This window comes from Argentina anserina, chromosome 6, assembly GCF_933775445.1.
Source record: "Argentina anserina chromosome 6, drPotAnse1.1, whole genome shotgun sequence".
NCBI lineage: Eukaryota > Viridiplantae > Streptophyta > Magnoliopsida > Rosales > Rosaceae > Argentina > Argentina anserina.
In genome coordinates, this window is record NC_065877.1 from 7,015,063 (window position 1) to 7,087,151 (window position 72,089).

Sequence of the window (72,089 nt, forward strand, 5' to 3'; positions counted from 1 at the left end):
AGAACCTGGTTTTCGCAAGTGGTCATTATGATATACAAATCATTAGGGCTCGTCAACGGGCCGGGCCCGGGTCGGGCCTTAATAAATTTAAATAAGTGGCGGGCCGGGCCGGGCCGGGTATTTTTAAAAATACGAAGATCCAAGCCCGCCCACTTAAGGCGGGCCTTGCGGGCTTTTACGGGCCGGGCCTTACGGGCTTGTATTAGAAAAATAATATAATACTCTAATTTAAGGGTTTGAAACAATAAAAGAATTGTTAGAAAACATTCTAAAACAAAAGTCACAAATAAATTCTGGTTTCGAAATATTATCGATCGACACCAATAGATGTGATTGATATATATATTTAGGGACCGTGTAAAAATTTCATCCAATTCGGACCTCGTTTAACCGTCGAAATTTTCGGTCAACAAAAAAAAATGGCGTTTTCACATAATAAAATCTCATTGACCGGGGCTTTGTCAAATAGATTTCTTCAGTTCGACCACGCACGATAGGTAATAAAAATTAGGTGATTTTAAATATGTAAACAAATTTCCACATTCACATCTTGGTAATTGGTCCTCCCTTAGGGCATATTAGTGTTGTTTTTGGTTTACCGGAAATTCCGACGGTTAAACGAGGTCCGAATTGCATGAAATTTTAAAATGATCATTAAATATATATATTGATCACATCGGATGGTGTCGATCGATTCCGAGAAGTTTCCTTCATATAGTCGCTTCATAATGTGATAGTTTTATTATAAACCTAATATAAGGTTATAATACATTAGTGGACACTTCGGCGATCGACAACTCAAATTCAAAATATGGTCGATCGACACCAATAGATGTGATTGGTATATATATTTAGGGACCGTGTAAAAATTTCATCCAATTCGGACCTCGTTTAACCGTCGGAATTTTCGGTCAACAAAAAAAGTGGCGTTTTCACATAATAAAATCTCATTGACCGGGGCTTTGTCAAATAGATTTCTTCAGTTCGACCACGCACGATAGGTAACAAAAATTAGGTGATTTCAAATATGTAAACAAATTTCCACATTCACATCTTGGTAATTGGTCCTCCCTTAGGGCATGTTAGTGTTGTTTTTGGTTTACCGGAAATTCCGACGGTTAAACGAGGTCCGAATTGCATGAAATTTTAAAATGATCATTAAATATATATATTGATCACATCGGATGATGTCGATCGATTCCAATAAGTTTCCTTCATATAGTCGCTTCATAATGTGATAGTTTTATTATAAACCTAATATAAGGTTATAATACATTAGTGGACACTTCGGCGATCGACAACTCAAATTCAAAATATGGTCGATCGACACCAGTAGATGTGATCGGTATATATATTTAGGGAACCCGTAAAAATTTCGTCCGTTTTGGACATGGTTTGACCGTTCGTACCAACGGTCAACTAAAAAAGAGGCGTTTGACATATTTAAACCTCATTGACCGGGGCTTTGCCAAATAGATTTCTTCAGTTCGACCGCGCACGATATGTAATAAAAATTAGGTGATTTCAAATATGTAAACAAATTTATACATTCGCATCTTGGTAATTGGTCCCCCCTTAGGGCATGTTAGTGTTGTTTTTTGTTTACCGGAAATTTTGACGGTTAAACGAGGTCCGAATTGCATGAAATTTTAAAATGATCATTAAATATATATATTGATCACATCGGATGGTGTTGATCGATTCCGAGAAGTTTCCTTCATATAGTCGCTTCATAATGTGATAGTTTTATTATAAACCTAATATAAGGTTATAATACATTAGTGGACACTTCGGCGATCGACAACTCAAATTCAAAATATGGTCGATCGACACCAGTAGATGTGATCGGTATATATATTTAGGGAACCCGTAAAAATTTCGTCCGTTTTGGACATGGTTTGACCGTTCGTACCAACGGTCAACTAAAAAAGAGGCGTTTTGACATATTTAAACCTCATTGACCGGGGCTTTGCCAAATAGATTTCTTCAGTTCGACCGCGCACGATAGGTAATAAAAATTAGGTGATTTCAAATATGTAAACAAATTTATATATTCACATCTTGGTAATTGGTCTCCCCTTAGGGCATATTAGTGTTGTTTTTTGTTTACCGGAAATTTTGACGGTTAAACGAGGTCCGTATTGCATGAAATTTTAAAATGATCATTAAATATATATATTGATCACATCGGATGGTGTCGATCGATTCCGAGAAGTTTCCTTCATATAGTCGCTTCATAATGTGATAGTTTTATTATAAACCTAATATAAGGTTATAATACATTAGTGGACACTTCGGCGATCGACAACTCAAATTCAAAATATGGTCGATCGACACCAGTAGATGTGATCGGTATATATATTTAGGGACCCCGTAAAAATTTCATCCGTTTTGGACATGGTTTGACCGTTCGTATCAACGGTCAACTAAAAAAGAGGCGTTTTGACATATTTAAACCTCATTGACTGAGGCTTTGCCAAATAGATTTATTCAGTTCGACCGCGCACGATAGGTAACAAAAATTAGGTGATTTCATATATGCAAACGGCTTTCAGCATTCACATATTTGTAATAAGTCCTCCCTTAGGGCATAATAGTGGTGTTTTCGATTTACCAAAAATTCCGACGGTCAAACGAAGTCCGAATTGGATGAAATTTTTACAGGGTCACTAAATATATATACCAATCACATCGGCTGGTGTTGATCGATCCCGACAAGTTTCTTTCATAGAGTTGCTTCATAATGCGTTAGTTTTAATATAAACCTAATATAAAGGGTATGATACATTAGTTGACGCTTCGACGATCAATAACTCTAGTTCGAAATAAGGTCGATCGACACCAGTAGATGTGATCGGTATATATATTTAGGGAACCCGTAAAAATTTCGTCCGTTTTGGATATTGTTTGACCGTCCGTACCTACGGTTAACAAAGAAAAAGGCGTTTTGACATATTAAAATCTTCTTTGACCGGGGCTTTGCCAAATTGGTTTCCTTGGTGCGACCACACATAATCGGTGATAAAAATTAGGTGATTTCAGATATGCAAACGACTTTTTGTGTTCGCATTTTGGTAATGGGTCTTCTCTTATGACATATTAGTGTTGTTTTCGGTTTACCGGAAATTCCGACGGTCAAACGAGTTCCGAATTGGATGAAATTTTTACAGGGTCACTAAATATATATACTGATCATATCTACTGGTGTCGATCGATCCCAAGAAGTTTCTTTAATATAGTTGCTTCATAATGCAATAGTTTTATTTTAAACCTAATAAAATATGTATGTATAATATTTTATTATTTGGCGGTCTTTTACGGGCCGGGCCTTGCGGGCTTTTGGCGGGCCGGGCCCACGGGCCGGGCCGGGTTTCACACCTCTAATTTAAGCCCGGCCCTCTACCCACGGAAGCGGGCTTTGGCGGGCTTTCTCGCGGGCCGGGCCGGGTAAAAGCCCGTCGGGCTTGCGGGCCTCCGCGGGCTTTTCGGGTCCGCGGGCTAAATGATGAGGCCTACAAATCATTAACCCATGTATAGTAGCTCATAACATATCGTGGGCTATTATTCAGTTAATTGCAAATGTTTGATGAAACTGGATTTTCGGCCGGGTTTAACTAGGGATCGGATGTGATCTATCTGTTATTCACCAGGGGAATTGCAATAATGGAATTGGTATGCACTGTGAGCTAATTGATTTTCCTGCCATTTTAGCCATCCAAAAAGATAAGGCTAGGGTTTTATCGATGTTTGGAGTAACCTAGGTTAGCTCTATATTAATGGACATATGCAAGCTTGACTTGCAGGATCTTATACGGACGTACGTATATTTGTCTAAGTATCTAGCTAGCTACGTACCTTGAACGGATTAGCGCGCGTTCAATAAACTTCACCAAAGGAAATTCAAACTAATTAGTTAAACAACATAAATTAGTATGTAGAAACTTCATTTCTGATTTCTATCAGGAAAGAAAATTAATGAGGATATCAATCGAGTAATAATCAGTTAATCACAGGTTTTGCCCGATAAACATCATATATCATATAAGTTGATCGATCACTTGATCAGTAAAATTTACTATTGTTCTCGACCACCTACAGATAACCATTGAATAATGACATTGGTTCATGGACTTTTTTTTTTTGGTCGGACATTGATTCATGGACAATCTGAGTTTTTTCTTTGGCAATTAGGTTAAGATTCAATTCAATAAAGACGGAAAAACGAATCGAAGATGAAAAAAAGGAGGGAAAAGAAAAGGAAACAGAGAGGTTTGGTACGGTGTCTCTCCCCGACAAAGCACCCCTTGTCCCAGAAATCAGAATACCGCTGTGCAATAATTCCTGCAAAAATATACTGTGGTTTCACTCTCATCATTCATCAATACTCCATAGCGCGGGCCTAACCAGCGTCTGTGGCGCGTACGCTCAACGGAGAAAGCGACGAGTGGTGATGATCGAGAGGTACATGTTGAATCTAGAAAAGCAAAGAAAATATTCGATTAGGGTTTGCGCTAATAAGCTGAGGAAAAGGTGTTCTTTCTCTGTTGAACTCTCCTTTTGGTCTGGTGCCTTCATTTGCACTCCACCTCCGTACTACTACTGCACTACGCTTTGTTCATTGCAGATTGTAGCCATGCCTTGGGGCTTGTGCATCGATCTTGCAACACTACTTATTTTCATTCGCAAACCCTAATATATTAGCGTCAGTATCAATAATCCCTTGGCTAAATATGGTTAATTGAAGACGCGCAGCGTGCTGCAGCATATATATAAATAGTATTGCAGTATTTGCAGCTGCTCGGTAAGCTTGCATTAAGGATTAGATTCTATCTACACCAACATATAAACCCTAATGTGATGCGAAATTGCAAACAAATTTAAGAAACAAACCCTCATGATCGACCTCATCGCTAATCTTTTATATTTCTAGTTTTTTTTAAAGGAATATTTCTAGTTTCATATATTTTGTTAGGAATTTTCTTATGTGCCTCCTCCATGTATGTGATACCCTCATTTACTAATATCACAATAAATTTATTGTTATTCTGATAAATAGAGTGATATATTAGATCATTCTAGTTTTATTAGTTGTAATTATTTCAATATAAACATTTTATAAGATTATGAACAAGTAGTTATATATGTGGTAAATTTATTTAGTCATTTGTAAATATAAAAAACATATGTTATAATTTTGTTTTTAATGTTATAAATTTAATTTAATAAAATTATAATTTTTATTCAAGAGCCAAGAGCACTTTCATTCCTATAATATATAATATAAAAAAGTGGTGGATGTAAGACTCAAGTCACTCAACAGCGGATCATGTCCTTCAAGTCGCATGTTGCTTTCTACAGTAATTGAATGTATGTTTTATCTAAAGGTATTATAAACGACCCGTATTGTTATAATTAGGTAATTGAAACCTAATCTCTAGCTTACTGTTCAAACCCCCTGGTCTTAAATGATTAACCACAAGATGCATAATTGCACGAGTGAGGCCCACGCACGTGTTTGTACTATGGCAAAGTCTATAATTACATATTTACATTGCTGTCGGAGCTATAACCAGTGTCGGATCTAGTATCCTCTAAGCTAATTATAAGCAGTTTTCTCTTCATTCTTTTGAAGATTTGAACCCTAATAGAAGACTCATGAGAAGAAATTTCTTCCAAGGGAAGTGTAGAACTATAGTATAAGGTATTTTAGATTTCAACTAAATGCTAGTAGAAAGTGTATTGTTAGATAAAAATATGGAAAAAATACTTTAACTAATAAAAGGAATGAGAAATAGGCTTAAATTATAAAAGTTTGACTCTAACGGGACTCGAACACCTAACTAGTAAGATACAAGGTTGACAAAATGTCATCCGAGCCAAACTTGCAATGATGTATAACATGTATGAGAAATTCTATGGTGCAGCACTACATACTATATATACCTCTAATCCACCATTCATACACTCTACGGGCTCCACTTGCATTTTAAGACATCTTCTATCTACCGTCTGATTCGGTATGTATGGTATGCAGCGCTGCACTATAGACAATCCTAACATGTATCTCTTTTTCACTTTATCAACCAAACCTGCAATGATGTATAACATATATCTCATTTTCACTTTATCAAAATTTTGTCTGAACTTAAGCCTAGTTTTCCAAGTGGATCCGCCACTGCCTATAACTGCTAATTCTCACCTCTATCTCTCGATCTGTTTTTGAATTGTCAGTCGACGTTCATATCAGTTCTAACATGCAGTGATGCAGACTTCGTTTTCCCTTATTTTTTTGTACATTGTCAATTTCGGTTTTCATTTCTTCGATGTTGAGTGGTAGCATCTGGGTTCATGTTTCTTGAAACCGACGAAATGTTAACTCAATGCAGAAGTTTAAGTACTAATTAACAATGGCCCAGATAGTTACTATGTTTGATGTGACATTCATATTAAGAAGTGACTAGTTAGCCAGATAGAAGTCGTTCTTATAGATCCTCATCACCAATTTGGTTGCTGTAACTTAATCAACCGTGTTGGCAGTGATCTATTGGCTAAAATATGTCATCAGAGGCTAAGCAAACTTGAAAGTGAATATAATAAAAAAATCACATAAGTCACATTAGTATTTGTTCATACATTTCGGCTCCTGAAAGAAACGTGGCCAAAACAAGAACATGATTTCCCCGCATAATCTACACTTACCCATTTTTTTAAAGGTCATGACAAGCGATGAGCCGATGACAATAGAACTTGTAAGCAACACTTGCCCCTTCCTTTTCTATCACCTACGTACGTACTATGATCGAGTCCATGGCCTACAAAAGAATTGTACTTAATAACCAAGTATATCTGAATCATAACCAAGTTATAGCTTAGATACATTTAAGTCACCTCATCCTTGCTTATTTATGTATACTATAACCTTCCGCCAAGTCTTCTTAAGCTATCCCTTAGTTTTGTTTAATGTAGAAATATATGCTCTTGTAACTCTGAAAATTCTACCTATATATACCTCACTTTACCTTTGCGTGCAATCGTACGTACGTATTGGGAGAGCGGTAACTATATGTCTATAACCATGCACAAAAGTGGTAATATCGTGTATGTGGTAAAGAGTCTCCAGTACGTCACTACTAGCAAAAATAACTTTCACACTGATTTTACTCACACTGATTGTCATAAATCTGTGTGAGATACTAACTCACACAGTTAACCGTGTGAAATGAGTATATGTGGGTTCACACACAATCTCTAAACTAATAATAACTACCAAAATCAATGTATAAAAAATAATACACACAAAAATCAGTGTGTTATAAGAATATACATAGATAACAATGTATATAAACTATATTATTTAATTATAATCTCACATGATTGTCGGTGAAAAACCTTATTTACACAGATTTCAGTGGGAGATTTTGTTGCCTCATTGTTAACAGTAGGTATTAAGCACAATACATATCCTTTGTATATTTAATATTCACATAAGCCTTATGCCCATGTATTAAGTGAAGAGAAAGGGTTCGAGAGATAAAAAAAAAGGAACAAAATTGCGCCGCATCGACGGACTCTCCCTTGAGTCCCTTCTCCAGATCGGAATGTGCCGCCCTCTCCTTCCCCTTCTTTCGTTGCTTTCAGTCTAGTGCTGATGAAATCTTTGAGATTCAAAGCCTCACATAGTCAAAGAGACTTGAGAATGGTCGATCTTATTGGAGGTGCAACGATGGACTGCAGTTGCCGCTGCCGCCGGGGATGGTTTTCGACATGGGAAAGCGTCCGCGTCAAGATTACGGTACGCTTCGATTTCCTTCTTGAATATTAGTACAATTTATTGCTTTGAGGAATTGAAATTGAGAGTGCTAATTCGTGTGTTTGTGTTTGAAATCTTGATTTGGTTACTAATACGACCTTTGTATGATATGTGCTGTGTCGATCTTGGCACGGTGGATGTGTGCGTTAAATCAACTTATTAAGGCGCTATGTTAGATTTTGATGCTTTAGTTGGTGCTTGAGTTGTTATTAGAGTGTACATGATTATATGAGATGATAAGTTAGCATTCGTGGTAGCTTGGTATCTGAATGCATAAGCTGAATATAGCTTTCCATTGATTGATTATTGTCTCAGATTTAACAATATATGTGAGCTACAGCTATAATCATGCTTCTATAATCTTGCTGTTGTATTACAACTATTATATGCAACTATATTACAATACCACCACTACAAAAATTCAGTGAATGCAGTGTATGGCAAATATACAGGAAATAAGTTAGCAATTATTTTGCTATTTCATTTATAAACTTGCAAATGGATCATCACTATACTACTTTTCCCACACAAGAATCTGAGTATGAACATACAGAGGAAGCCTATCAGACAACATCCAAAAAGGTAATTAACTAATCATAGTGCAATGAGTATAATTTTCTTTTTGTCAAGATGATATGTAAGTTTTAATAATTGGCTCTTCTGAGTCATAATGTCTTGTGGATTCCTCTAACTCTCTATTATGGAGTTGTAGAAACGTTTTTTTTCTCTTCTTACAATATCTTATATCTAATTGCAAATTCCTGTGAAAGCTTGATCTATGCATATCATTGTTCAATTTGCTGGATACATGTTATCAATTTATCTTTTGCACTTATCTGTGATACATGTTATCAACATGCTTGGAGTCATACTTTGTTTTTGTTTTGATAGTAGTCATGCATCTTTTTGGTGTATAGAAAGAGCACATATCTATTATCTCTGGCTTGCAGTTAAAATGCCTACGTGATGAAGATTATTACAATAAGTACAAGACATGTCATAGTGATCATTCCCATGCTTGATGAATATTATGTTTAACAAGGTTACAATCTTAGTTCCTTTTATTCATCTTTTGTTTAACATGTCATACTTCTGAAAAATAAAAGAATTCAATTGAACTGATTTATTAAGCATGTACGTCTATGAGCCTGCTAAATTAAGTGCACAATGATTTTGTTGCAGGCAATAGATGTAGTGATTGGGTCTGCATGGAGTTGATGTCTACAAATGAAGTCGGTAAATATATAAGTTGGGTCTGGTTCTATGTGAGTATGCTTACATATATTGTGGCTCTCTATGTGCAGGAAAATTCTTACATGTATGAGAAAGATGAGATGCCGAATCTTTAGGAAGTTCCGGAGGTTGAAATTCTCTTATTAATGTTTGTTTAAATTCAAATATTGTTAAGTCTGCAGCCCAGAATTTTCAGTGAACCTCCTTGCTTTCAGTTCGGTTTTCAGGTTTCATCTGTTCCATTTAACATCTGTTCTTTTTTATTATCGTTCAGTTCTTATTCCAGAATTGCTAATTAGCTTATAGAAGAAGATGGTTTTAATCATACTTAACTTGATTCATACTAACATAAATATATATATATACAGTCCCTATCCAGAGTGAAGGTTCACTCTGAAGTTTCAGAGTGAAGTTCCAATTTTGGCACACTTTTCGGTCAAATTTTTTCACCATAAGTGATTCAATATTTAGGTATGCTATTCAAGATCATCTCTACAAAATTTCATCTAATTCGGACATCGTTAAGGTATTGAAATTAGATTAAATCAATGAATGAATTAAAACTGTTCAACTTGAACCATTCGTGTAAATCTCAATTTTGAAAGCTCAAATCATTGTCAAATTGGATGAAACTTTATAGAGATGATCTTGAATAGCATATCTAAATATTGAATCACTTATGATGAAAAAATTTGACCGAAAAGTGTGCCAAAATTGGAACTTCACTCTGAAACTTCAGAGTGAACCTTCACTCTGGATAGGGACTGTATATATATATATATATATATATATATATATATCACATACTAGACTTGATTCCAGAGTTACTACGGTCCTGCTTTGAAATGCTCTGCTATCTCTATTTTCTTTTTATTTGTTGGTCTTTGTATACTAAGATGATTGGTTGCTATATTTGCATAATGGCATATGCAAGACTAGACCAGTGGTTAAGTCCTCTGGTATGTTTACTAATATTGTTGAAAGCTGAAAGCCATCAAGTGGAACTCACTTTGGTCCAGAGTGCAGTTGCCAAAGGGGCTGGTGAGAAAAAAGACTTGAATAGGATTTCTATAGTTTCATTACTCAGTTTCTGCTGAATTTGAGCTTCATCATGTGTCATAATATTGGTCTGATTAGAGTTCTCATTTTGCAGGTACTTGAGAATGAGGCTACTCCAGCTGGAAGTGTGATACAGTTCTGAAGAATGTATTTTAGTATTTCTAGTCTGACTTATATTAGATTTCTTGAGATAGAATTTTGTGAACTTGTTGTTTGTCATTGTGAAATTTTCCATGTGTAATTGTTACTCTAAGTTATAATAAAAATTAATCATTTCCTTAAAGCCTCAAATTGATTTTATTCTTGGATCAGAAATTGATATAAATATTGATGGAGATATATGAGTAATATATATTAGGCCAATATTGATTTTAAAAAAAAATCTATTATAAGACTCAAGACATCACACTGATATCAGTGTGTATTGTAGTATAACACACAGATATCAGTGTGGATAAAGAAATTTATTGACACTGATAACCTATTGGACAAATTGAGTATGGTCGTGGATATTCATGGGACCCACGTTAATAACTCGCACGGACTTTAAAATCTGTGTCTAATAGCTATTAGCCCCCCCTCCAAAGTACACCGATAAACATTCTGTATGCGCACCGTGTCTAATAGCTTTCTGACACTGACATCCGTGTGAAATACCTTCAATTCTCACAGATTAAAATCAGTGTGAGAATTCTTTTTTCTAGTAGTGCGTGTTGTCAAAGTTGTGAAATTGTGAAAGTTATCATCGTACGTAATATCTAGGTTGTACGCTTTAGGCCTATGTCCATCTGAATATATAACTCGACCAATACATTTTTTTTTTCCAATTACTCTCATGCAGTACGTAAGTGTTCATTTACATGAATTGCATCTTCTTAATTTGGTAGTTACATAAATACATACAGCTCAGACTTTCAATTCAAAACTTCTCCAAGATTAATTTGATCAAAAGTACTTGTTATATCGGAACAGACACCAAATTATTTAATATATACTTCTCATGCAGTACGTACGTTCATTTACATGAATTGCATCTTCTTAATTTGGTAGTTACATAATTACATACAGCTCAGACTTTCAATTCAAAACTTCTGCAAGATTAATTTGATCAAAAGTACTTGTTAAATCGGAACAGAACACCAAAAAGTTATTTAATAGGTACTTCTATTATTCCGATATAAAAATGTTACAAAGCTGACTTCTGTTGTAGCTAGTGATAAGAGGGCCCTATGGAGAATGTGGTTAGAAATCGTTTGGGAAGAAAGGTATGCATGGCTCATAATCTGGTATTAGCCAACTATACTTTGAGCATATATTAATTAAGTAAAATTATTAAAATACACCTTAAATTTAGCTGAAATTATCAATTTACACCTCGAACTTCCATTTAAGCCAATTTATTTCTTAAACTTGGTAAAAATTGTCAATTTGCACCTCATCCGTTAAATTTAATTATTTATATCTAATTTTACATCACATATCATGTACATGAGAGGTAATATTGTCATTTTCTATTTATATTTTTTTTAAAATAAAAAAAATATTCTTTAAAATGAGGATTTTTTTAATCAAATTATTTATTTACATCTTTTTTCTACATACTAACCCTACTTCGAATTATATATTCAACATATCCACTCATTCAAATAGTGTGTTGTGTATATATATATATATATTTGTTTTATATGTACACATTTTTTAAATTTTCTAGGTATTTATTTATATTTTTCTAATATCTTTTAACATACAATATCACGTAAAATAATAAATATATAAATTAACATGTTAAAAAAAAACAAAAAACATAGTAGCAAGTTCTCCTCTTAAGTAATTTTATTAATTTATTTCATTATTAAATATGAATAAATATATAATAACAATGTTGCCCCTCAAATGCATGATATGTGACTTAAAATTGGATGAAAACATTAAATTTAACGGATGGAGTGCAAATCGGCAATTTTTACTAAGTTTAGGAGATAAATTGACTCAAATGCAAGTTCGGGGTCCAAACAAACAATTATGACCAAGTTTAGGATGCAAATTGACATTTTTGCCTAATTAAGAATATATCGTCGGTCCAATTGTCGATACGCTAGCAGCCACGACATGCATTAGAGTTTTTTTGAAGAAATTATTAAAAAGGATCATTTTGAATGTTGAAATGATAAAAAAATATCGACTGGTGTCTTTGATGATACATTACTCGCTTTTTAACTTCAGAATCAAAATGAATAAAAATACCCATGTTTATCACCTGATAAAAAGTTGTTTTGTTATAGTATGTACATGATAAAAATGTATATATTTTGTTTAAGAAATAATAAAATGAGGTTGTTCTCATTATTTACTTAGACCATTATACCCTTTCCTTATATTTTTACATGATTTCACTCCAAATAACTTTCAAGTATTCTAATCTCTCTCTCTCTCTGAAAAGGATGAACCCCAAAACCAAATCACCAGCCGAGTGATCACCAAACTCCCAGACGATCGAGATCTCATCCAATCTCTCTCATCCTCTTCGGAGTTGCCGACTCTAATGGCTTTGCTCGCTATGGAGGAGGAGGGAGGAGGATAAGGTTAGGCTATTGTTTGAGCTTTCAAGAACAACAACAACTCAACAATCTAGATCTCATCTTTAGAGCTCGGCATATCTCGTTGACGGCACCTCGGCCTTGACGTATCTCGTTAATTTTTTGTGCTTGGTGGGTGGTCTATGGTAGATATGTAGTTCAAAAGGGTTAAGCGATAGATGCACATAAGGTGTTTGATAGAATGTGTGAGAGAAAATCAATTTTGTATGGATAGTCGATGGATCCTTTTGGGTTGATGAGGAGACATATATAGTTCCTGAGACAGTTAATAAACAATTATTAACATGGTTACATAGTCAGTTACCCATACTGTTATTTAACGTCAATATAGTTATCAAGACAGTTACTTGATGTTAGTACAGTTATCCAAACATATTGAAGTAACTATCACTCAATCTGACCTTGTAGTTTTCATTTTGGATGTTGTGATTGTTTTGATTACTATTGTGACTGACATGATATCAACTGTCAATTATGACTATTATTGTAACTATGTACTATCATTATAATTACACTTGTAACTTTGCATGTAACTATCATTCTTAGTACAATATGCATTACCGTTGCATGATAGTTATAAAATTGACAAGTGAAAATATGTTTTACACTAACGAGCAAGTTTCTTGTTGATGTTATATGCCTAGTTATTCATGATTCTTTCGGTTACATGACCGGTACATGATTAGTTTCAATCCATTTGCCAGACTGTCTGTTATATAGCTAGTTACACTACAAGTTACATAATGGATACATTGCCAGTTACTTGATTAATTACAAACTAGTAACAAGCTGCTATGTATATAGTCGAAACGCTATATTCGCAGCAATCTAAATAACACAACTGCTACGGCAAGTAACTAATTAAAGTTACATTCCCAGTAATTTCAATTTATAGTTACATTAACAATCACACTACCAATTACATTGGCAATCAGAGTTACATGGCTAGTTAAAAACAATTATGTAAATAGTTACATGACCAGTTACCTGACCATCTGCTTAGTCGGATACATGTTTTCATGCAGAGACACTACAAATATTTAGTTACATAATTCGTTACCACAGTAGTTACATGTCAAGTTACATAAGTTACATAATTACCTAAGTAGTGACATGATCAATAACAAAGTAGTTACATCATTAACCAATTAATTTTAGTTTCAGGACTAGTTACATGAGTAGTTAACAAATAATTGAGTAGTTACATCGCCAGTTACACGACATTGTGACGTACTTAGGCTGATGAGGTGCAATTTAGAGTGTTACATATACCCTACAAATAATTAGGTGCATGACCAATAATTGTGTAGTTACAAAATCAGTTACATACGTAGTGGCCAGTTACTTGAATAGTTACATAAGAAGTTACTTGAGTAAGTTGGTTACATTAGTAGTTATTTGACAGTTTAGTGATTACATGAATATTTAACTTCATTTAACTCGCAAACTAGCCAGTACTTGAAGTAACATTACAAGAACTTAACAACATGTACATGTAATTATTGAGTAACTGTTAAAATCTCAAAATCTTTGTACTTTTAAATAAAGTGTGTTCCAAGGAAAACACTGTGAAAATGGTTGCCTTGGGAATATTGGCCGACATTTCCTCTACTCTTTTGTATCCCTCAACATTGCACTTACTGTCTGTGTAATTTACACACAGTTACCAAGTAGTTACTTAATAGAAACACAATTATGAGCACAGTTACGAAGATAGTTACAAGTTACAACACAGTTTTTGTGCTATCATAGTTACACAAACAGTTACAAACTCACTATATTCAGTGTTTTAAATATCGAATATATTGGCGTTAAATCGGTGATATTTAAAAAAATAATACGAAATCGCCCATATCGGTTGAATATACCGGTCAACGGTCAACGGTCAACTATCGGTCAAATTTTGATTTTTTTTATTTTGTTCTAGGAGAATTACTATTTTACCATTATGTGTGTCTTAGTCTTATTAGGTTTCCTGTTAGAGATAGATTCGCATCTTCGTAACATATTAGGACTTTGAATCCTACGGGATTCATGTTATGTAATGCATATATATAGACACCATTATCAATCAATAAAGTGTTACGCTATGTTCATTACGTCATTATTATTCTCGTTTCGTTCCTCCTCAAACATGTTATCATCACTTTGTTTTAAAGTGTCTGAGCGATGAGGCCACCAGACAAAAAAATAAATCCTAGCCCATATTCATGCAGCCTTGTTCTTCTGGACATTGCCGGAAATTCGCCTCGAAAGCCGACAAATAGTTGTCGAAAAAGTAGAAATACTGAAATCGACTTTGCTATGGGCACCCATGAATTTTCTCTGGGCACCCGGACCCTATCTTCTTCCTCCAACTCCCTTTTCCGACGGACAACAACTGCCCCGCCGATCCAGCCGGACGGACCCAAAATCGAAGACGCCTCCATGCAAGCTTAAGCATGACGACCCAGATTCTTCCTCCAACTCCCTTCAAAGACGAGATGTCGTCAAATTTCCCCAACCCAACAAGTCTCAAAGCCTACATAGCACGGAAGCTTTCCTTGACGACCGATTCCCGCTTCGGAAGCGGAAGCGGGAGCGGAAGCGCGATTCCAGAAAAAGAGGGTTTGTGAGCGTAGCGGAAGTGTTGGCTTCCAAACTGGAAGCGCGGTGGAAGCGTTGGCTTCCTAATTGGAAGTGCGGCGGAAGCGTTGGCTTCCAAATTGGAAGCGCGATTCATTCCCTTCCTCTATTTCATCAATCAATGTCTTGAGTCTCTTCTTGTCGTCTCATCTTCTTTTAATTTATTCAAGCGGTTAAAAATGAATAGCATCAGAGAAAAGAGAAAGAGTTGGGGAGAGATATGAAGAAAATCTTGACTAGATAGAGAGAAGACGAACATTTTTTTTATTCAATTTCATCTAGTAATGTGTCTTTGACTTGCACGTGGCCAATAACTTCACACTATACTGGACCTTCTTTTGTTTGAATTTTGAAAAGAAGCTTTAATATTGCTATAACCAAGGATAATCATGGTTTAGAAAAAAAGTTATTAATAGTTATCAAGTTATTTTAAAACTGGATAAAATAATTAAAAAAATAAAAGATAAAAATAGTATATAATATATATTTATTATTCTGACGCTTCCAAAGCGCATCCGCTTCCTTAATTTTTGAAAAAAATCGCTTCCGCGTTTCCAAACGCTTCGCTTCCACATACCCGCACCCGATTCCATGCATCCTACCTCAAAGCTCCTCCCGACGCCTTGCGCTTCCGACGTCGGACACACGCTTCCCGGAGGTCCAGCCGTGCCCCCATTCTGCATATCCAGAACCCGACCCGGATTCTCCAGATCCGACCCGCACGACCCAGCCTAGCAGCCCCTTTTGGGCCTATAGCCTGCTGAGCCCAAATAGACCCTTGGGCTTTAAAACCTATTTCTTTTCTCCTTTTCTTTTTCCTATTTGTTTCTTTAATCATTTATTTGCACGTTTTGGTTTTCTAACTACGTTTCACGTGCTCGTATAGGAAAAATGATCAATTGTCGTACCACTGTGATGACATCCATGCCTGAGATGGATGTTACTCATGCACAATTTATGACATCAGTACGAAGATCGAAAATGAATTCATCAAGCATCTTCCTGCATGACGATCGATTTGCAGAGCAATTTAATTATATGCGGTCTATTTGGCAGACTAACAAGTATGTTTTTTTAAAAGTTGATGCTTTTGAATATATATATATATATAAATTATCGGGCCTTATTAGCCTTCTTCATGTCTATTTTCCGGTCTTTCTTATAACGCCGATGAGAACAAAGAGGGATGTGATTCCCCTCTTGGTCGACGTTTTTCATGTGGCGGTCCTGGGGGAGTCACGTTATTATTTAAAGAGAAGAAATCGATTTCGTGTGGTCCATGAGAATCGCCGATATGCATCGATTATTTTGTGACCATATACATCACAATCCTTCTAATCCCGGTTACATACTTGAATAGTTTCGATTATTCGAAACCTATACAACCCTCGTTTCTTATGGATGTGTCGTCCTCGCGACTGTTATTTCTTAAACTCATGTCTATAAACGATAATCCCAAGGTTTATGTACTCATTTATTTGAGTTGAAATTCATGACTATGAAGCAGCACTATTTGCTGACAAAAGATCTCAAAAATAACGAATTCTATGAGTATGAGACACACTTAGAGTGATTCAATAAACGTTTATGACGTTGCATTACCAGAGTTGACCTAGAAACATGCTCTACATCCGAGAAACACATGCCATTTTTGGCACCTGTATCTATTTCTTGAGGGAATTTTGGAGATGGAAATGTAACATTATTCCATCCTCAAGTAAGCAAATTTTTTGAGCCTCAGGCTAAGGCTTCTCCCGATCCGGTATGCAAGATTTTATTGCTACGGACTTTTGATTAGTCAATCTATTTTGACTATATTTTATGCTTACTATTTTTCAAGTATGACGTTGGCATTGCCATGTTTTTTGCTCGACTTTAGCTTAAGTCCTCTATTGGAATTGGAAGCTTGTTTGTGTTTTATTACATATTGGCATATTCAATAAAATTTCTCGTATTTCTTAAATGAACTCGTGAGAATTTTATTTGTCTTAAATCTAGCATGAATGGTCAACGTTTGCAACTCACATGGTTTTTAAATTGGCCGCTTTTGGGTTATATGAGACCCAAAAGTACTACATTGTGAATTTGGAACTTAAAATTTGGAAAACGGACCTCGGAACGTCAAAATTGACGTCATTTTTCTCGGTTACTATTCTGGGGTTCTGAAACGTTTTCCGGCGTTTTGTCCGCCTTCCGGCCACTTGCCGGCGTTTCCAGTGCCAGCATCAGGTTCCTACCGGCATCCCCTGTCGGACAGCAGCCCCGGTCTCCTTGTTGGCTAGCTCCGACTGCCGCCGACCGGTTTTTCGGCAATCGGTGCCGCCGGTTCCGGCGAGTTTCAGCGATTTTTTCGTCATTTCTCGTTATTTTTTCCGGTATATTTCCCATAATTTTTACTGCCATGTTTTCCCAGTCTAAATTTCACCCGGTTTTGAGTTATTTTGACATGGTTTTCCAGTTAATTTTCTAGTTTTTCTCCAAGTCATTTCATAGCTCTAACGATTTTATTATTATTGGTGACCACCCACACCAATTGGATGGTTTTTACCACCCTAATTGTTTGGTATTCAACTGCTCTGATACCATGTTTTTTCCAACTCTTAAGTTGAAGAATGTAGTTCTATTGCCATGTGATACACTCAATGAGATTGCACATTTGTTTTAATCCCCCTCTTATAATATCATATGGTGTATTGTCTAGAGAAGTTCACCGCGTCGTTGACTCTCTTAATTTTATTTTGAGCATGTCTCGCCGTGAAATCGAGTGTCTTGCTAATTGCGTAACCACCCACACTGTCCTACGGCGCATGAAGTTGTTTACGGATCTCGTGCGGAGATTATGTTTTATATCTTAGTGCCTTGCTAAGTTTTAAAGGCCATACATGCCAATGATGAATTTTCATCTTTATATTTGTGTTGAGAATGGAGAGGAATAGTCAGATTTCATTGACAATAGCTTTTTCTAGCTTAGACAGTAGCTTTGTTCGCCTGCAGACATAACTTTATTTGCCTGCAGCAGTAGCTTTATGTCACTCAAGATTCTTTGAATCATGGGTTCGGTTTTGCTATCTTCTCGGTTTTGACATGATCATTTTTGGTCATTTTGAACGAGATATGATGATTTGAGTTCTTTGAAATTCACATGATCATCTATTTTCATGTTTATGAAGCGATTAAAGGACCACCTCACCCGTGCTCCACATGGTGAGGCTGAGCTTGCCCCTCTCGGCAGCTCCACGACATTTCGGCCGTCAGTGGTGGCATATCATCCTTCACAGGAGCTTGTGATACATCTCTTGTTTTCTAATGCCTCCATGACAATCTCTAATGCCCATCGCTCATTTTACAAAGTTTGTTCTCTTGCTAGATTTCAAAGAAGTCCTTATTTGCTAAGGCTCTAACCGAGAACTTTCCATTCATACAAAGTATTTAAGGTGACATTAATGGACCCTATCAAACCGAATGCAGACATTTTTCGGTATATTTATGGTATAGGTTAAGAGCATTGACGCGTTGGTCACACGCCGCTTTGCTATCCACAAGAAACGCTGTATTTGCTAAAGTTTTTAGCTATGATCATCATACTAAGGGCTCACCACCCTTTCCATCCTCTCAAATCTATTTGATTGGATACCGTTGGAGAGTTCACTTCCACGACTTTGATGATTTCGTTTTGCATGTCTACTGTGGTCGTCGTTGAACATATTATTCCTCATGTTCGTTCATTGCACGATCTAGCAGAGCTCAGACTTAGTTATGGGTACTAACTTGCCGATGTTTGCATGGGAATATGTAATGATATTGCATGCAGCGACACTTATTCGTTTAAGACCCACAACTCACCAAATGTTTAGTACGTACCAGATGGTTACTGGATACGATCCCAACGTTCTTTTCACTAACGCTTATTTGGTTACGTTGTTTATGTGTCTCTATTGTAGTAATCTCAATGGGTCTACATGAAACGATTAAGTATTTTGGTTGGTTATGATTTATGAATCACCAACACTTGTCCGCTATTTCCAATCTACAACCGTAAATCTCTATCATGCGATATTAGCAGACGGTCACTTTGATGAGACATACTTCCCGTCGTTAGGGGGAGATATAGAATACCATGAATTGACATGGTGTGACACTATGTCTCATTAAGATTCTGCACTACTCAAAGTGAGCAAATGTGCAACGCATTATCGACCTCTAGAAAGTCAAAGATTCGATGCTCAATGACTTTATCAATATTGCGAAAGTATCAAGATCGCACATAAATGCTGTGATGTGCCGGTAAGATTGGAACTCTCAGAACATGGGAGAATTTTATACGACCTGGTCCTAGCACCGTTGGAACCATCCCTGACAGTGGGAATGAAGCCGACGATGGTACCATTGTATGTTATGGTGTTGTCGGCGCCCGTGGTATTGCACCATAAAACAAGGGTGGAAAACGCAAAGATGTACTAGTCAGGGTCACAAAACAACTGCGGCAAACGCAAAGATGGACATGTGTATCAACTAAGTTTTTGTGGGACGCTACAGACTCCTTTTGTTGATGTTAGAGAAGAATAGAAATCTCACAAATTTATCGTTACAGCGCACGCATGTGTGTTAATGGATTGATCTCACATGATTGATGATGTATTCGCTAATGCTCTTATTCCGTTGTAAAGTATTAACAATGAGCAATTTGACCGAAGTGGAAAGAATCAATACAGGCTGAACTAGACTTGTTATGTTGGTTGTTGTTCGTAAGTGTAATGAGAAAGATGAAGTCATGCGATATATGCAGGACTTATGGCGCAAAGATTGTCTCATTATCCTAGTATTGACTACGATGAGTTATATTCTCTCGTTATGGACATAATTGCTTTCCGCTACTTGATCAGTAGTAGTGTCCATGAAAACTGATTTGCAGCATATGATAGTGGTAATAGAATATCTGTAAATGGATCTTGACGCAGATATGAGAGTGCCCTAGGGACTTTAAATGCCTCTAGACCACGGAGAGCTTATGTAATCAGATTGCGACGTTCGAGAGAACGTAGTACAATCGGTTGCAAGAACTCATACCCATATGTGTTCATATGAAAGCTAATTCTTGATTCTCGATTCCGTCTAAATATAGATGAAGAAGAGATTCAATGAGCTATACATTGATACATGTTAGTGTTCTTGGGACACTATTGCTTTCATTATGACGTGATTAACTATGCGTCTATGCATTGTCATTGGACTTGCATTGCTCATTTGACATGGGTTTAGTTCTACACTTAGTGAACCAACACAAATCCTAACCACACCAACGCCGCTAGCAGCTCCAGCAACATCAACGTATGCCTTGGTATAGCAGTTGACACTGGTAGCGTAAATGATGCGTACGGTTCCGTCTCGGACCAAAATCAGTCCTTCATTGGTCCATTCCCTCATTCCTTTGTGAAAGACACATTGAATGTGACAAATCAGAATATGTCAAGTTTCATAAGTCAACTTCAACGAGACCTACAAGACAGCTCACTTGATGAAATATGGTGCAATTAGTACCGTTGGAAAGATCTATGTGTCTTCTTTTTAGGGAACACCAACCATTTATTCATATATATCATATTGAGTGAGTTATGGCCGTTTTAGCAAAGTAGGACAATTCTGTCTGAAAATTTGCAAGTTAGTCAACTTTGACATAGCACTGTGAACTGCTCCGATCGAATTAGGTTGTGAACTTTATGCCATTGGAAAGCCACGAGTGTCTACTTTCCAGAAAATTTTACGGTTTTCTGATATCTATTTTGACGAAGAAGTTATGACCATTTAAGTGAGTGAATGCCATTCTACCCGAGAATCTGATTTTCATTGCAAACTCTTGTTTTGAGTTGTTATGAAATCTTGTTCCCTAAGATCTACGTTTGGCTAAGTATAGCATGTATGATATAAGGATGTGTGGCTAGATTAATAATTAATCATTAGCCCAAGACTACGTTTGAGAAACATGTAATGAACGTTGTATACGTTGTTATTTGTACTCCATGATTATGACACTAATCATGGAGAGTTGTTTCGTAAACTTCAGGGGGAGTCTACCTCATATGATGTTATCAAATGGAGATGGTGCGTTGTGCTCTTTTTCCCTTCATTCAAGCTTTTGTTTTTACCCAAGAGGTTTTTATTTTGCTTGACAAGGTTTTTACCGAGGCAACGATGTGTGCACCATGCAACCTAGGCATGCGACACAATGAGGAGTATTCCAGGAGAATTGTTATTCTACCCTTGTGTGTGTCTTAGCCTTATTAGGTTTCCTGTTAGAAATAGATTTGCATCTCCGTAATAGATTAGGACTCTAAATCTTACGAGATTCAGGTTATGTAATGCATATATATAGGCACCATTATGAATCAATAAAGTGTTACGTTATTTTCCATTATGTCGTTATTATTCTCGTTTCGTTCCTCCTCAAACAAATTTTTCAAATTTTTTTAATTTTTTAATATTTCTTTCCTTTCTTTTTTTGAAAAACTTATATATATTTTTAATTTATATATATATTTTAAATATATATGATGAATTTGAAGCCTAAATAATCATTCTTAAATACCTATTTTTATTATTAGGTGTTGTTCGTGTACTTTAATTGTCACAAAATTAAGTATTTATTTTCTTTAGTTTACTTATTACCGTTTGTTTAGTTTATTTGATACATATTAAAGTATAATTTTATAAATTTTATTGAAAATAAGCAAATCCGATGAAACCGAGATATATCGATATATCTCCAATATATCATTTTACTCGACCGATACGATACTGATAAACGATATTTAGACCATTGTCTATATTACTTGTTGCTCTGTATCAAGTCTCTTGAAACAAGAAAGATATTTAACAATCTATAGATATAGTTCTCAGGAACCATCTCAAGCCTCTGTTTGAGAGGATTCAGTGTCGATGGTCGCGAGAAAAGTTTGGAATCAGAGGCCGTATAGTTAAGATTTGAAGGCGAGGCACAAGGCTTTATGCTTTAGCGGAACCGTAGGCTTACTGGAGCTAGGGTTGGGCGACTATGAAAGATTTATCTTCTCCTTCAAGAAGTTGGGTCGCAGTTGCATCGACTTCATCGTCTTCAATTTGAGAGAGAGAGAGAGAGAAAATGTATTAAATTAGGGAGGAGAGAGAGAGATAATGGAGAGTGGTGTTCGATGGATGAGGTGGAGAGAGAGAATATAGAAATCGGAAAGATGGAGAGAGTTTCAGAGTAAGCCCAGGTGTCCAACATAACTTTAGCCTTGACGACTTGCTTATTTGATTTGATACCCCCCTTCACAAGCCCTTTCTATATCGCTCGAAAAAGCCTCCTAAATGGAGTCTCATCCAGCCGCTTCATTGCACATTCAGGTATAGAACCGTACTCTTTGAAGCAAAGAAGAGAGTTTTTGAATTGGTAAACTGGTTCTTGGAAATGACAAAAACAAATCTTACTCAAACAGTTAATTAACTTGTTTCATAATATACTAACACATTTAGTCCATTATCATGTCTCTATATCCTGACATTACCAGATAATTACCAACATAGTTACCAAGACAGTTACTCAATTCCAACATAGTTACTAATATAGTTACCAAGACAATGACGTAATTCCAACAAGGTTACTAATATAGTTACCAAGATAGTTACTCAATTGCAATCTAATTACTAATAGTTACTCAATTTCAATAGAGTTACTAATATAGTTACCTAGATAGTTACACAATGTTAATATAGTTACTCAATATTATCAGTATTTGCTCTTGTAACTATTTAAGTGACTGATATCATCAATATAAGTTATCAAGATAGTTACTCAATTTCAACAGAGTTACCAATATGGTTACCTAGACAGTTACTCAATATTATCAGTATATGCTCTTGTAACTATTTAAGTAACTGATAATAACAAATATATTGACACAATTACTTTACACTCACACAGTTACCTATCCAACTCGAGGCGTATGAACAATCAATTACTTGAACAAAATTTCAATATTTCCACAGTTACTTACAGAGTTACATGTATGAAGAATCAATTACTTGAACAAAATTTTAGATATTCAAAACGCGCAAAAGAAGCTATATAACATTACCCATTCATTAATCATATTAGCTCCACAATCGATCTCGTACTGCAAGTACTATGATATCAACACTAGCACAAACTAATCAAAACTGAGTATAGTCACAATTTCATGTAACAATCTCTCACAAACCTAACTACAATATCTAACATAGAGATTTGAATCCATGAGAGGAAGAAAGGTTCATATTCAAATGAAGAAGACTAATCAGTATATCCGACATAGATATTCAAACGACGATAGAGATTCAAGGTTTTGTTACCTAGATAGATAGTTACCCAAATAGAGATTGTAGTGGGTTTAAGCATATAGATTCAAGTTTATCTAACATTTGAGAACGCAAGATAGGCACGGCAACGGACGAGGAAGAGAGAGATGAACTTCGTCGGCAAATCTGATCCCGGCGTTGGAGGATTGTCTCGGGTTGGGGAGAGAGAGAGAGAGAGAGAGAGAGAGAGAGAGAGAGAGAGAGAGAGAGAGAGAGAGAGAGAGAGAGAGAGAGAGAGAGAGAAGGTTGAGCGATTTTGGTTTGAAATTTCTATGTGCTTGTTACAGTTGCAGAGAGAAAGAGAGAGGGAAAGAAGAAAAAGAGAGAGAAAAGTGAGAGATATGAAGAGTTTAAGAGAGACGGTTTATAAGAGAGAATGTAGGGGTCAGTTAGGGTTAGAGTGACACACTTGTAATAACTTAAACTTTAAAGAGTATAGATTTTGCACATGTCCTTATTTATCAGAAGCTTAACTAGAAGTTCTAATTAACATTTTGGGTCTTTAAATGCTTTTATTATCAAAACCTTTTTTTTTGTCAATGACATGCACGCGGGTTGAGAATTAAAAGGAACACTGTTTTCATGTGCAAAGAGCAAAACCCAACTGGACAATTCGTCTCAATGCATCAGTACACCGGCATCTTTTTTTTGTGTGTGACACATAATACATTTTAGTATCTTACAAGTTACAACCACTTATAAACAAATCACACAACCGGTAGCTAAAAAATATATGCCCTGAGGTCAACACTCGACTGCTTCAGAATACGTAAGGCTACCCACCTCGTGTCTATTAAGTGAGTATAATTGAAATGATTTGGACTTTGTAGTTTCTGACCTTCATTCTTAGATGCAATCATTCATGCAAGTGCATAATACTTAATCGAATGGTTTAGTTATATCTAAGTCAACGTTTATCAGTTGTAGAAGCGTTACGTATATAAACTGTATAAACATAGAAGTACTTGCCTAATTTGTTTGTATGAGTTTTAATATATAAGGTAGGAAATTATATATATCCTGCTGTCATTGTTATTGCTGATCTTAATATGTTCTTTCACGCAATGTTTATGTTAATTTTTCTATCAATGTCTCTCATTAAATAACATGTAGAATAAAGATTGAAAAAAATATATGATTAAACACAATACCACCTCGTGAAATAAACAAAACATAGAATTAAACTCATAACTTTACATATAAAAAAAACTAGTTCAAAACAAAATGAAGTGTCCCGCCCAAAATTCACGAACCTCTATATAATTATATATATAGCCATTCAACTAAGAAATCTCTTTTTTGAGTTTTTAAAGGGATAACTCATTCACAAACTTTTCGATTACATTTTCACATCTCCACAGTTCAATTTTAGGAGTCTATTGTGTAGATTACTTCTGTAACTTTTCAACCAAAATAATGTTCGTTAAGGTATCAAACGTAGTGAAACTAATGGACGCACCAAATCTGTCAAACATGAACTGTTCGTACTTATAAATTTAAATCTTAGTTTTAAATGCTTTAAACACTTCTATTTTAGCTGCAATTTTATAGAGTTGATTTACACATTAAAATCTAAATGTTTACATTTTATTTTTCCCGTGGGAAGTTAAATTAAAAAAGAAAAAAGAATGGACGGTGCGACGTGCCGTTTATGGGGCAGTGCGGCCCACGTCATGGAACCCGCCAAAAGGCGCGAGTTTCTCAACCAGATTCACTGCTCGCTTACCTACGCGGTTACCTCGAACCCCCTCCATTATTATTTCTTGATATTTAATTAAAAGAGTACCAGATCGCGGGCCCTCCTTCGGCCCATTAAAAAAACAGATCCGTGGGCACCCAATGCCACTTCTGTTCGTCCAGAGGAATATTATAGAATCCGACTTTGGAACGAGTTTCAAATCCGCCCAAAGATCGGTTCTCCGGTGGCGGCAACTTGTTATATAAACTGATCCCGACCCCTCCCGACGAGTGAACTCAAGACTTTGTTGCCTTTTCGAGAGCTTTTGGAGTGCGGTAAAAGCCATTTTGCTTCTTCCTTACAAAAGTCACTTATAACTGGAGTCATGGAAGCTCACGAATATGAACACCAAGAGCCATTTCTTCGATTTTAGAGGTATAAAAGACAACTCCTTTGTCACTTGTTGAAGTAGCTGATCAGTCTAAGTTGTTTACGTGTGTCTCGAATGATTATGCGATTTGGCTTGTCGGGTCCAACTCAGTGACATTCTTCTTGTTTTTCTTTTGTTTGCAGAAATTATGAACACCGAAACTTTATTGGTTGATTCGGGGTTTGCTTGAGTGGTTTTTTTTTTCTTCATAAAGTTATTTAATTATAGTGAGTGAGTGAGTGAGAGAAGGAGAGAGCGAAGGGGAGAGTTTAGCGATGGGATTGTTTTCGACTGGTCCGCCGATTAAACGAAGAGCAGGACTACGGATTAAGCAGGCGGGTCGAGCTTCGTACAGGGGCAGCTAGGGTGTCGTTGTGTTTTGTCGTTGTGGTTTGTTTTTGAATGTGATTGATCGCGTTTGTTAGTTTAATATTTGAGAGTTAAAAGAGATGGGGACTACTGCTCTGAGGCAGTTATTGAAGAGCATCTGCAGCAATTCGCTTTGGAATTATGGGGTCTTTTGGAAGCTGAGGCATCAGACTGATTTGTGAGTTGTCTTTCTTGGCCATTCTTTCGGTTTCGGTTTTTTGTTTGTTTGTTAAGAAATTGGCATTTGGTACTAATTTCATTGTGAGTGGCATAATTTGGGTTCATAATTTTGATTTGTTCATAAAAATGCATCTATATTTCCGAAGTTCCAATCTTTTCTGCATGATTCTAGCTTTGGCCTGTTAGATTCGTTTGTTAAAATCGCCATTAGGTTCCTGACTGCCTAACATGGTGTAAGATTTTGCTCTTCATCTTTTAGAATTATAAATGAAGCATACAATCTACTATTCTTGAAAAGTAGCTTCAAGTTTCTGGTGATCCCCAGTTGATACTTTTTTGTTTTGTTGTCTAAAGGATTTTGAGATGGGAGGATGGCTACTGTCACCAACCGAAACCGAGAGAAACTGTGGATGATGCAACAGATAACTTTTACTTTGGTGAGACGAATGAGATAACTTTCAAGAAGTGTGCAACAAGGATACCCGACCATGGATCTACTGGCTATTCAATTGGACTTGCAGTGGCTGATATGTCACATATTCAGTACACATTTGGAAAGGGGTACAATCTTATTTTGACCTTATCTTTGTAAATTATTTTCAAAGATTTGAAACATGCTCAAAATATGTATGAAAAGATGAAGAAGTAGCAATATTTTCCACCAAAAATAGAGTTTGTAGTTGGTAAGTTCTTGCAGCCTCAAAAATAATGATATAAAAGACATCAACTCTATGTCATTTTGATTATTTATCCCCATCAGACGTCCCTAATAATCTGGTTGTGCGAGATCACCTTGACTACTATGGTTTTCCACACTCTCTTTCCATAGTCCTGGCAGAACACTCTGATGTAAACAGAGCTATAAAAATTGAACCATTGTAACTGTCCCTACATTGCATAATTTTTATTTTTTGAAGAGATACAATGCCTTGAAAATTCTGGGTTCTCATACTTTTGGAAATCTGAAAGTTGGTAACTTTTTTATTAAGTAGTTTTGAATAATTTCTCAGGATTGTCGGTGAGGTTGCAAGTACTGGTAACCATAGCTGGGTGTTCCTCAATTGTTTGCGCACCAGTAAATCTGACTCGAACTTGGTTCCGGATGTAAGTTTAGTAGAACAAGTTCATAATATTTGTGACATATACCGAACAATTTATCTGAAAGATGGATATTTTTGTTTGCAGTGTCCAGATGAATGGTTGGTTCAGTATGCATTGGGTGTGAAGGTAACAATTTTGGCACAGTTGAAGTCTTAGTAATTACTACAAATTATTTGAAAACCTACTTACCTTTTTCTTTTTCATGCAGACAATTTTGCTTGTACCTGTACTTCCACATGGAGTTTTGCAATTTGGCTCCTTGGAAACGGTGCTTGCTCATCCTAAACTTAGTTTATTTTTCTTGCATTGGTTCTTCTTTTCTAGATTAGATATATATTCCATGTTGTGGTGTTTTGTTATAAGCTGTTTTGATATGTTGTAGCTCATTCTACATGTGTCTGGGATGTTGCTCTTTCCCCTTTGGGAAATTAATTACTTTGTGTTGCTTCTCAGTCTGATTTCTGCATCCGGTATCCCACTGTATATGTACCTCTCTGTGTGCACTCATGTCAGTATGATGGTAAACATATAACCTTATATTTTCCTTTCTTGTCCGATCAAGATTTCAGGTTGCTGAAGATCTGGCAGTAGTTGTTTTCATGAAAGATAGATTCAATGATATTCCTAATGTCATGGGGAAAGCTGTATCTTCCAACATAATTCGGAGCATTCAAGCTCCACATTCTTGGTCACAATCATCTGGTTTAAGGGAGAACACATATGAGTCAACAACTGTTGGCATTAACCCTCTGAAAGTTGAAAGGTCAGAAGATTTTGATGACCTCGGACAGAATAATACCACACTATTGACTTTGGAGCAGTTCATGCAATTACCAACCATTGACGATCCAATATTTGGAATAGAATCATCAGTTTTTAAGGATGCAGGTGAATGTGAGATTGGTGGTCCGACAGTTTTTTCTACTAAAGAACCATATACAGTTAATCAGTCTTCAGATCCAAGTCTGCTGGATATGCTAGAAAATCAGCTGTTCGGTTTTTCTTGTCAAGAGGAAGAACTAGTTGCCTTTCCTCAGAATGGCATTTATAATTTTGGAGTTTTTGGAGAATCCTTATATGGCTTCAATTCTTACATTGCTGGAAGTGTAGCAGATACAAGTCACAACAGTATGAATAATATTTTTGAATTTCTTGAAACTAGTGAGCTACACAAACCACTTGAAACATCTTTCCAGAGGCCAACCGATGAACAGTTGTGGGATTTATCCATCTCCATTGATGATACATGTAGCAGCTCTGGTGTACAGAAAGATCTTATTAGCAGCATTAACCCATCATGGTTCTCCAACGCATGTGATCCTGAGAACTTTTTGGAAGCTTCAGTAGCCAAAGATGACACATCATTTAGCATATCTGATGGTATTAAATCATGTACAACCTCTTCAAGACAATCTTCAGGTCCCTATAAACAACTGAAATTTGAAGAGGGTGCCACGATGGAATGTGAACCACTGATATGGAGCCATACATCTGCTTTGCCTGCCAGATGCAAGACTTCATCTTCTTTCACAGGCACAATGAACACTGTGGTTGACAATCAGCATGAAGATAAGGGATACACTCCTACACCGTCTATAAAGGAGCACAAGTTGTCCGGCACCAATGCAAGAAGGGCCAAATCTGGATATAGTCCCAAGCTAAGACCAAGAGATAGACAGCTGATTCAGGATCGTGTCAAGGAACTTCGGGAACTTGTCCCAAATGGTGCCAAGGTTTGTGTTGTTTTTACGTTCATTTACTATTGTTGGGCAGTACTGCAGTAAATAGTTGCATATCTTTTTCTAACTAGGCATTCTTCATCTGTTGTAAGTTCAGTGCAGCATTGATGGCCTCTTGGACCTAACAATAAAACACATGACGTATTTAAGAAGCATGACTGATCAAGCTGAAAAATTGAAGCCCTATGAACATCAAGATCAAGAGGTATACAAAGTTTATTTGTATGCGTCTCAATTTTCTCTATTCAGGAGCTATGATCTTGCGATATGAATTTTAGAAATTGATATTCTAAAAACTGTTTTCTACTACTTCATAGTTTGAAGAACCATGAGTGTGACACTAGAGATTGTTAACATAATGACCTTACAAGTGAAATGGTTTCCATTCCTCGGGCCTTTAGTAAGATTGTAAAATCTTATGAGTCAAGTTTAGTGATTTTCACTGAACAGTCATCAGACACTTCCTATAACTTGAATTCTCCATAATGACTGTGGAACTATATAGTAAATGTTTAACTGCATTGCAAAGTCAAACGGCTTCGGTGAGGATTTGCAATTTTTTTTTTTTGCAAATCATTTTCCTCAAGGAACCCGCAGTTTGGCTTACCAAATTATTATTTGCATACTTACATTACAATTTTTTGACTTTTCTGAGATGACGCTGCAGGCAACTGGTTGCAACAATACAAATGTGACCCCAAGCAGTTCCTCAAATGGGACAAGCAGGGCTTTTGAACTTGGAGGTGAACTCCAGATTAGTCCCATTGTAGTAGAAGATCTTGAACACCCGGGCCATATGCTCATAGAGGTCTGTTCCCTCGCTTTCTGAATTGTATGAACCATTTCCTCTACGCAGAATATCTCACTGTCACCTGACAATGGTAACTATTGATCACTGCAGATGTTATGTGATGAACATGGGCTCTTCCTTGAAATCGCCCAAGCTATCAGGCGGTTGGAGTTAACAGTGTTGAAGGGTGTGATGGAAACCCGATCAAACAACTTATGGGCACATTTTGTTGTTGAGGTACATTTTTGTTACGCTATGTTGTGTGAAATATATTTAGATCCTATTCCTGATTAAAGATAATTTCCCATAATTTGCTCAGGTTCCCAGGGGTTTTCATAGGATGGATGTGTTCTGGCCTCTTCTACATCTACTGCAACGCAGAAGAAGTTCCTTGTCAAGCAAGATCTGATGAGTTGAAAGACCAGATAACAAAGTTAAGACCGTGGAAATATCTAGTGCAATGTAAATGAATCACTACAAGTACTTATAATTTGTGTACAAACTCGGAGAAATCCATCTGTTATTTGCCGTCTAAAGACTACTAGCTTCTAATAACGACCAAGATTGGAATACAAAGCCAATATGCTCCTCCATGCACGCACGTATTGAAATATATAGAATCTTGCATTCCACACATACAAGACCAAACGTGCATCTAAGAACAGCCGACTCTAGTCGGTCACTCCTAACTATCATCCTCTTGCCTCTGCTGTCAATGCACACCAATTCAATTGGGTATGTCCGCCAGCATTAGCGTGTGCCACCAGCCACATGCAATATGCTTAGGCAGGCAGCCATCTAGAGAAACTTTACAAGGAAGGTTCCTATCCACAGAATCGCCCAGACCAAGCTTGCATTCAAACAACAATAGACAAATTTTCAGTAATAACATATGGCAATGTATTGTTTTAAGACCTAATGTCTGATAACAGAACATAGTGACCATACCTGCCCATACTTGTTCCATCCCCAGCTAAACAAGTGACCATCTTCTGCAAACAATGAAACAAATAAATGAAGCACCCATAGCAGTTTTGAGTTCTGTCAACTATTTTGAAACCAAATGAGCCAAAGACCAATTATATTGGTTTCTTTGGCCTTACCCGTTAGTATAGTACTATGGCGTGCTCCACAGGAAGCTGCTTTGGCGTGCTTGTTTTCCAGACTTGAAGAGTTAAGAAGCCTAGGCAGAGTCTAAAGTAGTACACGGGTGAGTTTAGTTCACACAAAATTCCTCTGTCAAAGATTAGTTTTCTGTAACGGGTAATGAAAAGCAGAAAACAATGCAGATCTTATTTGGCATGCTGAAGCCAAGAGCAATAACCGTCCTAGTCGGAACACTATTGAATAATTGATGCTTCCATTCCAAACTAATAATGCAAAAAACTGTGATCCTACCTCAGCCTCCTCACAACCTGTTCCCAATTGTCCAAACTGATTCCCTCCAAAAGCATATATGTGGCCATCAACAGATATGCAAACAGTATGCCATAGTCCAGCAGTTATACTTTTCACTCTAGTATCCACTAATGACTCCACAGGAGTAGCCTTTAGCTGATCTTTTGTGTTCCCTTGCCCACACTATATCAAAAGAAAAATATTACAATACTTATTTATACATATGTGTGAGTATATGTATAATTGACACCACATTCAGATATAAACTATAGGACTCAGCTTGGTTAAAGAATAATACTAGTCCAGTTGAACTACTAGTGAGTAGCACTGCCGATTCTATCAAAATTTAATGAGGGTGCAGTGGAAAGCATTCACTCAATGAAGGACAATCTAGCAAGCTTACCTGTCCATACAGGCCCCAGCCAAAAGTAAGTAGTGCTCCAGTGTCTGCGAATTGTAAACATATTAACGATTGGAACAAAAGGAAAAAAAAGACATGCAGACAATTGCATAACACTTGATTGTCAACAATTAAGAGAACTGATAGAACAACCGAGATTAATGCCACAACCTTCAAACCTAATCCCTGGGATTATTATTTGTTCTTACTGTACAAAATTTAACACCAAGAATGCTAGTATAAAACAAACCATGAAATGCAGACCTGTTATTACTGCACTATGTCGACCTCCACAAGCAATTTCCTTTACAAAACTTCCAGGAGATTTTGAACCACCTTGAGATACTGCAAATAACCTATCCTTCCCAGAAGCAGATTGATCGATGCATGGTATGAGATGAGGAGCAGAGACCATCTTCATCCGGGAACCCAAACCCAGCTGTCCTTCGCCTCCATAGCCCCAACCCCAAACCTGTCCCATATCTGAAACTTCGGTTAAAATTATGATCCATCAGGTGTCTTGCTTTACATCAAAAATCTTCCAAAGCGTCGTACTTCCTAGAACCTACAAAACTATATGGTGTAACCACACAGAAATAGCAACTAACTCAAAATTTCTGAAGCATTAGGGGCAGCTCCTGCCCTCGCGGTATTACCTGATAATGCTAAAGTGTGCCGCCCACCGGCAGCAACCGTAGTGATCCTCACTCCAGGACCCATTGTAACAAGACAAGGCGATGCCATGAAGAGTTCATCAGCAGCTGATGAACTTTCAGGTTCTAATTTAGCTGATGAAGTTTTCCTCCGCTTTGAAACTTCCTCTCCAGCCCTTTTTCCATCAAGATGAGATACTGTCTCACTGCTAAAATTAAAGCCTCGGGGCAATGGTCTTCCTGCAGAGCATAATGAAGTACCAACATCACATTAATTCAGTCAAAAACAGAAAAAGCTCCCACATTGGTTCTCATAAACCTCGGTCTCAAAAATACCTTGTTCAGCTGGCAAGTAACTTAGTTTCCCAGTAGTCATAGCATCCTTCTCGATACTTCCCATCAAGCTCAAATCATGGAACACCTTCCCTGATGGAACACACTCTTTCCAGCCCCATGTATAAACTTCACCACTCTCTGTCATAAAAAAATCACAGACACCGACCGGAAACCATAAATTGCTAATAATGCACCCACATTATTATGTCACATCAACGAATTCAACCACTCAATTCCCCTCATTTCCAACAAATTTTGGTCGGTCACAAATATCCAATACATACATGATCCTAAAATCCACAAAGCCAGGGGGACATGGGAACGGAATTGCACCTGTGACGGAAACACAATGGGCCCAACCAGCAGCAGCCTTGACCACTGAGGCTTCATTTGGGAGAGGAAAACTCCCTGGAGTCTCCTTCACACGCGCCACCACACCACATATATAAGAATCCAAATTTAGTCTCAAATCCATAATTCTTTCATGTAATTACAAGATCACAACATTACGATTACCCCATGCTTCCCTGCAACCAAGTAGCTCTGCCCTTCTTCGTCCGCCGAGCCCCACGTCATCAGTCTCCCACTCTCTAATCAATTTTTACAGACCAAAACAAAATCAGAGCCGAACTAAAGTAAATTCAAGTAACAAGAGTCGTCAGTCAAGATCTGGAGAAAATCAAACCTGATATCGCCATAGCGAAACCGCAACCGCCACCGCAGACCTCCTTCCAGGAATCTCCGCCGTCCATCGGATCCGGAAACTTCACCGGCTCCAGAGACAGCATCGGAGACTTTTCCGGCGATACTCCGGGTAGATATCCCGACATGTACACCGCAGCTTCTCTGCGGCTCTCCATCTTCGCACCTTCGTTCCCGTTCATCGGAGCAGAGTTTGAATTTCCGTTTACTAAAAGCAACAGTCTTTTGGTTCGGAGTTTCAGTCTGTCTAGCTCTTCTTCGGGAAATCGAGGCGGATCGTTTTACAGGATATGAGGAGTGCCACGTCAGGTGACACGTGGGAGTGTCTGAGCCGCGTGTTTGGAGTACTAAATTTATAAGCGCAAGGGTGTTGGAACTTTCTGGAAGAGAGGAGGAAGTCGGTAAAGGAAGCATGTGAGGCGCGCTCCAGTGGAGTGCCGCGTGGTATTATTCTAATCATTGCATGAGGGTTTTTTCGGTTGCAACTTGCAAGTGGCGGGTGAGATTAGAACTCTTCCCAATGCAGAACGCGTGGCAGGTGGATCGTCATTTTAAGATATCAATTTTAGTTTTATTTGTCGAAATTTTTAATAATAGCAGAGATTATAACAACTCCCACCATTTCTCTAGCTAACATCATATAACAAGAAAGCAGTCGCACAATAACACAAGAGTCGAGTCCTTTAAAAAAAAAAAATTCTTCATTGTGATTTTACTGAAAGTGGATATATTTTCTGAATTTTCCTAAGCGGCATTAGCATATAAGTAATATATATAGTGCAAGATATTGTTGATGAATTGACCGAGATGGTAAGTTTATTAACACAGTTACTGTTCATGATCTCTATTAAAAAGATATCGATCTTGACAACTAGGTGGAGTTTCAGGTAGCTTCAATTCAGCATCCAAGCTAAAATGTAATAATCAATCCATTCTTGAAAACTCAAAATTACACATCTTTTGCCAACAGCGGTTCATTCCAACTGTTAGGAAAATGTTTAGTAAACATTAATTAAATCTGAATTAATTAATTGGAGGACCTAATTATCCGTATACAACGAATTAATAAAGAATATATACTGATGGCAATTAGCAGATATCTTCTTCACGTACGTATCCGATCCGTCGTTTCAAATAAATTGATCAAGTTCGTTAGAAACCGCTCACTGTGAATCCTCCATCAACATTAACAACTTGTCCATTGATGTAAGAAGCCGCAGGAAGGCAGAGGAAAGAGACCAAAGATGAAATTTCATTAGGCTCAGCAACACGACGAATTGGAGTTCGACCTATTAACCTTCTGAAATCCTCAGAATGATCATCCTGATGCAATTAACGAAGTTTGAGATGTCAGATCGATATAGATGTCAACTTAGACACAATTATCATAGGTTACTTAATAATATACATGAAATTGTAGGTTAATTAATTTGTAAGCATATTTACATTTTCAACTTTAGCACCGGTGTTCACTGCCCAAGGTGCTACAGTGTTTGTCCGAATTTTGTCTCTTGCCCACTCGCATGCCAAGTTCTTTGAAACTTGGATAACAGCACCTATAAAATAGCAATGTAAATTAGAAAACAGCAAGTAATTTAAGGTCATGCAATTAAGTGATTATAAGATTTTATTTACTTAATTAGAAATTAATACTCACTCTTTGTTGCTGCATAGGCAGATAGTCTAGGTAGAGCAATGGCACCAGCAATGGAGGCGATAAATACAATACTTGCATTTTCTGAGGCCTTCAAGAGAGGATATGAAAGCTGACACAGATGGTAAGAAGATTCAACATTGGAACCCATCATACTTGATAAATCTTCCAAAGTATAATCTTGGGTTCTTCTCAGCGTAACTGAAGCAGCATTATTTACCTACATACATAATTCAATGAAATATTATTTCCAATCTCAGTTTCTTAATCCCTCATTCTGGTATATATAGAAAAATTCAAGTGCACGTTTTAAGATTTAAATTAATATAAATTAGCAGGATCGATGTACTCACAAGGATGTTGAGTTTTCCATCAAAGACAAACGAGACAGTTTTAACGAGCTCCTCCCTTTGAGATTTGGACGTGAGGTCACAAACTGAACCACTCACTTTAAATCCCTTGCTCTTCCATTCTTTAACCCTCTCGTCGATCTGTTCTTGGCTGCGAGCACAGGTATGCACAGCGGCCCCAAGTCCAGCTAGCTCTTCCACAATGGCATATCTAAATCATACGGACAAATTGATATGTTAGCCCTGGAACCAAATCATGCAGAGGATTCTGAGGAACGATTTGGTAAAACTTGAACTATTTATTGAATACAGAAACGATCGATGAAGAACGAGAAGAGAGAACTAACCCAATGCCTTTAGTTCCACCCGTAACAAGGGCAGTCATACCGTTTAGAGACCATCTTTGGCTGTTGAACCCTGCCATTAAATTTTTTGCTCGAGTGGTTTTGATTAACAGGTAGGGGAAAGACTGAATCAGTAGAATCGAGTACGTATGAGTAATAAGGAAGCACAACTAATAAACTCAAAGCTAGATGTGGATGTTTTTTTTCGATGATGAAACTGGATGTGGATGTTGAGAATGCTATGAAAGCTGTGTTTATATAGGGTTTTTGGTAGACACCGATATTGACGTTGACATGGACCAAATCAAATATTGTAATCATCTAAGGAGAATGAAAAATGATCAAACAGCGTTTTTGCACTTATAGCTGGTCCTGGGTCAAATTTCTTTTTCAGTTAGTGATTCCAAATGCATGAATATAGTGAATATGGAAGTAATATATAGAATTTCGCACTTAGGTCAATTATTTATATATACACATCTACGGTTGAACCTGTTCACACATACCATAGCATACAGGAGGAACGTAAATTGGACTCTCTTTGCATGACCGTGTATTTAATCACAGTTATGCAAAAATGTCTTCGTGCTTAATTGGCTAGTTGATCTTATTCTAATCATTGATCATTTGATATTTACAAACTAATTTGATATATAGTTTAATGACATTCACACAAAAAATGTCATCGTGCTTAATTGGCTAGTTGATCTTTTTCTAATCACTGATCATTTGATATTTACAAACTAATTTGTTAGTTTAATAACATTCACACAAAAAATAGTTGAAGGGCATGGTGTTGTTGACCTCTTGGCTTCAATTTCTTTAGCTTTGAGAGTTCCTGTACGCACCTACTATGGTTCTCAACCTAATCTATCTAGTGCCATTAATGGGTCATGTACTTCTATTTTCAAAGTACGAATATAATTCCATCTTTGTTACTTCGATCAGGAGATGATGTGAATCATTTCATGTCTCTCCCGAAATATCAAAAGATAAAAAAATCGCGAGTCTCTTATCCTGTAATAACCCTAAATTTTAAACAATGTTAGTTTGATTTGGAATTCTATAAAATTTCGAATTTTATTAGAATGAACGTATTTGGTTGCGACGTTAGTAAACGAGAAACGGAAACGTTCTCGGAACGTTTAAATGGAAAAACGTTACATTTCCGTAACGTTTATATCGACTTTTATTTCGTCGATCGGTTGCGAAAACTTCCTTCACGAAAGTTGTAGAGCTCGTCGATACGAGTGCGTGGACATGTGACGCGTTCTAATCGGACGACGTACGTAAAAGTTATTCACGTTGGAAGTTAGTTTCCGATTTGGAAACTAGTATAAAAAGGAAAATTTTTTTTAACTAGGGTTTCCATAACAGGAAACCCTTCATTTCCGCCGCTCTCTCCCTCCTTCTCTCTCTTCTCTCGCGATTTCTTCCTCCACGAGCCCTCCCTCGCTCACAAAACCAGGCCGGCGATCGCAGCCTCCAGGCCACCGTGCCTCTCACCGCCCACTCCGAGAGCACCGCAAGCACCTCCGTAGTCGACCCCGAGGTCGACGCACCTCCTTGTGACGCCGTGCGCTCTCTCGCCCAAACCCGAGGCCCGCACTTCGTCGCCGTCGCTCAAGCTCTTCTCCGACAAAGCTAGGGTACAGAGCAGGTGCGCCTCCATCACTCCTCAACCTCTGCAACCCCTACGATCGAAGGAGACGACGCGACGACAACTCATCGAGGGATCGACTCGATCGAAGCTCCACCGTTTGATTTAGGTAAGGTTTGATGAATTTGACGTTTGTGTGTGATTGTATGATGTTTGGGAGTGATTGGGAGGATTTAGGTATTGTTTTTGAAGGATTTCGGAGGAGGATCGGAGGTGTGGAGGAGGGTGGAACACCGCCGCCTTAGGCGGCGCGTGTGGTGTTATGGGGGAGCTTAGGGGCGGCGGGAGGCCGTGAGAAGGAAGAGGGGAGGAAGGAGAATGGTTTTGGGCTGGTGGTGACATCACACGCGCCGGTTTTGGGCTCGGCGCGTGGGCCCCACGCACGGCCGGCCGGAGGTGGCGCGTGTGCCACACGCGCCGCCGTGTGAGGCGGTGGAAACAGTTTTGACAGAAGGGCATTTTGGTAATTTACTGTGTACGGTAAATGTAAATGTAATTTTTATTTACTTCGGTAAATGTAATTAAATTTTACCTTCGGTAAATGTAAATATAAATTACTTTCAGTAAATGTAAAAAGTAATTTTGTAAAAGGGTAATTTAGTAAATTTTATTTACTAAATTTGTATTTACATTTAAATCGTACGTATACGTACAGAAATACGTATTAATATTTATACGTACAGAAATACGTATTAATATTTATACGTACAGAAATACGCATTAATATTTATACGTACAGAAATACGTATATAATATTTATACGTACAGAAATACGTATTAATATTTATACGTACAGAAATACGTATTAATATTTATACGTACAGAAATACGTATATAATATTTATACGTACAGAAATACGTATTAATATTTATACGTACAGAAATACGTATTAATATTTATACGTACAGAAATACGTACTAATTGCATATTTGTACCGTATCCGGGAATAGTAACAGTGAACAGTAACACTGAACAGTAATTTCGTAAAAACCGAAAATTGCTGAACAGTAACCGATTATTACTGTTTTGGCATTTAAAGGTTTACGAAACGATTCTAAATTATTTTCTTATCATTTCAAGGTGATCATTAAATCGAGGAAAGGATTTATCATCGAGAATTGTGGAATTACGCTCGAGTTGTTAAGGTGAGTAAAATCTCACTGAATTACGAATATACCCTCGTGGTGATTCAACATTTTTGCAAGTGTGTTTATCAAATGAACTACAACATGTATATGATTTAGTGGACTACATATATACAGTATAATGGTAATAAGTACATATTATATATATAGTTCATTAAATTACGTACTGTTTTTAATTCATTAAAAATAGTCATTTCGATGACGGAAGTGAGAAATGAGCATGTGTAGTGAAATATGACATGTATAAGATATAGTGGATTATATATATATTGTATAAATGGTAAATAAGTACGAATATATATAGTTTGCTATATAATATACTGTTATGATTTTATTGTGATTATATTGAGCATGTGATTTGAATTGTACAATATGATGTGGGATTATTGTACGTGATTTTTAACATTGAGATTGTTAAAATGTGAATTGTCTTCGGACCTGATTTTTGGTACAATATGATGTGAGATTATTGTACGTGTTTGGCAAGTCGAAACCTAGCCTTTGGCCGGGCGAAAGTTACGATACAGTTAGAGCTCTAGTCTGTCTGCCTTAGTACTGCATGCGAGGTAACGGGTGGTTATCTGCTCATGGGTACTCGGTGTATTTTGGATGTTGGGTAGCGGGTGGCTATCCAATATCAACGGTGTATAACGAGAGGGGTAACAGATGTGTACCAGCGTTCTTGGTACCCGTATTATAAATGCATTGGGTAACCAGAAGGGTTACTTAATTTCCTCATGAACGTTTTATTTCATATTTCTTTGGGTCAACCAGATGGGCTGACGAGTGACTCATGAGGGCATTTATATTTGTTGTTTTGTGATCTTTCGTATATTTTGATATGCGAATTGTATTTTGATTTTACTCATACGAGCTGTAAAGCTTACCGGGTTTGTGTTTACAATCCCGGTGCACCAATTCGATGGTGTAGTGGATGACTCCGCAGGTGTAGATTAGCGGGAATTGACGGATCGCTCAGAGGACTTGAAGTGATTTACCTCCAGCTTGTGTGAGGACTTTGTGTGACTATTTTGTGAGAGATTGTGAGGATTATTACATTCCAACTTACGTAATGTAAATTATAAATTTGGGTTGTAATAATTGGTTTTCTGAGTTGTATTGATAACTCAGTGATGATCCGCTGTGCACTTAAATGATTTCGATTTTATTGAGATTATTTTGTGTTTAACGACTTTAGAATTTTGAGTTTTTAAGCTCGAAATTTTGGGGTCGTTACAGTTGGTATCAGAGCCTAAGTGCGTATTTGGCGATTATCTATACCATCCGGGAGCGATGATCCGACTGCAGGCGGGCTCCCATCACATACTCCCCGGTATTGATATGTCGTCGGGTACGCGGGAGTGTTAGGAGCCACACCTTATGGTTTGGTCCTGTAGAGAGTATTGTGACGATACTCCGATGATTCACCTTCTTCTGAAATTTCATGATTGATATTGGTTGGATCTATTTTATTGAGTTCGAGACTTCACATGTATGACTGAGTGTTAATTGTTGAATGGTGATGAATTTAGAAAATAGACGTGGTCAGGGTCGATGACGGACGAGAGGTCGAGGCCGAGTTAGGGTTGCAGGCCGAGTCCGCAATGTGGAGAACCTTTATGAGGAGGCTGCTCCACTGGAAAGACGAGTTGATCTTGTTGCTATCGTTAGGAACGATAGTCGTGGGTTGAGGTTGATCAAGGACATGAGTGAGCCGCTAGTGCTGTCATTTCATGACGCTTGGATCATGTGGTAGCGGACCATCGGATCGAGAGTATTGGGACTTACTTGGTAATGATTGAGTACTCTGAGTTAGAGAAGACGATGATAGCTACATTCATTTATTGATAGTTGGCAGTGAAGGGGTTAGGATTGATTCCTACGCCTATGGGAACTCTTTATGTGTCACTTCACTTTTGGAGTGTTCCTCGAAATTGGAGACAATGAAAGGCTTATCCTCTTATGATTGGAAGTAGAGAGTTCTCTGCTTATTTGATAGTGATTCCGGACCACACTGTGATGTGATCTGAGGAATCGATTGGTTGAGGCCGCAGTACTCGGTGATAATGTGATCTGAGGAATCGATTGGTTGAGGCTGCAGTACGCGGTGATTGATTGTTTTGACATGGTGGGTTCTTTCGTAGACCCAAGAAACCAGAGTTTCGTATCAATGACTCGAGTCGGATAATACCATGAGAGTTTGAGTCATAGCTTATGTTGAGTATGGGGATCTGAAGTAGCTATCACAGACATCGTTGTGATGTCTGAGTAAAGTGAGACGTTTCCGGAGATACTGTGTTATAGCACCTATAACGAAGACGCCGTATGGATGGGACAAATGAATTCAAAGATTTAATGACTGGTGTGATCAGTTTAGAGAGGCTACAATACTCTCTGAGTTTGACATGCGATCCAGATACTGGAATGCTAACAGGTTTGAGTATATAGTTTCCTATCAGGGCAGAGAACTGTCAAGGAGACTTGATGGAGAACGTTGACCCTATGTTGAGGGATGTTCAGTGTTTAAATGGAGGACTAGATTTTAGTTATGCAACTAATCTAGAGATGTGTAGACCATAGGTTGGAGGTGGTTAACGAAAATTTTCGTGACTAGCATCTCTAACGCTATTGGTAACAGAGTGGTAGGGCGTATGATACGTCCATAAAGTGGTAATACAATTATTGAATTGAGATTCACTTTTTGTCGACGTGACATTCCAAACTTGTTTTGGTTCGACTATAGACAATTGATGTTACGCATTGTTCTTGGCTGAGCGAGAAATATAAGGTGATGGAGAAATCTCAATTTGGCGATATGAATTAATTATTTGCTAGATGAGCATTTAAATGAGAACGCTGGCTTTTCAGGATTTAATTAATTTGGTGTTGGGGATTGGAACTTCACAATGCCACAGGTCCAAATGAGACGCAATGACGGTGAAGTAACTCTGTTGAAGGTAAGGTATGAGATGACCTTAGCTTAGTGGGGTTTTAACGAATTGGTCGTGACAAGTACCTTCTAACTGGTAAAGAAATGGTTGAGGACTAAATTTTCTTTTCAACTGCAAGTGGCGTTAGTGTTGGAGACTTAGAGGTTCTTTTCCTCTATGCATCAGATTGTTTATTTTTGGATAAGGGGAAGTTGACTGAAGTGTTCAACAAGGGATACATTTTACAATAAAGAGTAATCAATTATATTACTGCTTACAGAGAAGTTATTTTGGCCGAATGCGTTGGCCATGAGGGTTCTTAATGAAAGTAAAGAAACAACTGTTTAGAGTGGTGGTATAGCGATCATCTTGGGTTAGTCTGGAGGAGATGGTGGACCCAATATCAGGATTCAGTTGTTGAATTGTTTACTGAATTTATTGTATTACGACTGTGGGAAAAATCAATACTATGGATGATGCCACTGGGGCGTTGTGTGGGACCATGTGTCATACATTTGAGGTATGCATGAACCAAGGGGTATGGTATATCTCAGTTGTGGTTGTGTTTATTTTGCACTGTAATTCCACCTAATTTTCATGTTCCACTATCGGGAGATAAATATTTTCTTTACCTGTTCTGCGACTTGAAGCAGATAGCTGTAACTTCTTTTTCGACGGTGAGTTTTGGTGAGGGTGATAGGATGCATGATGCGTCGCTCTTGTGATAACGGCGGTGATTCTCTACTGGCTTGTGAGAATAGTAGTCAAATCCCTGGTGAACTGTTCGAGAGTAATTCTTAGTCAAAGGTAGGGTTATGTTGTGGTCGTGGACTCAGTGAGTTAAGACCCTTATCGAGTTACCATTACAAAGGAGGTGCTGGATGAGTAACATGCACAACAACCTTTGATGATTGTAAAAGATAATCATGAACGGAGATTGTTTGTAGATTGGAAGGAATGGTAGATTCATGGTTCTAGTGATGGGTTGAGGTGAAATCATAACGGTACTGTTGTGGATATAAGTACGATTTCCTTGGGGGTTAGATGTGTGTGATGCAAGTAGTAGGTATGTGTTAAATATTTATTTTGACTCGTGTTAGGTATTGAGAGTCTTGACCATGCATAGTGGGTGGGCAAGCTCATGACGGGAGAATTGTCTGATAACCGCAAGGGAGGGGTGAATTAGACAAAGGGGTATGTTGACATCTCTACCGAGACCACCATTATATTTTGGTGACTCACATGTGGCGGTTAATGTTAGAACACGTGACAGATTGGGTGTTTGGAGGAGAGTTGAGGCAATGGAGGACATGCTGAGAGCATATATGCTGGATATTATAGGTAACGGGGAAGATCATTTGAAGATCGATTGAGTTGCTTACAACAACCGTTACCATTCTAGCGTCGGCATGGCACCTTATGGGACTCCTTATGGTAGACAGTGTCGATCACCTATCTCTTGGGCCTTTGAAAGTCTCGAGAAGGTAGGAGAACTAGCATATCGACTAGCCTTGCCTACTAACATGTTGGGTATTCACAACTCCATCCACATTTCCATGTTAAGAAAGTAGATACCAAATGAGTTGCATGTGATTGATCATAGCATCATGGAGCTGAAGAAAAATGCTACTTTTGTTATTAAGCCGGTTGGAAATTTGGATAGACCCACAAAGAAACTTTGGAGGAAAGAAGTTGAGCTAGTCAAGGTGCTGTGGAGTCACCATGATGAGGGTGATGCATCTTGGGAACTAGTGTCAGACATGATGACTAGATATCCACAGTTGTTTGTTGAGGGAGTTTGAATTTCGGGACGAAATTCCTTTAAGGGGGGTAGATTGTAATAACCCTAAATTTTAAACAATGTTAGTTTGATTTGGAATTCTATAAAATTTCGAATTTTATTAGAATGAACGTATTTGGTTGTGACGTTAGTAAACGAGAAACGGAAACGTTCTCGGAACGTTTAAATGGAAAAACGTTACATTTCCGTAACGTTTATATCGACTTTTATTACGTCGATCGGTTGTGAAAATTTCCTTCACGAAAGTTGTAGAGCTCGTCGATACGAGTGCGTGGACATGTGACGCGTTCTAATCGGACGACGTACGTAAAAGTTATTCACGTCGGAAGTTAGTTTCCGATTTGGAAACTAGTATAAAAAGGAAAATTTTTTTTAACTAGGGTTTCCATAACAGGAAACCCTTCATTTCCGCCGCTCTCTCCCTCCTTCTCTCTCTTCTCTCGCGATTTCTTCCTCCACGAGCCCTCCCTCGCTCACAAAACCAGGCCGGCGATCGCAGCCTCCAGGCCACCGTGCCTCTCACCGCCCACTCCGAGAGCACCGCAAGCACCTCCGTAGTCGACCCCGAGGTCGACGCACCTCCTTGTGACGCCGTGCGCTCTCTCGCCCAAACCCGAGGCCCGCACTTCGTCGCCGTCGCTCAAGCTCTTCTCCGACAAAGCTAGGGTACAGAGCAGGTGCGCCTCCATCACTCCTCAACCTCTGCAACCCCTACGATCGAAGGAGACGACGCGACGACAACTCATCGAGGGATCGACTCGATCGAAGCTCCACCGTTTGATTTAGGTAAGGTTTGATGAATTTGACGTTTGTGTGTGATTGTATGATGTTTGGGAGTGATTGGGAGGATTTAGGTATTGTTTTTGAAGGATTTCGGAGGAGGATCGGAGGTGTGGAGGAGGGTGGAACACCGCCGCCTTAGGCGGCGCGTGTGGTGTTATGGGGGAGCTTAGGGGCGGCGGGAGGCCGTGAGAAGGAAGAGGGGAGGAAGGAGAATGGTTTTGGGCTGGTGGTGACATCACACGCGCCGGTTTTGGGCTCGGCGCGTGGGCCCCACGCGCGGCCGGCCGGAGGTGGCGCGTGTGCCACACGCGCCGCCGTGTGAGGCGGTGGAAACAGTTTTGACAGAAGGGCATTTTGGTAATTTACTGTGTACGGTAAATGTAAATGTAATTTTTATTTACTTCGGTAAATGTAATTAAATTTTACCTTCGGTAAATGTAAATATAAATTACTTTCAGTAAATGTAAAAAGTAATTTTGTAAAAGGGTAATTTAGTAAATTTTATTTACTAAATTTGTATTTACATTTAAATCGTACGTATACGTACAGAAATACGTATTAATATTTATACGTACAGAAATACGTATTAATATTTATACGTACAGAAATACGCATTAATATTTATACGTACAGAAATACGTATATAATATTTATACGTACAGAAATACGTATTAATATTTATACGTACAGAAATACGTATTAATATTTATACGTACAGAAATACGTATTAATATTTATACGTACAGAAATACGTATATAATATTTATACGTACAGAAATACGTATTAATATTTATACGTACAGAAATACGTATTAATATTTATACGTACAGAAATACGTATTAATTGCATATTTGTACCGTATCCGGGAATAGTAACAGTGAACAGTAACACTGAACAGTAATTTCGTAAAAACCGAAAATTGCTGAACAGTAACCGATTATTACTGTTTTGGCATTTAAAGGTTTACGAAACGATTCTAAATTATTTTCTTATCATTTCAAGGTGATCATTAAATCGAGGAAATGATTTATCATCGGGAATTGTGGAATTACGCTCGAGTTGTTAAGGTGAGTAAAATCTCACTGAATTACGAATCTACCCTCGTGGTGATTCAACATTTTTGCAAGTGTGTTTATCAAATGAACTACAACATGTAGATGATTTAGTGGATTACATATATACAGTATAATGGTAATAAGTACATATTATATATATAGTTCATTAAATTACGTACTGTTTTTAATTCATTAAAAATAGTCATTTCGATGACGGAAGTGAGAAATGAGCATGTGTAGTGAAATATGACATGTATAAGATATAGTGGATTATATATATATATTGTATAAATGGTAAATAAGTACGAATATATATAGTTTGCTATATAATATACTGTTATGATTTTATTGTGATTATATTGAGCATGTGATTTGAATTGTACAATATGATGTGGGATTATTGTACGTGATTTTTAACATTGAGATTGTTAAAATGTGAATTGTCTTCGGACCTGATTTTTGGTACAATATGATGTGAGATTATTGTACGTGTTTGGCAAGTCGAAACCTAGCCTTTGGCCGGGCGAAAGTTACGATACAGTTAGAGCTCTAGTCTGTCTGCCTTAGTACTGCATGCGAGGTAACGGGTGGTTATCTGCTCATGGGTACTCGGTGTATTTTGGATGTTGGGTAGCGGGTGGCTATCCAATATCAACGGTGTATTACGAGAGGGGTAACAGATGTGTACCAGCGTTCTTGGTACCCGTATTATAAATGCATTGGGTAACCAGAAGGGTTACTTAATTTCCTCATGAACGTTTTATTTCATATTTCTTTGGGTCAACCAGATGGGCTGACGAGTGACTCATGAGGGCATTTATATTTGTTGTTTTGTGATCTTTCGTATATTTTGATATGCGAATTGTATTTTGATTTTACTCATACGAGCTGTAAAGCTTACCGGGTTTGTGTTTACAATCCCGGTGCACCAATTCGATGGTGTAGTGGATGACTCCGCAGGTGTAGATTAGCGGGAATTGACGGACCGCTCAGAGGACTTGAAGTGATTTACCTCCAGCTTGTGTGAGGACTTTGTGTGACTATTTTGTGAGAGATTGTGAGGATTATTACATTCCAACTTACGTAATGTAAATTATAAATTTGGGTTGTAATAATTGGTTTTCTGAGTTGTATTGATAACTCAGTGATGATCCGCTGTGCACTTAAATGATTTCGATTTTATTGAGATTATTTTGTGTTTAACGACTTTAGAATTTTGAGTTTTTAAGCTCGAAATTTTGGGGTCGTTACATATCCTGCTCATGAACGGACCCTTATTGTTGTATTGACATATTTGATGCAATCGGGCTCTATATTGGCTTTGTTAGATGTAATGTTTGGAAAATCTATCTGTGGAGCATATATAGGTCCTTATTCTGTAAGTATAAGAGGAGGTCATAATTAAGAGCTGCAATTGCATGGCACATTCAGAATTAGAAAATATTCATATATAACCATAAGTTATTTGTATTGTTCCCTAGGTCTTTTTAGCATTTTTTTTTAAAACCATGCACGTCTCAGAATCTCAATCTGGACTTTCATTTGCTAACATGTTTTTTTTTTGGTAATATTTTCTTCCATATGGTTGAATGTACGTACGACCCTGCCAATTAAATAAGTGCGGTTGTGTCACCCCCCACAAAGTCAGCTCGATCTACCCTAAACACCCGTACCGTACATCTTACGACCGATGACCTTGGATTGTCAGCTGCAAAAACGTACGTAGTAGCTATAAGAGAATCCAAAGTCAAGTTCACAGGAATGATTCTCTCTTGACGTGTTATGGTTCTGTATTTCCACAAACAACATCGATGTATTGAATTGCAATTAAACAACCCTAAGTTTAATTTGACCCAGCCATATAGAAGGGGCTAACACGCTGTTTGATCATTTCTTATTCATAATTCATGATCAATTTAAAATTCTGGTATTTCAAGAGCGATGATCAGATAGAAAGTTATATATACCCACAGCTTTCATAGATTACAGTCATCCACAATTCAGCATTTCAGCTCATCAATTATTTCTTATAACTCGAGAAGTACGCAGCTAGCTTAATTTGTTGCCCCAATACTTAACTTCCAGCACGTACTACAAAATACAGAGGCAAACAGATCAATGGCAGGTTTCAACAGCCAAAGATGGTCTCTGAAGGGTATGACCGCCCTCGTCACTGGTGGAACGAAAGGCATTGGGTTAGTTTTCAATTCTCGATATCGGTCATTAGATCTGTATTTCCGAACCCATGTTCACTAGTTCGTTGATGTTCATGTTACTGGGTAATAAATTTCAGAACTAACCCTATATATCCATTTTTCGTATGCTTTAGATATGCCATTGTTGAAGAGCTTGCCGGACTAGGGGCGACGGTGCATACATGCGCTCGTAATCAAGAACAGATCAATGAGAGGGTTCGAGAATGGACGAACAAAGGTTTTAAAGTGAGCGGCTCAGTTTGTGACCTCACATCTAAGTCTCAAAGAGAGGAGCTCATGAGAACTGTGTCCTCTAAGTTTGACGGCAAACTTAACATCCTTGTAAGCGAGCTTCACTGTCATCTTTCTTAATCTACATTTTCCAAACCAAGTTACTTATGCTGCTATACATCATTGTCTATTTATACAGGTAAACAATGCAGCAACAGTCACGCTAAGAAGTACCACAGATTATGCTCTGGAAGACTTGTCAAGTATGATGAGTACAAATGTTGAATCCCCCTACCATCTTTGTCAAATTGCATATCATCTCCTCAAGGCCTCTGGAAATAGCAGTATTGTTTTCGTTGCCTCCATTGCTGGCTTAAAAGCTCTACCTAGACTATCTGCCTATGCTGCAACGAAGAGTGCCGTCATTCAGATTTCAAAGAACTTGGCCTGTGAATGGGCTAAAGACGGAATTCGAACAAACACTGTAGCACCTTGGGCTGTTAACACCGGAGTTAAAGTTGAAAACGTAAGCATATTCTTCCAAACCTGAACCTTTATGTATAGCTTTACCTAGAACGTATCGCGTTAAAGACTTAAAATTTGTGGTATCTAACATTTTAAACCTCATTTTTCTCCAGGATGACCACTCTGACGACTTCAGAAGGCTAATAGGTCGAACGCCCATCCGTCGTGTTGCGGAACCTAATGAAATCTCATCCATCGTCACTTTTCTATGCCTTCCTGCTGCTTCTTATATCAATGGACAAGTTGTTTGTGTTGATGGAGGATTTACCGTCAGCGGTTTCTAGGAAACTCCTTGTGGGATCGATTGCCAGTGAATCCCTAGCTCCATTTTCTGTAACAGTAATTTCATTCATTCATTTTTTTTGGGTCAAATCGATCACCATTTGCACAATCAGTAAATTGTGGTGCAGTTGATATATAAAAATTTAATTGTGGAAAGTCTTTGTATTTGTCTTATGAGTTTATCGAAAATTACAACTCGACCTCAGTTGAATAAATATATATATATATACATACGTATATATATATACTTACAGAAATTAGTAGATCTTCCGAATGTGAATCCCTTTTCAGCTGTCTCAATAGGATCTATCAGTAAATGTTGATTACTGATATATTGATACATATATATATATATACTGCTTCTCAGCTGCGGACGTCCAGACGATTTTTCCTTGATTCGACACCGTTTCTTCTAATTAGAGTGACACTACACCCTTCTATACACTGCTCCGATGAAGAAAAAGGCTAAAGAGATCGAGATCGGAGGTCTTGCAGCAACTTCACTCAGAACTTCACCACCGATCATGGTGGATCTCCGATTCTGATCTTTTTCGCCTTCTCCATCATCGAAACAATGTCTAGGAAGGCGTGGTGTCACTCCGGCAAGAAGAAATGACGTCATCGGCATCGAATCGAGAAGAAACGGCAGAAATCCGAACAGAAAAACCGTCCAACATCCGTAACTGAGATTATATATATATATATATATATATATATATAATGCATCCCAAAATTCAATTACACAATATACAGAGGATCAGATAATTATATCACACCGTTCGGGATACGAACGTGCATGCATGTATGCATGAGTTTTGTCCGTAAATGAATGTGGAAAACTATTACCCAAATAACAATCAGTTAAAGTAAATAACTAGACTAGCTACCTAGCTAGTTATAGTATTTAGATGAGTTACGTTAAAATTTTAATTGGTTGATTTTCAACTAATCAACTACGAATTTATAGTAATTGAATACTTTAGTATTAGTATATCCTTTCCATTCCTTTCCAAGCCTACAATTAAAAAATCTGTTTTTAATTAATTACAATGGCGTTGATGGCCTAGCTACGTTAAACCTTGTGAGGACAATTGGATAAATAACGGTAATAATCGTTTAATAAAGAACGAGGCCCTTCACTCTATGTGTTCAATTTCAATCTTGCAAACGATCAAAACACTATTTTTTGGGGAGGTCGTCTTTGGTATCAACAAAATGCTTCCATGCTTGTTGAGGAACATGATGGGCTAAGATTTCCAATGAACAAGTTGTATTTTTGGGTTCGGCTACAAGGGATCCCATTGGCACTGGTGAAGGAGAAGCATATAAGAAACATCGCTTTTGTGGCGGGATCTTATGTGTGACTGGATGATGACACCTTTACCTATCAACAAAAGGTTAAGGTTAGGGTTTCTCGTGGCCTTAACAAACTCTTTTTCAAGAAGAAGATACTGAAGATCACTGCTTGGGTGATTGCGGAGATTGAATTTGATTTTGAGTACCTTCATGGTGTTTGTCAACATTGTGACCTCATATTTCATGAGGGAGGCCATTTATTGCTTCAAGCTAGGGCATATCAATCCTAACCCTAATGCAAAGACCTTTGTGGCGTCATATTCAAGGATGGTGCTTTCTTTGCCGAAGCTTCCTTCAGCGTTCCAGTTGGGCCTTCAGTTGCTCGAAATCTCTTTGATCCTAAGCCGGTGGTGAAGAAGCCAACAATTCGGCGCTGAGAGAAGGATGATTGCTCCAAAGAAATTGTGATCGCTAAGCGACAATTTGAGCCTCCAATGATTACCTTGAAGAGGGCATGACCAATTGATTCCTCGGCATCTCCAAAGAAGCCAAAAATGTTGTTGTTGAAAGACAAAGCTCACAATTCTCCAAAGAGAGTGAAGATGACAGGGATGAAGCTCACAACTAAGGCTTTTGGTTTGATAGAGGATAGCAGTGGCGCTCTAGTTTCTTGGCAAGCTGGTGAGTCCAGTGATGAAGCAAAGAAGAAGATAGGTAGACCTTCTAGCTCCAAGAACAAACCAAATGAGAAGAAGATGGAAGTTGCAATTAGAGATGATCCAAGTCTCCAAGTTGATGATCATGATCCAGGCCCTAGTGTGAATGGCAAAGTAAAGATTTAGATTAGTACGTTGCCTATTGCTATGCTTGTATCAGTCATAATATGCTAACTTTTTTTTTCCAGATTTGAGCTTATTACAAAGAATAATTCTTTTTCAAATACTAAATTTGAGTTTCGACTCATAATCTCTTGTTTGCTGCTTTGATATAGCGGATGACTATGTACTGGCTATTTAGACAACATAAATATCTATAAAACCTATTGGTTTGCCGTAAAAAAAAAACCATTTAGTAAAAATTTCGAACTGAGAACATAGTACAATTGAATCAACCGCGTTACAAAAGTGAATCCACAATTGATGAAAACAAATACTTATAGCCAAGAAACATCCAACAACTCCATACATTGCCCAAGAGAACATAAAATTGCAATAATCTTATACCAAATTGGTTGTTTCCATAGCTACAGTATAATTGCTTTTGAGAATAGTAGTAGCAGATTAAGACCAAATCATAATAAAATATGACACGATTTAGAGAATGAATTTTTTAATATCTATTCATCTCAAACTGGATGTTATATAGAAGATATACATTGTACTACAACCCTACGTATTACGTAGTAAAATATACAGAATATGTAAGTACTAACTATACGATATACATCCCTAAATTATATTATATGACTCACGCTGACACTCTCCCTCAAGTTGGCGCATACACATCAACCATGTCCAACTTGCAAAGTCAGTTATAAAACGTCTTCTTAGAAACTCATTTAGTGAGTATATCTGCAAGCTGCTTTACGGTAGCAACAAAAGGGAAGCTAATAATCTTTGCATCTAGCTTCTCTTTTATGAAGTGACGATCCACCTCTATGTTTTGAACGATCATGCTATACTGGATTCTGTGATATATCAATTGTTGCTTTGTTGTCACAATACAATTGCTGTTTTGTTGTCACAATACAATTGCATAGCACTTTTCAACTTAACACCCAAATCACGTAGCAGATTTTTCAGCCACAACAATTCACACACTCCATGAGCCATACCTCTATACTCAGCCTTAACACACGATCATGCCACATCATTCTACTTCTTACTCTTCCATGTGACAAAATTACCTCCCACAAAGGTAAAGTAACCTGATGTTGACCTCATGTCTGTAATATTTCCAGTCCAGTCTGCATCTTTAAAGCCACTAACCTCAAGAATGTATTTGTGTTTAGAGAACATTACTCTTCTCCCTAGAGCTGACTTCAAGTATCTCAAAATTCTCAAAATAGCATTCATGTCTCTCACTTGGATTATGCACGAACTAGCTCACTATAGTCACTACATGAGATTATTCATAAACTGACTCACTAGACTTACTGCATAAGCAATAACTTGTCAAATAAATCAAGCGCCCAACTAACCTCTGATAGCGAGCTTGATCAATTGGTGTCTGGTCTGGATACTCTACTAGACGATGGTTTTGCTCAATAGGGTGTTGATAGGTGTGCAATTTAACATACATGTCTCTGTCAACAAATCAAGTATGTACTTCCTCTGGCACAAGTAGATCATGGCTCTCCCCCTTGTCACCTAAATCCTTAAGAAACACTTGAGATCACCCAAAAACTTCATCTCAAACTCAGAAGACAATTGTTTCTACAGTCAATCCATCTCTACAGTATCATTGACAATAATCACCATATCATCAATATATATAATCAAAGCTACTACCTTCATTTGCTGGTGCTTGAGAAACATGATATGATTTGAATTACTTTGTTTGTAACCAATCTTCCACATGGGCACGAGGTGACTGTTTGAGACAATATAGAGACTTTCTTAGTTTGTACACAACATCACTAGAAGAGGTAGTTACATACACTGGAGAAAAATTCATATACACATTTTTAGCTAACTCTCTATGAAAAAATGCATTTGTAACCAATCTTCCAAGTGAACTGTGAGAACCTCCCAAATCAGACACGAGGTGACTGTTTGAGACCATATAGAGATTTTCTTAGTTTGCACACAACATTAGCAAAAGAGGTAGTTACATAACTTGGAGGAAGACTCATATACACTTATTTAGCTAACTCTCCATGAAGAAATGCATTCTTTACATCAAACTGTCAAAGTGACCAGTTCAAACTAGCAGCAAACGAAAGGAGAACTCGGATAATGTTCATCTTTGCAACTGGAGCAAAAGTCTCATCATAATCAATATCATATGTCTGAGTAAACCTCTTCGCAATAAAACGTGTTTTATACCAGTTTATTGACCCATCTGCATTATGCCTCACAGTGAACACCTAACAACAACCTATAGCTTTCTTGCCATGTGGTGGAGACACAAATTCTCAAATATCATTTTTTTGTAATGCCTCCATCTCTTATTCCATTGTTTTCCTCCACTTTAGATACCCCAATGCATCATGCACATTGTTAGGTACTGATACAACATATATTTGATTCACAAAAAATTTATATGACTTTGATAATCTCTTAGTGGACATATAGTTAGCTACTAGATATTTTGATTTGGCATGTAAATTGGGTTCATATCATTTGGGGGGCTGACCTCTAGTAGACATGTTTAGTAGTACATATTGCCCATTATTAGACCCAATACTAGTACTAGTACATGAATATCCCTCATATGAGTGATCTTCTACACCAGAAAACTGTTGGTCAGGGGTATGAGTGATGGTAGGAGGGGCATATGTGCTCTTAATTATTGTGTTCTCCTTCTAAAACATGGGTGTCTAGTTTTTCTACCTCTGATGAAGCTTCTGATACTGCTGGAACTTGGTTATATGAAGCTTGTACCTCTGAATGAGTGTCTGCTACTATTGGTACCTAGTTATTTGAAGTTTCTACCTCAGAATGAGCTTCCACTAGTGGAGTCAAAGTATTTCTAATAATAACTCTTACTGATTCCTCCTCCTCGCCATGATACAACGCTTTAAAATATGAATGCTCTTTCTGAATAGTTGTATCAGGAGATGTAAAATAATACATGTTCTCAAAGAAAAATAACATACATAGTGACATAGTACTTCTTAGTAGGTGGATGATAACACTTGTATCCCTTCGATTTTCTTCCATATCCAACAAACACACAATTAATCGCTCGGGGATTCAACTTTGACTTGCTCTGGCTTTTAGGGACATGAACAAAAGTCACACAACCAAAACCACGGGCTATATATTGTGAAAAAAGGGAATGGACACATGAGATGCAAAAACCTGAAGAGGAACTTTTTCCTTAAGGACAATAGATGGAAGATGATTAATAAAATGAGCTGAAGCTGCTACAACATCACCCCACAAATACTTAGTATGAGCACTAAAAAGAATGGAACGAGCCATATCAAGAAGATTATGGTTTTTCCCTTTGGACACCGCATTTTACTCTAGTTTTCGTTGACATATGATTTAGTGAATAATCCCATGGTCTTTGAAAAACATGATTAACATACTCCCCCCTCCTCCATTATCGACGAAGAATCATAATGGTATTATTATATTATGTTTGGACACGAGTATGAAAAAGTTGAAAAGTAAAGAAATTCTCATCTTTGATTCGAAGGAGAACAACCAATGACGACCTAGTGCAATCATCAATAAAAGACACATAATACCTCATATATGTGACTGTAGGCTCTTTGGAATGTCTCTGAAGGTTACAAAGCATTGAGACTCAATATTCAATTGGGGAACATATAATAAGTGATGTAATAAGTCGGGTACATATAGAACATTATGGAGTTCTAAAATAGGAGTGATACGAACTAATCCTTTCCCTAGCACATGAAAAGCCTCACCATTAGCATTAGTGACATAAGATACTGGTGGAGAAGACAACTCAGTAATGAAATAAGATTTATCATTAGTCATATGATCATAGGCACCATAATCAATAATTCAAGTATCAGAACCAACAAAGTTAGAATTTTTCAAAGTCATACCGATCTTACCACCTGCTCGAGTGATATTACCGTTAGAGGAATATTAATCCATATCATGTCTAGAATCATGTGAAAACTCAACTCTCCAGCCATTCTTCCCATTTAATTCCCAAATAGCACTCTCATCATCTCTCATGTGGACAAAATCAATGAAGACATAACCTAGCGGTCTCCTTGCAACCCATATTCTTCTAATAATCCAAAGTTTCAGAACTCAATTTCAAGCTTTCTTTCTGAAACTTGAGCATCTAGCTAGATTTCCCATGTACACACATGACATTTTTTTTAATTAGGTGTACGATGTCTGGCCAAACAGTGGCTGGGGTGCACTAATAAAACCTTTAGGCGCAGACGGTAAATCTGAGCCTAGGTGACTTGGGCGTAATGGAGTGGATCAGATCAAATCAAAAACCGGGTCGAGCAAACTAGAAGTCGGGTCTAACAGATCTACGACGGCAGACTGAGATACAAAACCGGATCTGGTGCAGACTGATACAGAGGGTCGGAAAAAAAAACGCCGACATGGGACGGGATTGAACCATCGACGTCACATTGACAATGCCAGAGGAGATGCGACTGTGAGAAAGAAACCAAAATGAACTTAGGTCGAACACGACCGGATCTGGAGCGAAGCTTGGGGATGCTTGAAAAACAATGCAGACAAGGTTCTGGGTTAATGACGCCGGGACTGGATTGACGATAGTAGAACTAGAGAACGCCGACCAAAAGAAATCGAACTGAGAAGACGACTAGATGATGCCGAATTTCAACTTGACTGAATATGTCGATCTGACTGGGTGCCCAAATCAAACCTTGGGGGTCCCAAAAAAGAAAATGAACTTCTCTGAACACAGATGGACAGAGCTAAAGGAGATGATTGGTCTGATTTTGACGATGTAGACGAAAAGAGACAATAAAACCCTAATGATGGGGTTTAATTCCATAGATAAATTGCAGCGGAAAAACCAAGAGACAAAGTACTTTCAAATATTTGCTATGATACCAACCAAGTATGACACAATTTAGAGAATGAATTTTCCAATATCTATTCATCTCACTCTGGAGGTTACATATAGAGAATATATTATACTACAACCCTACGTACTACCATATACAGAATATATAAGTATTAACTACACGATGTACATTCCTAAATTACATTATATGACTCATGCTGACAATCATCTAGTAGCAGCACTCTTTTACCAAATAATTTGCTCCCAAGATAACAGTAATTCACTCGTCACCTTCACATATATTCGCACTTTCGTGGGCATCTATCATATGTATTGTTACTTCTTCTGCATTTTTTTATCAATTAAATACTTCATTAGTAATGAAATTACATTGATTTTAGAGCTAACAAGTTGCTCACACTAGACTTCAATTGAAAGTCCATACTGACACTAATGGGGCAACAACCCTACTCTACTAGACTTCAAACTGAAAGTCCATACTAACACTAATAGAGCAACAACCCGACTCTTTTTTTTTGAAACTTTTTTTAATTTATTTAACAAAGGAGGGGGGGGGCAAAAAACCTGATCTCATATGTCTGATAAACTCCAACAAAGAGGATAAACAAAACCATAGATATAAAAACTCCTAGCAAATAGCAAACCCTCAGCCAATAAACTTTTAATCAAAGGACGGGATGAAGCTGGTAGCATTGGCAGACAGCTGTGAGATACCAAGAATATAGAAAATAGATATCTCGTGATGCTTCTTATAAGGATGAAAAGAATGCATAGCAGATTCTCTGAACAATTCCAAAACATGACGTTGGGCTTCCAACACATTAAAAATCTTACCTTCGAAACGCACCAGATTCCTAATGATCCAAATAAAGCAAATTAGATTACAGGAGACTAGAAACCAAAGTTGACGTTTAGGTTTTGAGAACGCTGAAATACCAACACCATTAAACACTTCATCAAGGGTACCCCAAGGCGAGAATGAATGATAAAATAGAAGGCAAACCAATTTCCATAAAGCCACAATTTCATAACAATGCAAAAGAAGATGTGTACCTGATTCTGCATGACTTCCATAAAAGGAGCAACGGGATGGAAGTGAAAAACCTCGTCGTTGTAAAACATCATCAGTTAGTAAACGCCCATGAAGAGCTTCGAAACAACAAGATTTTTGTGGGGTTGAATTGTTTTACTCCATATCACTTTACCCCGATCTTTATGCTCTCCATGATTTGAGAAGAAAACAAAAGCTTCTTTTGCTGTCAGAATTCTTTGAGGAGAAGTGCTGTCATAAAAGAGAGTCAGATGTGTCTGCATCAGGCAGAGCAATGCGCTCAATTTTTTCTGCTGCTTGAGGGAATGAAGAAATAAAATCTGCTGGGAGAACCCAATGAGAATCAACAATAACATCATTCACCTTAGCATGATGTGGAATAGAGCCATTTACTCCAACACTAGTGGCAAAAGGCTCACCCAACCAATTATCTTGCTAAAAAGATATTATTTTACCATCACCAACACTTCAATGCAAAGAATTTAAAAACATTGGCCAAACTTTTTTGAGACCCAACCAAACTGAAGATCTCTTGTAAGACTTTATAGGTTGGAAATCATCTTTCAAAAAACGATATAAGCAAAATAGAGGCTGGAGAGGAAGAAGAGAGCATCTCCCAATATCTCTTTATTAGAAGAGTACGATTAGTCTCAAATAGATCACGTAACCCAAACCTCATTCCTCTTTGGGTTTATAACAATGACGCCAAGCAACAAGAGGCATGCCTATTTTCAAAAGGTCTCCAGTCCAAAAAAAATTCCTGATCCAAGATTGAATGTCATGAAATAAACCAGTCAGCCACTCATAAATCTGAAAACTATAAATTAAAATGCCTTGAATCATTGACTGAATAAGTTGTAGCCTACCAGCCTGCGACAACAGAGAACCTTTCCAAGATGACAACTTGCATCTCACTCTATCTGCAATGGCCGGAAAATACACCATCTTGGGACGTTTCTGGAAAATCGGAACCCTAAGGTATGTGAATGGAAGAGACCCCTGCTTTACACTCAAAATTTTCCGGATAACAAAGCGTCTACAATGAGCATATTTCCCATGGAACACAAGCGATTTAGATTTATTGACTCTTTACCCTGAATTCAAGCCATATTTCTCCATAAACTTCATTAGATTCTTCAAACATCTCTTGGTACCCCGCATAAAAACCATAATGTCATCTGCAAATAGAACATGTGAGGTTGAAGTAATACCAAGAGGAGCTGACAGTAAATCAATAAGTCCATCATCAACCAGCTTAGTGAGACCTCTACTTAAAACCTCTTCCGCAAGACAAAAGAGAATATGTGACAAATGATCTCCTTGGCGAACACCATGAGAACAAGGAAAAAACTCTTCCATCTCACCATTAACTAAAATTGATAAGTGTGCAGACCCCAAAATTGCTTTAATCCAGTTACAAAAAGGATCTGAAAAACCAAAAGCCTTCAAAACCCGAAGTAAGAAACCTCAATCAAGCATGTCAAATGCCTTTTGCACATCAAATTTAATTGCAATGTTACCGCCCTTACAATTACGATCCAAGAGGTTAATGCATTCTGAAGTCAATATAATGGGGTTTGCAATAGTGCGGCCTCTAAGAAAAGCACTTTGGTTGGGTGAAATAATCCGAGTGGCAATATTTCCTAAACGGTCAGCTAAAATCTTTGTGTAAGCTTGAAAATAAAATTCGCCATAGCAATAGGACGCAACTGCGTTACCGTGTCTGCTCCAAGGACTTTATGAATCAAGATCATTAAATTGGAATTGAAGTGGGGGAGAATGTATCCAGACTTGAAAAAACTCTGAACAACTTGGACTACCTCTGCACCAACAACTGATCAACACTTCATAAAAAAATTCCACCAAAACCATCTGGACCAGGAGAACTATTATGATCCATGGAACACATAGTCTGAAATATTTCCTCAGATGTGGGAATGACTGTTAACATAGCATTATCCTCAGTAGTCACGAGATTAGGAATTACCTGAGTATCTAGACCAGTGTCTCTTACAAAAGAATATGCTGTGAAGAGGCCATTGAAATAATTTACCACATGATCACTAATCTCTTTTGGGTCATCAATAATATTGTTTCCATCTCTCATAATTGATAATGACTATTTAAGATGCCAGACTTTAACCATCGCATGGAAGAAAGAAGAGTTTCAGTCACCTTCAGTAAGCCATTTTATTCTTGATTTATCACACAAAAATTTCTCTTGAAGCAAAAGAGTCTCATGAACTTGAGCACTGACAACACTCTCCCTAGAAAGAAAGTCATCAGAAAGACCCAAGCTAGCAATTTCCCGCTGAATTATATGCAAATCATCAAATGACTTCTCCACCATATGTTTACATCCCCAAACTCAGCTTTATTCCAAACTTGAATCTGCTGTTTAAGAGTTCGCATCTTAGAAGCCAAAACAAATATTGGATTACCATAGAAATGAGAACTCTGCCAAACCTCCTCCTTCACCAAAGAAAGAAAAATTGGATGATCTAGCCACATGCGATGGAACCGAAATGGTGATCTTTGGTTAGGTATAAGCTTTGAAAAAGACACTAAAAGAGGGCAATGATATGAGGACAAATGAGGAAAAGTAGTGCACTCCAAATTGCGTCAAACATCCATCTAAGAGAAATTGCTAAGACACCGATCAAGCCTTATTTCAAGACTTGTACCAACACCCCTTCTATTCGTTTAGGTATAAGGCGATCCTTTAGTAGGAAGATGAACCAATTCACAATTAGTTGACATGTCCTGAAAGTCTGAACATGAAACGGCATTGGAAAGAATTCCACCTCATTTTTCATGAGCACCCAAGACACAATTAAAGTCACCCAACACTATCCAGGGTCCCTGAACAAATGCATTTTAAACATGAAATAGATCATTCCAAAGCCGGTGACGCTCTGTTACCGTAGTTCTTGCATAAACCCAAGCCAAAATACAATTAACATTGTTCAAAGTGCAAGAAATTGTGAGATGCTGGTCCGTAGCTAGTAACACAGTAGGTTGAATAGCTTGATCACATAAGAGCCAAATATTTGGAGGTTGGTCCCCCTGTCATTCACAGTTGCTGAAAACATCTTTAAATAATGCCAAAAGGAAGATTTAAGTGAACTTAAATTAATAAAAGGTTCAGAAATACCAATAATATCAGCTTTGTATTTGCAAACCATCATACTGAAGACTCGACGAGTGGAGGCGTTGCCCATACCTCGAGCATTCCAAAAAATGATATTCATAGGTTAAGACGTGAGGTGGGAACCCTACTATGGGTATGATAACGGTCCAAAGCTTGTTCTTGTAGTAAATTCTCCCGCATTTTTATTTTTTGCTTCTTTTACTGGGATCTAGAAAGAACAACAGTCATACCTTCCTCTGGATCTCGAACCACAGTTGCATTGTCTTTTGTCTTCGTTAAGGGGGTGGGGAATGAGCCATCAACATCATCCAAAGCCTTATTAGTAACCACCATTGAGTTCTCTACATCAAGGATCTGAGCATTTAGCCCCTGTAACACTTGGTCTGCCAATTGCTCAATTAATTCATTAGCAGCCCCCACAATAGCCTCCTGAGCTAGAATGACAAACTGATTTTCACTAGAAGTAAGAGTACATGGCCTTGTAACCAAAGCTCTATCATCTTTAATAGTTGCCCCTTCATCAATGTCTCTCCCATTGTCTTCAATAGTTATTCCTTCATCAGTGTCTCTCGACTCAAAATTCATCCTTTGATCAACTTGTGTTATCACTGTACATGTTTCTGCACATGATGGAACCGTACCATTAATTTCAGTTGGACTAACTGATGGTTGAGTCTCTATACTTTGATCATTTGAAACCTTCTCTTTTACTCTGTATTCTTGTCGGACCTTCGGTTTCGAAATCGACTTCTCAGAATGACGAGGCTTTGGATCACCTTGTAATTGTCTACAACGATCGGCCATATGCCCAACCATACCACAATGAGTGCACATATTCTCATAAATAATCTCAATAGGAAAACAATGTGTCTCACGCTCGACCATGAGCGAAGATGGCAATTCATTTGCAAGATCAACATCTACTAGCATACGAGCATAGTAACCGAACTCACGCTCCTTGGTAGTCTTGTCCAACTGCAAGAGCATGCCCACTCCACAAGCAATCTCCATGAGATGTCGAAGATGCCAGTAATCTTGGCTCAAACCATACATCCTGACCCAAAATTGGGCATGTGTTTGTGGATGGACATCCCCAGGGACAAAGTCAGGTTTCCATTGCGACAATCGGAAGAGACTATCAGGTAGAGTGCATATACCACCCCCAAACTCTGCGTAAATCATCCTCAATGCCGAAGTGAATATCAAAGTAGCATTTCCCGAGTAGAACTAAACGCCATGGCGCTGATGGCTTCCATAAATCGGCAAACAAACCCTTGAGAACAGATGTTTTCATTGGGACAGAACCCTTACACAATAACAACCTACCAATCAAATTGGTTGTGAAGCTTTTCAGTTGCTCCTGGTAGAGAGCTTCATTGATCTTGACATAAATCATGTCTCTGCGTTTGACCGGAGCAGGCAATTGGCTTAGAGAGACCGAAAACTCAATTGAGTTGGAGAGAATAGAGGCAAATGATTTTGCTTTGGGAACATGTTGAGGACGAGGAGCCTCCTCCAGTGGACACAAGAAAGCCCATGGACAAGCGGCGGTGAAATCTTTACTTGGTCAAAAATGTCCTCCCCTACAGTTTCTTCCTGAGTGAGGCAATCTGTCAAACATGTAGTGTGCACGAAACTTAAACATGATGGGAGAACAAATTTCTTGCTCCAGTATCACTCGTCATCATTAGTGCTCCCAAGGACAGAGACTAGTTGCATCACGCATCACCAGAACTCCCAGCTCCCAACTCTTTAAAATTTCATTAGCTTTGTGGTTATCCTACTAGATGTGAAAAAGGATGCAAACCTGGAAGCAATTCAAAAGAAAATTGTTGAGCAGTTGAGGATGGACAATCTTCCGGATGAAACTATAGGCGGAAGAGCAAGTCGTCTCTGTGCCAGGATACAAGGCAAAAATGTTCTTGTGATATTGGATGATGTTCAGGAAAGATTTTGAGATTCCGCAAGCTCAAAATGATAATCAGCATCAGCTAGTGAATTAATAGGATACCATGCCCCGAACTGCGCTCAAAATGATAACAACCCGACTCTAACTGAGACACAAGATCGACTAACTAACTAACAAGATGTCTACACAAGATCGAAAGATGATAAACAATCATCCTCAGAGCTTGCAAAGTTTGAGAGGTTTGTTTGTGCAATTATGTCCATGTGCCTACATCAGTTATTCAAACTAGAAATTTGCGTATTTGAGATTTGTTAATGTTCTTCGAGCTAAGCCGGTTGAGAATAAATTAATTTCTGTTTCAATAAAAAATGAGCCCGTGTTATGAATTGCTATCGGAAGTCCGTATTGAACTTTCACTTGTCAGAATGATTTTATTAATCATGTAATATATATATATATATATATATTCGACTTTAAATGTACCTAAAATAATGAGATTTCAACATGTGAATAGTGCATTCAGTGGAAATAAATAATATGGTCTTGACAATAACGTACAAGGTTTTTGACCCGTAGAAAACAATTGATCCATATATTAAGGTGATCGAGAACTTAAAGAGTATTTATAATTCTCCTTCTGTCCTTATTGTTATAAAAATCAGTGATATATTGCATATATAATTTAATAAACTGAATTATAAATAATCAGAAATGAAGAACACGAAAAGAAATTCAACAAAAATACCGAACGATTTGTGATGGAAGAAATAGTCGAGACGTGTGTGATACCACACTGTCCTTAAGACGTTTACGCCTCCTCTACCGGTGCAAGGATGTTTGGCGTTTGTCTCCCAGGATATAACGACTAAACAATTCTAGAAAGTTGCACTACTAACTAGAACCCTCAACGAACGCGAAAGGTATCTCTATCTATCACCAGAGAAGAACTAAGAACTTTGAGAGTGGGAGAGAAATGTGTTTCGAATGGGATGATTTTACAATGAAAGGATGGTGGCTATTTATACTGTGAGGATTTGCAATCAGCAATAAATAAGATGGCGGTTATAGAAATCAAAAGATCATAACATATATGAGTTACATATGTTACAAACATTGATTTCAATTCTGTTATAATTCTCCATAACACACAATAACTCAGTTGTTACAAAAGAAGAATTTGAACAGTCGAGAGAATTTGAAAAGTCAAAACCGAATTTTCGGAAATGCAAAAAGAATCTGCGTTCCGACCCTCAATTCGGTGTTGCATTCGTGTCCGCATGTCGCACGGGCATACCTCATACACGAGTTTCCCTTGCGACCTAGGATTTGCACCCCCCTGCGCGTGCGCGAGAGGGTATAAGGGGGCTTACACACTTTACAATCCATACACAATGGATTCTATATAAAGTCTTTCCAACATTTCTCTTTTCCAATGTGGGACAAATACCTTTCCCTCATTCTAAGTAGCCATCTTTGAGTGACAATTTCTTATTTACCCACAAACCAAATTACACAAACAAACATATGATCTTGTAGCCCTCATTATGGAGAACTCAAATCTATGTTCATCTTTGATTAATTATAAGTTTAACTTAATTTAATTAATCAATTAAAATTTGGTTTTAAATGGTTTTTCCAACCATTGTTTCCAACAATTCCCCACATGAATGAAATTGGCCACCAAAGACTCGATAGAATTTGGTGATAGATTTCTACGGTTGAAACCTGCATAGGATAGGTAGGTTTGACCCTTTGAACCTTCCCTTATAAAAGTATGCTTACTTTACTAACTAAATAGTAGACGCGATGTCTTTGAACTATTCGTCATTTGTGTAAATGATAACATACTTTACACAGGAGTCTCCCTGGTACACTTCGGTTCTCATTTTTGTGCCCATTTTAGCCATGGAACACACGCCTGGTTCTGCAAGTAGTTTGATAAGAGTTATGCCCTCATTAACTCCCCTAGAAACGGCCCCACTTCTCTCTTGCATAGGTGATCTCTTAATTAAGAGTAACCCGCATTACTCTGCTCGATTTCTCGATGCATAAGAATCATTAAAAGTTTTAACTTAACCTTATCCTTTACGGGTATCACTGGTTTTTATCATAGGAATGGACTTGGGGAACTCCCCACAGTGATCCGAACAAATCTCTACAGTTTGGTTTTCCCTTTTGAACCTAGATCTTGGGATCTCCAGTCAGCTAGGTTGGGTATCCACTGTAGTGATTTTTAATTTCCAATGGGCTTTAGTCCCATTCCCTTCGATGATTTTTCAACTAACTCTCTGTTTAACCCTTTAGTTAAAGGATCAGCAATATTATCCTTAGACTTTACATAGTCTATAGAGATAACTCCAGTTGAGAGTAGTTGTCTAATGGTATTATGTCTTCGACGAATGTGTCTAGACTTACCATTATACATCTTACTCTGTGCCCTGCACAATGTATACCAATCGCAGGCACAGGTTTTGTCCATCTAGGAATGTCCTCTATGAACTGGCGTAGCCATTCTGCTTCCTCCCCACATTTGTCTAGTGCTACAAACTCAGACTCCATTGTGGATGTAGTTATAGCTGTTTGTTTTGAGGACTTCCAGGACACGGCTGAACCCCCTAGCGTAAATACATATCCGCTAGTAGACTTTGAGTCTTTCATGTCAGATATCCAGTTCGCATCATTGAACCCTTCTATAACAGCTGGGTATGATGTGTAGTGCAACCCGTAGGTACGAGTATACCTTAGGTATTTGAGTACTCTTCCAATCGCTTGCCAATGCATAGCTCCAGGATTACTCGTGTACCTACTTAGCTTATGAACCGCATAAGCTAGATCTTGTACAACTTGTTAAGTATATTAGACTCCCAATTATTCTTTGAATACTCTAATTGAGAAACACTTTCACCTTTATTCTTGGACAAATGTAGATTCAAATCTACAGGAGTTCTGACAATTCCAGAACCTTCCTTGTCAAATTTCCCAAGAATATTGTCCACATAGTGTGTTTGACTCAACACTAGCCCTTCTGATGTTCTCGTAATTTTAATTCCTAAAATGACATCAGCACGTCCCAAGTCTTTCATGTCAAACTTAGAATTCAACATGTCTTTAGTAGACTTGATCATCTTATCGTTGCTCCCACCGATAAGCATATCATCCACATACAGACATAAAATGATATATCCATTTTCAGTGTCTTTGATATATACACACTTATCACCTTCATTTATTCTAAATCCACTGGTGATCATGGCATTATCAAATTTCTCATGCCATTGTTTTGGTACTTGTTTTAAGCCATATAATGACTTAACCAATCTGCACACCTTCTTACTCTGAGAAGGAGCAGAAAACCCTTCTGGCTGTTCCATGTAGATTTCTTCTTCTACATCTCCATTTAGGAAAGACGTCTTTGCATCCATTTGGTGTACTTTAAGTTTGTGCAACGCTGCACTTGCAAGTACCATCCGTATGGATGTTATTCTCGTCACAGGAGAATAAGTGTCAAAATAAACCAAACCCTCATTTTGCCTATAGCCTTTAATAACAGGTTTAGCCTTGTACTTGTCTATTGACCCATCAACTTTTAATTTCGTTTTGAAAATCCACTTGGAAGTCAAAGGCTTACATCCAGGTGGCAAATCCACTAATTCCCAAGTGTGATTTTGCATGATGGAGTCAACCTCACTTTTGATTGCTTCTTTCCATAGAGGACCATCAATAGAGCTAACTGTCTCTTTGAAGGTACGGGGATCACCTTCAACCATATATGACAAGAAGTCAGGTCCATAGGACTTTGCGGTCCTTGCCCTTTTACTTCGTCTAGGTTCAACCTCAGACTCAGATTCGGACTTCGACTCAGATTCTTGATCCTGAGCATCATCAGTTTTGGCTCGATTGTCTTCACGTGCCCGTTTAGAAGAATTAAATTCCTCTCTAGACTTCCGTGGAAATACATTTTCAAAGAAAGATGCATTTCTCGATTCCATTATCGTATCCTTATGAATTTCAGGAATATTCGAATCGTGGGCTAGGAATCGATAAGCCGAACTGTTATGTGCATATCCAATAAAGATGCAATCACTGTTTTAGGCCAATTCTTCACCCTTTTAGGTTTAGGAATTTTCACTTTTGCCAAACATCCCCATACTTTTAAGTATTTGTAGGATGGTTTTCTCCCTTTCCATAACTCATATGGAGTTTTCTCTTCTTTCCTTTTGGGCACCTTATTTAAAAGGTATTTTGCCGTGAAAATCGCGTCTCCCCACATGTTGGGTGGCATCCCAAAACTGAGTAGCATAACATTCATCATATCCTTTAGAGTATGATTTTTGTGTTTTGCTACACCATTCATCATATCCCATTCTGAGCACAAGTCTCAGCAAATGGCGATTTATACTCACCCCCTCGGTCACTTCTTAGTGCCTTAATTTTCTTGTTAAGTTGGTTCTCAACCTTATTTTATGGCCTCACTTTTGCATTTTAGCAAATACACATAGCAATATTTCGTGCTATCATTTATGAAGGTAATAAAGTATTTATTATTCCCTCTAGATACCGTTGATTTTAAATCACACACATATGTATGAATCAGATCAAGGGGTTCATTGTTTCTTTCAACACTTTGGAAGATGATCTAATCAGTTTTGTCTCTACACCAGTTCACACTTGTGCATGTTAATTGACATATATTATATTCTTCACTACCATAAATTAGAAAGACCCATATAGGTGTAATAACTAGTTTTTGACAATAAACAATCCACCACCCATGGCTCTATGTTAATTTCAGACAAAACACATTTGTCAACACAGAGTTTTATACTCATAAAACCCTTAAGAACATACATCAATTTATTCGATAATTTCAGTTCTGTTCTACAGATCAATCCAAAAACTTAGCTTGGTCATACCATAGCTCTAAGTCATTTAGTCCCCAGTCATAATCACTGACTTTTTCCATGCTATCATCTGATATCATACAACAGAGGTTCATGTCTGCAACCTCCTGAGTGACGGCTTCAATCAGGTTTGCCTCTCTCTTTTTGTTCCTCTTTGGTTTGTTGCAGTCCACAGACTTGTGACCAGTCTCGTCACAGTTGTAGCACTTGCCTTCAAACCTTGGCTTCTTGGAGATGCCTCCTTTCGGCCCCAGCTTGGACCCTTGATACTTGCCTTTCTTGTTCTTGGAACCTTGACCATGTTCCATCATGTTTGCCTTGGCAGAGACGCCATTGATCCATGTTTTCTTTTCGGATCCTCGGTTGTCTTCCTCAATGCGAAGTCTAACCTCTAGATCCTCCATGGTCATTTCCTTTCGCTTGTGCTTCAAATAATTCTTGAAGTCTTTCCAAGCAGGTGGTAACTTTTCAATAGCACATGCCACTTGAAAACTTTCACCTAGTTGCATTCTTTCAGCATGAATCTCATGCAGGATTAGCTGAATCTTAGAGAATTGACTCATTACAGTTTTGGAATCCACCATTTTATAATCAAGGAAGCGGCTCACGATAAACTTCTTGGCGCCGGCATCCTCGGTTTTATATTTTTTCTCCAAGGATTCCCATAGCTCCTTTGCCGTTCCCATGCTAATGTACACATTGTACAATGAGTCGGCTAGACCATTCATGATATAATTCCTACATAAGTAATCTTTGCTTGATCGCCATGGTCATCTTCCTTTAACTCAGGAGCATTCTCCGTCAAAAATCTTGCAAGATTAAGAGTGGTCAGATAAAACATCATCTTTTGTTGCCACCTCTTGAAATGCAAACCGTTGAACTTCTCAGGTTTTTCCCTAAGGACAGAGACTAGCTGCATCACGCATCACCAGAACTCCCAGCTCCCAACTCTTTAAAATTTCATTAGCTTTGTGGTTATCCTACTAGATGTGAAAAAGGATGCAAACCTGGAAGCAATTCAAAAGAAAATTGTTGAGCAGTTGAGGATGGACAATCTTCCGGATGAAACTATAGGCGGAAGAGCAAGTCGTCTCTGTGCCAGGATACAAGGCAAAAATGTTCTTGTGATATTGGATGATGTTCAGGAAAGATTTTGAGATTCCGCAAGCTCAAAATGATAATCAGCATCAGCTAGTGAATTAATAGGATACCATGCCCCGAACTGCGCTCAAAATGATAACAACCCGACTCTAACTGAGACACAAGATCGACTAACTAACTAACAAGATGTCTACACAAGATCGAAAGATGATAAACAATCATCCTCAGAGCTTGCAAAGTTTGAGAGGTTTGTTTGTGCAATTATGTCCATGTGCCTACATCAGTTATTCAAACTAGAAATTTGCGTATTTGAGATTTGTTAATGTTCTTCGAGCTAAGCCGGTTGAGAATAAATTAATTTCTGTTTCAATAAAAAATGAGCCCGTGTTATGAATTGCTATCGGAAGTCCGTATTGAACTTTCACTTGTCAGAATGATTTTATTAATCATGTAATATATATATATATATATATTCGACTTTAAATGTACCTAAAATAATGAGATTTCAACATGTGAATAGTGCATTCAGTGGAAATAAATAATATGGTCTTGACAATAACGTACAAGGTTTTTGACCCGTAGAAAACAATTGATCCATATATTAAGGTGATCGAGAACTTAAAGAGTATTTATAATTCTCCTTCTGTCCTTATTGTTATAAAAATCAGTGATATATTGCATATATAATTTAATAAACTGAATTATAAATAATCAGAAATGAAGAACACGAAAAGAAATTCAACAAAAATACCGAACGATTTGTGATGGAAGAAATAGTCGAGACGTGTGTGATACCACACTGTCCTTAAGACGTTTACGCCTCCTCTACCGGTGCAAGGATGTTTGGCGTTTGTCTCCCAGGATATAACGACTAAACAATTCTAGAAAGTTGCACTACTAACTAGAACCCTCAACGAACTCGAAAGGTACCTCTATCTATCACCAGAGAAGAACTAAGAACTTTGAGAGTGGGAGAGAAATGTGTTTCGAATGGGATGATTTTACAATGAAAGGATGGTGGCTATTTATACTGTGAGGATTTGCAATCAGCAATAAATAAGATGGCGGTTATAGAAATCAAAAGATCATAACATATATGAGTTACATATGTTACAAACATTGATTTCAATTCTGTTATAATTCTCCATAACACACAATAACTCAGTTGTTACAAAAGAAGAATTTGAACAGTCGAGAGAATTTGAAAAGTCAAAACCGAATTTTCGGAAATGCAAAAAGAATCTGCGTTCCGACCCTCAATTCGGTGTTGCATTCGTGTCCGCAGGTCGCACGGGCATACCTCATACACGAGTTTCCCTTGCGACCTAGGATTTGCACCCCCTGCGCGTGCGTGAGAGGGTATAAGGGGGCTTACACACTTTACAATCCATACACAATGGATTCTATATAAAGTCTTTCCAACACTTCTCTTTTCCAATGTGGGACAAATACCTTTCCCTCATTCTAAGTAGCCATCTTTGAGTGACAATTTCTTATTCACCCACAAACCAAATTACACAAACAAACATATGATCTTGTAGCCCTCATTATGGAGAACTCAAATCTATGTTCATCTTTGATTAATTATAAGTTTAACTTAATTTAATTAATCAATTAAAATTTGGTTTTAAATGGTTTTTCCAACCATTTTTTCCAACACTTATATGTACTTAGAAGCTAATGCTCATCAGATCGGAGCCATTGAATTATCAAATTATGGAGGAGGGTTTTGGTTTGTGCTTTTAAAAAATCGAGTTAGCTAGAAGCAATGCTGATCTCCTACAAGCACAAGCACTTGCTCTGATCTTCCGATAAGAACTAATTGTCACGGCCGGGAAAGTGATTTCCACTGCATTTTCAAGCATCCATATTCCAATGTGTAACTAACAAAAGCGACACTGACATAGTGACAACGTGAGATACTGTACCTGCAAAAGAAGTTCGTATAGAAACATACCAAACATACCTTAATTAAGTATCTTGATTGATCAGTTCAAAGACTAATGGTATAGTGATCAAAAGTTTGATACCAGACTGATTAATCTATTGTTTATTAGCAGCCTTAACAATTAGAAGGAAAAATCTGCACTTATACATTTAAATGTGAAAGACAGAACAGCCTTCCGTTCAAAATTTGTGAAGAAGACTTTGAGACAAGTCAGCCAACTGCCAAGAACTGGAAGTAGCTAGAGCTAGCTAGCAGCAATGTATACATGAGTTAATGAACTTCCATTGTGTAGTTCGTTTCTCTAAACAGGCTATATTATCTTCGTAGTAACGCGCAGTTGGTAAAATCAAGCAACGAGACGAAAGGCGACTTTTTGTTTGTTTAATAAGTTTTTTGTTTGGTGTGATGGACTTGTAATAGTTCTTCCTCTAAAGTCTATTGGTTTACCAAAACAATTATCATAATCTAGAATTTTTTGAGTAATCCTGACTCGTCAATATCATTCATATTTCATAAGTTGACTAATTTGGGTAATTAGTGGCTAAGACCTCACTTCCCAATCAACCAACAGTTCACATATCTAACCAGCAGTGGAACTAGAGAAGACAGATCAAAAACTTAATTTTATATAGAAACAGACAAAATTACAAGGACTTGTTTGCGAACAGTAATTTGTTTTCTTTTGACTGTTTGCACAAACCTTATTCAAAATGTCAAACTATGAACACAGAAGTGAGTATGAGAATATGGTTATAGACTTGGCAACCTATATTTTGGGTATACTAGAAGCCGCTAACTGTAAATCCTCCATCAACACTAACAACTTGTCCAGTGATGTATGAAGCAGCAGGGAGGCAAAGGAAAGTCACCAAGGATGAAATTTCATTGGGATCAGCAACGCGACGGATAGGAGTTCGACCTATTAAGCGTCTAAAGTCAGCAGAATGCTCATCCTGAATGAAATTGGTCATGTAAGATTGCCATCAATCATATTAGTATATACTACAACACACGGTCATTTTTCAAGAAGAAAAATTTGTAGGATTTGGAGGAGATACTCACACTATCAGGTTTAACCCCAGTGTTGACAGCCCACGGTGCCACGGTGTTTACTCGAATGCTGTCCTGTGCCCATTCACATGCCAAACTCTTCGAAATCTGGATGACGGCGCTTTTTGTTGCCGCGTAGGCAGATAGTCTAGGCAGGGCTTTCATCCCAGCGATGGAGGCGATGAATACAATGCTTCCATTGCCTGAGGCCTTCAAGAGAGGATGTGCGAGTTGGCAAAGGTGGTAAGGAGATTCGACATTGGTACTCATCATGCTTGAGAAATCTTCCAAACTATAGTCGATCGTAGTTCTGAGCGTGACTGTTGCTGCATTATTTACCTGCACATAGCCACATAGTAGTGTTATTTAAATTAGTAACCGCTTTTGATCTCAGAAGTTCTAGCAATAAAAACCATAAAATCCATATGAATTGTATGCATGGCCTATGGCTCTGCGTCAGAACAGAGTTTAATTGGTATCATTCATCATTTAGTATTTTACTTCATCTAATCTGCGAATTACTTGCCCTGTACTTGTGGACAAGTTATAACTTTCAGGTGCATGTTATTCCTTTCATCACAAGAAAGCAAGACGAAAATGGAAATAAACTTACCAGAATGTTAAGCTTTCCATCGAAAACAGAGGACACAGTATTGAACAGATCCTCCCTTTGAGATTTAGAGGTCAGGTCACAAACTGAACAACTTACTTTAAATCCCTTAGTCTCCCATTCTTGAATCCTCTCATTAAGCAGTGCTCCATTACGAGCACAGGTATGTACAGTTGCGCCGAGTCCCGCTAGCTCCTCCACAATTGCGTACCTAATGCATAGCCAACAATTACTTAGTTATATATCTCAACTAAAATATGAACTAGGAGATAACAAAAACGGTGTAGTAGGGTCATGTAATTTACCCGATGCCTTTCGTTCCACCAGTGACGAGGGCAGTCTTGCCCTTTAAAGACCATCTTTCACTGTTAAATCCTTTTCCAGCCATGTCTTGCTTACTCTGCAACTTTTGTGGCTTGAAGACTTTAACAGGCAAAGCTGAATGACGGATAAGGGGATTGGATCAATAATAACCTTGATGATTGGATGTCTAGCAAAGCTGTCAATATATATATAGAAAATGTTGGGAGGGATAATGTGACCCCCGTTTTTTTGGGCCGAGTCAAATTATAAATGTTTGCTATTAGTTGGTAGTTGTGAGTGATTGTGACGATCGAAATGTTGAATACATCATTTAACAATAGAAGTTTAAGAAAACACGTATATGCTTGACTTTGATATATTAAATTCCGATCAAATCAGAACTGGGAAATCTCTTACCAGGACATATATTGTAACGTACCTTGATACAAAGGTTGTTATCCGTTAGATATAAAACATGGATCGGGAAATTGAAGTGGGGCTGATTGCGGCTGAACGCAATAAGACGTTCTTGACTTTGTGAAGGTGATCCTAGTGAGAATGTGAAGCTCATATGCACTAAATAAGATACCATTGACTGCGTATTGGTTGGTGCATTTT

At 37.7% G+C, this 72,089-nt stretch overlaps 5 protein-coding genes across 7 annotated transcripts; 2 read left to right on the top strand and 3 right to left on the bottom strand.

Annotated features, from left to right (window-relative positions):
- Nucleotides 1-25,607: 25,607 nt before the first annotated feature.
- Nucleotides 25,608-30,536, top strand: LOC126797602 (transcription factor EMB1444-like). The gene is made up of 11 exons (XM_050524257.1): nt 25,608-25,807; nt 25,946-26,349; nt 26,706-26,912; nt 27,362-27,455; nt 27,537-27,578; nt 27,661-27,720; nt 28,022-29,185; nt 29,289-29,396; nt 29,859-29,999; nt 30,093-30,218; nt 30,301-30,536. The coding sequence occupies exons 2-11, from the start codon at nt 26,252-26,254 to the stop codon at nt 30,388-30,390; spliced, it is 2,130 nt and encodes a 709-aa protein (XP_050380214.1). The 5' UTR covers nt 25,608-25,807; nt 25,946-26,251; the 3' UTR covers nt 30,391-30,536.
- LOC126797603 (ultraviolet-B receptor UVR8-like) lies at nt 30,416-33,785 on the bottom strand. Of its 3 annotated transcripts, none has more exons than XM_050524260.1 (11): nt 33,454-33,785; nt 33,285-33,358; nt 33,102-33,186; nt 32,769-32,906; nt 32,436-32,672; nt 32,044-32,268; nt 31,783-31,826; nt 31,380-31,562; nt 31,085-31,175; nt 30,930-30,970; nt 30,416-30,831 (listed from the first exon to the last, which is right to left on the bottom strand). In XM_050524260.1, the coding sequence occupies exons 1-11, from the start codon at nt 33,650-33,652 to the stop codon at nt 30,709-30,711; spliced, it is 1,440 nt and encodes a 479-aa protein (XP_050380217.1). In that variant the 5' UTR covers nt 33,653-33,785; the 3' UTR covers nt 30,416-30,708. The 3 variants fall into 3 exon arrangements, with proteins under 3 accessions (XP_050380217.1, XP_050380216.1, XP_050380218.1); XM_050524259.1 differs by having other exon boundaries at nt 30,930-30,973; nt 33,454-33,784; XM_050524261.1 differs by having other exon boundaries at nt 30,930-30,973; nt 32,044-32,262; nt 33,454-33,783.
- Nucleotides 33,786-34,465: 680 nt separating this feature from the next.
- Nucleotides 34,466-36,008, bottom strand: LOC126799423 (tropinone reductase homolog). Its single transcript, XM_050526625.1, has 5 exons — nt 35,822-36,008; nt 35,478-35,685; nt 35,128-35,344; nt 34,917-35,026; nt 34,466-34,793 (listed from the first exon to the last, which is right to left on the bottom strand). The coding sequence occupies exons 1-5, from the start codon at nt 35,896-35,898 to the stop codon at nt 34,623-34,625; spliced, it is 783 nt and encodes a 260-aa protein (XP_050382582.1). The 5' UTR covers nt 35,899-36,008; the 3' UTR covers nt 34,466-34,622.
- An 11,218-nt stretch (nt 36,009-47,226) lies between these two features.
- Nucleotides 47,227-48,489, top strand: LOC126798417 (tropinone reductase homolog). The gene is made up of 4 exons (XM_050525379.1): nt 47,227-47,389; nt 47,524-47,731; nt 47,820-48,146; nt 48,259-48,489. The coding sequence occupies exons 1-4, from the start codon at nt 47,313-47,315 to the stop codon at nt 48,427-48,429; spliced, it is 783 nt and encodes a 260-aa protein (XP_050381336.1). The 5' UTR covers nt 47,227-47,312; the 3' UTR covers nt 48,430-48,489.
- Nucleotides 48,490-70,116: 21,627 nt separating this feature from the next.
- On the bottom strand, nt 70,117-71,641 carry LOC126798133 (tropinone reductase homolog). The gene is made up of 4 exons (XM_050524978.1): nt 71,474-71,641; nt 71,172-71,379; nt 70,571-70,897; nt 70,117-70,461 (listed from the first exon to the last, which is right to left on the bottom strand). Exons 1-4 carry the CDS (start codon nt 71,554-71,556, stop codon nt 70,291-70,293), a joined length of 789 nt encoding a protein of 262 aa, XP_050380935.1. The 5' UTR covers nt 71,557-71,641; the 3' UTR covers nt 70,117-70,290.
- Nucleotides 71,642-72,089: the final 448 nt, after the last annotated feature.

Coding starts and splice junctions, on each gene's coding strand:
- LOC126798133 (XM_050524978.1), bottom strand. CDS start 71,556: ATGGCTGGAAAAGGATTTAACAGTGAAAGATGGTCTTTAAAGGGCAAG. Junction 70,898..71,171: donor ATGGAAAGCTTAACATTCTG/GTAAGTTTATTT, acceptor GGCTATGTGCAG/GTAAATAATGCAGCAACAGT. Junction 70,462..70,570: donor CTGGGGTTAAACCTGATAGT/GTGAGTATCTCC, acceptor AATTTCATTCAG/GATGAGCATTCTGCTGACTT.
- LOC126797603 (XM_050524259.1), bottom strand. CDS start 33,652: ATGAACGGGAACGAAGGTGCGAAGATGGAGAGCCGCAGAGAAGCTGCG. Junction 31,176..31,379: donor CAGGTTGTGAGGAGGCTGAG/GTAGGATCACAG, acceptor GTACTACTTTAG/ACTCTGCCTAGGCTTCTTAA. Junction 30,974..31,084: donor CCATAGTACTATACTAACGG/GTAAGGCCAAAG, acceptor CATTGTTTGCAG/AAGATGGTCACTTGTTTAGC.
- LOC126797602 (XM_050524257.1), top strand. CDS start 26,252: ATGGGGACTACTGCTCTGAGGCAGTTATTGAAGAGCATCTGCAGCAAT. Junction 26,913..27,361: donor CAGTACACATTTGGAAAGGG/GTACAATCTTAT, acceptor ATAATTTCTCAG/GATTGTCGGTGAGGTTGCAA. Junction 30,000..30,092: donor CGGGCCATATGCTCATAGAG/GTCTGTTCCCTC, acceptor TGATCACTGCAG/ATGTTATGTGATGAACATGG.
- LOC126798417 (XM_050525379.1), top strand. CDS start 47,313: ATGGCAGGTTTCAACAGCCAAAGATGGTCTCTGAAGGGTATGACCGCC. Junction 47,390..47,523: donor GGTGGAACGAAAGGCATTGG/GTTAGTTTTCAA, acceptor CGTATGCTTTAG/ATATGCCATTGTTGAAGAGC. Junction 48,147..48,258: donor CCGGAGTTAAAGTTGAAAAC/GTAAGCATATTC, acceptor ATTTTTCTCCAG/GATGACCACTCTGACGACTT.
- LOC126799423 (XM_050526625.1), bottom strand. CDS start 35,898: ATGGCAGGGTTCAACAGCCAAAGATGGTCTCTAAACGGTATGACTGCC. Junction 35,027..35,127: donor TGCCTATGCAGCAACAAAGA/GTGAGTATTAAT, acceptor GCTATTTTATAG/GTGCTGTTATCCAAGTTTCA. Junction 34,794..34,916: donor CCGGTGCTAAAGTTGAAAAT/GTAAATATGCTT, acceptor TAATTGCATCAG/GATGATCATTCTGAGGATTT.